General features: G+C 45.0%; 2 protein-coding genes across 4 annotated transcripts; both read right to left on the reverse strand.

The window, feature by feature from the left end:
• Nucleotides 1-7,447: 7,447 nt before the first annotated feature.
• LOC142913378 (uncharacterized) lies at nucleotides 7,448-39,063 on the reverse strand. Of its 3 annotated transcripts, XM_076060920.1 has the most exons (16): nucleotides 39,000-39,063; nucleotides 38,769-38,821; nucleotides 36,550-36,654; nucleotides 36,255-36,358; nucleotides 34,915-35,032; nucleotides 34,748-34,818; nucleotides 33,169-33,241; nucleotides 30,336-30,398; nucleotides 28,197-28,316; nucleotides 25,989-26,096; nucleotides 24,504-24,596; nucleotides 22,963-23,028; nucleotides 12,556-12,702; nucleotides 11,383-11,460; nucleotides 10,067-10,126; nucleotides 7,448-8,664 (listed from the first exon to the last, which is right to left on the reverse strand). In XM_076060920.1, exons 3-16 carry the CDS (start codon nucleotides 36,595-36,597, stop codon nucleotides 8,467-8,469), a joined length of 1,347 nt encoding a protein of 448 aa, XP_075917035.1. In that variant the 5' UTR covers nucleotides 36,598-36,654; nucleotides 38,769-38,821; nucleotides 39,000-39,063; the 3' UTR covers nucleotides 7,448-8,466. The 3 variants fall into 3 exon arrangements, with proteins under 3 accessions (XP_075917035.1, XP_075917034.1, XP_075917036.1); XM_076060919.1 differs by lacking the exon at nucleotides 7,448-8,664 and having other exon boundaries at nucleotides 9,727-10,126; XM_076060921.1 differs by lacking the exons at nucleotides 7,448-8,664; nucleotides 22,963-23,028 and having other exon boundaries at nucleotides 9,727-10,126.
• A 2,566-nt stretch (nucleotides 39,064-41,629) lies between these two features.
• On the reverse strand, nucleotides 41,630-54,117 carry LOC142913408 (uncharacterized). Its single transcript, XM_076060949.1, has 10 exons — nucleotides 54,033-54,117; nucleotides 49,219-49,383; nucleotides 46,196-46,263; nucleotides 44,806-44,879; nucleotides 44,238-44,296; nucleotides 44,036-44,105; nucleotides 43,811-43,884; nucleotides 43,047-43,155; nucleotides 42,812-42,906; nucleotides 41,630-41,905 (listed from the first exon to the last, which is right to left on the reverse strand). Exons 2-10 carry the CDS (start codon nucleotides 49,336-49,338, stop codon nucleotides 41,630-41,632), a joined length of 945 nt encoding a protein of 314 aa, XP_075917064.1. The 5' UTR covers nucleotides 49,339-49,383; nucleotides 54,033-54,117.
• Between the last annotated feature and the right edge of the window lie 17,972 nt (nucleotides 54,118-72,089).

Consider the following 72,089-nt stretch of genomic DNA (forward strand, 5'->3'; position numbering starts at 1 on the left):
GGAGAGAAAGAAGGGGGAGGGGGGGGTGGACTTTTTCCAACTCTGACCTCTTTTTAGCTCGCTGGTTGCCCCCAGTGGTCCGGCAAAGGCCGTGGTTTTATTCCGGGGGTTTGTGCAGTGCACGGAATTTATAGCGGTCCGCATCCAGTTGGGCCAACCACCACACCCCCCGTACATTCCACGTACAACCAGAGGACCAGAGCCCCCCAAAGTCCATTCAGTCTTCACGCGTGGCGCGCCCGCACACGAGGAGGCCTTACATTTCTCATGGAATATTTTCCGGGTCGCTGGTAGACCGGAGGAGGCACACGTGATTTTTTTTGTGTAGCCACGGCCGTAGTGTGAGAAGTGCGTACTGGACGTGGTGTGCCGTGTGTGGGACGTGGTTGAAATTAAGCCCCGCTCACATGCGCATCCGTGGGTGATAATAATAATACTGTCAGAATCTTTTTTTTCCCGTTCATTTACTCAGGAAATCCTGACTGTTTCTGAGATTTTGTATTCATGAAGTTCCAGCGTTCAGATGTTCGACCAATTCCTTTGTAGCTTGTTTGGCTCGTGAGAGGAAACCGGAGTAACTCGGAGATTACCTGTGCATACAAAAGGTGGTGGGGGGGGGGGGTAACACTCGACAACTGCATAGATGTTTTATATTTTTATTTTATTGTTTCCCTTCTACGTGACTTTACCAAAATAACCAAGAATATAAAAAGCGTCACCGTACACCGACATCTGTTGGCCAACTTGCAGCGCAAGGCCTGAAACGTCTGCTTTTCCCAGACAGTCTTTCAATTAAGCACTAAACCCAGGCTCTTCCCCGGCTGAGCTTCAAAGATCTGACGAGATTTGGTGCATTCTGGGTTAATTTTGTTATTTTGTGAGTTGCGGTTGCATTCAGATATTTTTGTTAATCTAAACTACAGTTGACCTTAGAACCCTCAGACACGGGCGTGGGCAGTCCTGGCCTCGTGAAAGATCAGTGGACTTTCTTGCGTTGCCATGACCTTCCACTCGGCGGACTTTGGGAACGGTAGTGGGGTGGGGGTGGTGGGTGTTTGATGATTTTGCTGTAAAGGTTTCCTCTACAAAAGTGGGACACTCCTGGGTTTTGCCACCAAGTACTAAGTCATGTTTTGCAGAGGGGTCAAATACTTATTTCCCTCATTAAAATGCAAATCAATTTATAACCTTTTTGAAATGCGTTTTTCTGGATTCTTGTTGCTGTTATTCTGTCTCTCACTGTTCAAATAAACCTACCATGAAAATTATAGACTGATCATTTCTTTGTCAGTGGGCAAACGTACAAAATCAGCAGGGGATCAAATACTTTTTTCCCTCACTGTAAGTTCGATTACAGGGAATGACTATAACATGAATTGGAAGTGAGATCTGGACCCCTTCAAACAAACCGCATTGACCAGTGTGGTGCAGTATGGTCAAGCGACCCATATAATATGGGGAAAGGCATCATCCAGCAGTGGATTGATCTGAGGCTGTGAAAATTGGCTAAGCCTCGAACGCAGATGCACCACGTATACACTGCCGCCTCCTGTCTTATGCCATTACCGACGAGAATGTTGCGCTCTCATACTAAATTAAAACTATTTTTTATTTTACCAGGGCCCACTGAGCTATGAAGCTCTTTTTTTTAGAAGTGACCTAGTCACAAATGATAGCTCAACGAAGTGGCTTATCGTGTGAAAATTTCTAGCAGCCAAATACTCCAAACGCATGCTTCTGAATGGGGAGGGAAAAACCGGAGGACTCGGAGAAAAAGCCACACGATCAATGGGGGAACATCCAAATATACAGCAGCAGGCGTCAGGGTCGAGATCGAACCAACGACCTCCTGTATACCAGGCGAGGTAGTTAACATCTGGCCACTGTGCTTGCAGCCCATCTTACCCGAGTGAATGTGAGCTTGCATTCTGTGCTCTGGTAACCCGTAATTGTACACAAGCGAGAGTGAGAAAGTACACCGCCAGTTTTTCAGGTCGCCCTATCCGATGAGAGCGATCAAACACGATGTGCGATTCTCAGAGACAGCAATAATATAATCCCATTCCTCTAGAATTACTGTCAGCTGTGCCCCTATGATAGGAAAGGTTATGCCACTCTTCAGAGGTATGGGGTGCTCTCCTTTCCTTCTCACCTCATCTATGCCAACCGTGTCACGATGTATTTATTTAAATTGTGCCTCTCGTTCGCCAGTCTGATTCTTCAGCTTGTGTACGTCTTGTATCGAGTAATTATCGAATCAAGAAGGCGTCCTGTTCTTACGCGGTGCTAAATGGATCGCTACATCCCAGGACCATGAGAGATGCCAACGGTTTTGGGAGTGGATTACGGCTGATGAAAATGATGATGAACATACACATGAACCCAGAAATCTGAGTTGAATTCGCAGCCGTGACTCACATCAGTGGAGAGTTACATATTTATTCATCGTCCCTGGGACTTCCCCTGTTTACCATCCCACACTGACCAGCGTGGTGAAGTATGGACCCTAAACCCGGCCCTCGACCGCAACGGCGTTGAACCCCACCCGGAGGCCGCGAGGGCACTGGCCGAAATCGTGAACAGACAGCGGTTGCTTGATGCGTGGCGCCTCCAACATCCCGCGCAGCGCCAATACATGTGGTGCAGGTGCGGCGCTCAGGGGCGGATCAGCCTCGCGAGGCTCGACCGCCTCTGCATCAGCCCGGACGGGGCCAACCTGCTCGGCAAGAGTCGGGTGGTCCCGACGGGTTTCTCTGACCACCACATGGTCACCGCACGGCTGCAGCCCCCCCTGGTCGAGCGGCGCAGCAGTTGCTGGGTGGCAACTTAGCGTTTTTGAGGGTTGCAGCGATTTCAGATCTTGCTACGTCTGCAGCGATGGGACTCAAGCCCTTGAGTGCAACGTCGACATGGGCAATGATATCATTAACCGGTGTCTCGGTGTGACAGCAAAGTTTAGACCTTTAGCTAAAACGGATTTCAGACCATCAGAAATGGAACTGTTACTGCGATTAATTACGACTTTGTTGACGTCTATCTTTTCGGTGTGTGGGTCCGATTTTTTGTTGGAGAGGTGATTGAATTTGGAAATCAAATTGTCCCTACATTTGGTCGACATAGTGGCAGCCGAAGAGGTAGTCATATTGTCTACATGTTCCCAATCCGATGTAGAAATTGTTGCTGTTAATGTTAAGTGTGATTTGTAGAGTGTCTTGTCTAACTGATCGAGTTCGGTGCGTGTAAGTCTGATTTTTTCCGAGATAAGAGCGAAGCTAGTTCTAGCTAGAATTCGTTTTGCATTGAGAGAAGTTGCAACAGCAGAGGTTAGTGTAAATGCGGTTGGTATTACCTTAGAATCGCGGCATCTCTTCAGAAAGGTGAGAGACTCCATTAGTTGAGCCTTCTTATCCCGGAGTCTGTTGAATGATCTTAAGGATGTGTGAAATCCCTCCCCGTAGAGGCGGTTAAATTTCGATTTAAAGCTTTCGTGACTGCAAGGATTCATCTTCTTTGGTTCTTTCGGTAAAGTCACGTAGAATGAGAATAAAATAATAATAAACTGGCACGTTTTCTTGCTGATATACTGCGACCTTTCACTGGAAAAACCACCTCTGCGGTACTAAATTCTACTCACCTGGTATCGACAATCAAAGGCATTTCCCTGTCCCCAGACGACCTGCTTGTCAGTTTTGATGTGGTGTCCTTGTTCACCAAAGTCCCGGTACCTGACACCATCGCTATCATTGAAGACCTGGTTCATCAAGGACTGCACACTGATGTACCCCCCCTGGTGAGACATTGCTTAACCAACACACACTTCACCTGGAATGGAACTTTCTACAAACAAACTGAGGGCACCCCAATGGGCTCCCCCCTATCTCTGGTTGTAGCCAACGTATTCATGGAAACATTTGAAACTGACACCATCCAGACTGCCACTCTATGCCCAACCTTATGGAAGAGGTACGTGGATGTCACCTTTGTCATCTGGCCACATGGCCAGCCTGCTCTAGACCAATTCCGCGACCACATCAATTCCATACACTCAGCCATCAGATTTACCATGGAGGTCGAAAAAGATGGCAAACTACCCTTTTTGGATGTCTTAATTAAAAGGAGACATGATGGTTCAATGAGCCACTCTGTCTACAGGAAAGCCACCCATACAGATGCTTACTTGAAACCGGATTCCCACCACCATCCATCCCAGAAGAACTCCCTCATCAAGACTCTATACCATAGAGCCCAATGCATTTCTGACCAGGAACACATTACCAGTGAACTCAAGCACGTACACCAGGCTCTCAGGGCTAATGGTTACTCCGACTACACAATCCGCAAAGCCATCACTCCAGTCATGAAGGATTCTCTTGTGGAGCCACTCAAAACCATCACCTTACCCTACATTGCAGGGGTCACTAAAAAGATCTCCAAAATCCTGAATAAACACAAGATCCAGGTCCGATTCAACACAATACATAAAATCCGTGATCTAGTTCCATCTGTAAAAGATGCTGTTCCAGACATACAGTACCCAGGCGTTTACAAACTAAAGTGCCTCTGTGGTAGTAGCTACATTGGAGAAACCAAACGACATATCTCGGACCGCATCCGTGAACATAAAGCAGACTTGAAACACGGTAGGACGAACTCCTCTGCCGTGGCAGATCACTGTTATAATTCAGTGGGCTCACATGACATTGATTTCTCCAAGACGGAGGTTCTTTGCAAACCAACCGGCTACCATGAGAGATTCGTTCATGAGGCCATTCACATATACAAGTGTAGGGGTGCTATGGGGAATAAACACATGGCACGGGAAGGTGTGGTTCACCCACACCTTGGTGGCTACAACGTCCACTAAGGCTCCAGTGGGCATAAAGTGCGGGGAGCCAGGGAGCTCGGGGCAGAGTGTGGGGCCCGAGGCTGAAGCAACCAGTGAAGAAAGGCCAGCTAGGTGAGACCCTGGAACTCCTGTGACCGTTGCCCTTTTCAGGGCCGGCACAGCAAGCCAGTGGTGCGGCCCCAGAGCCCCAGAGTCAGAGTCCTTCTAAGGGCCGGTCTGGTCGGCGGGGTGCCGAGATCTGTGCCTAACCAGGGCTGGATCTGATAGCCTCCCTTAGAGCCCTACCAGGAGGAACTGGGAGCCTAGAGCTTAGGCTAGAGAGCCTGGGGTGTGTTCCTGAGTTATACGGGTGGAGGGGCCGCTACCCCTTCTAGTGTAACCCTTGTTAAGGTTTAAATAAATAGTGCTGCTTCTATTCTGCCGTCTCCGTGTCCTGGAACCCACTACAGTAGTATAGTGTATAGTAGTGTAGTGTATAGTAGTGTAGTGTATAGTGTAGTGTATAGTATTGTAGTCGTTAAACACCGCCACTACCTGACACTGCCAATTCGTAAGGTTGCGTCAGTATACAAAATGAGTTCCTCTCCAACATCCAAGCTGTGAGTCCTAAACTCATGCCACATTTTGCTAACTTTCTAAACCCTTACTGGTTGGCCATGCCGGGTGGTGGCGGGTTTAATGACATTCATCACCCAAAAACAACGACTACTGGATGTTAATGTAGATGTTTATTGTTCATGTTGTTATTCCTCGTTATTAAAGAAGCCTACTATTACTGGATGTTAATGTAGATGTTTATATTTCGATTTAAAGCTTTCGTGACTGCAATGATTCATCTTCTTTGGTTCTTTCGGTAAAGTCACGTAGAATGAGAATAAAATAATAAATTGATAAAATAAAATAACACAATAATATTCTCACGACGTTTCGGCCACAACACAAGCGGCCTTCATCAGGTGAAGGGAGCGAGACTGTCTGGTAGGACAGCGCTGGAGTGAGAGAGCCACGTTCAGATCACGGCTTTTAAGCTGTGTGAGAGGAACAAAGAGCCTTGACGAAGGAATTAGCATAAAATTTAGCATTGAAATGGCTGAATGATTAGCTTGTGACTGGTCACAGAAATAGCTATGTTAAAAGTTAAAGCATACACATCCGCAGAGGCACCCATTGTTAAAAGGAATTAGCATAGAATTTAGCATTGAAATAGCTAAATTAAGGCATTCGCTTGTAACTGCTACAGAAATAGTTACGTTGAAGTCAGAGCATACACATTCACCGAGGCACTAAGTACAAATCAAAACAGGAGAATTTAGCATTGAAATAACTAGGCGAATTTAGCATTGAAATAACTGGGTGATTTGCTAGTGACTGGTCACAGAAATGACTACACATCTGAGCTATTCACAGTACTATATAGTGAACCAATAAAAACTAAAATATAAATTACCTTCATGTTATCAATAAACTCTATATTCTCCAATCAGCTAAGCTACCAACCATAAGTCGTTATATATCACAATGCTATATGGCGAAAAAATGGGTGGATGCTTACTTGAAACCGGATTCCCACCACCATCCATCCCAGAAGAACGTCAACAACGCCGAAAGTTGCGAAGGGGCCGAGTCGACGCTCGCGACGGGGTTTAACGAACTCGCGACAGCGCTGTCCTCCAGACAGGTCTCGTCCCTTCACCTGATGAAGGCCGCTTGTGTTGTGGCCGAAACGTCGTGAGAATTTTATTGCGTTATTTTATTTTGTTATTTTATTATTTTATTCTCATTCTACGCGGTGGTGACTTTACCGAAAGAACCAAAGAAGATGAATCCTTGCAGTCACGAAAGCTTTAAATCGAAATTGAACTCGCGACCTTTCCCGATGTATTTCCTTACGCTGAACAAACAAAAAAAAAACAGTACGGAATTGCTCGCAGATTTTTAAGCGCTTTAATTTCGAGCGTACGCTTGACGTCGCCCTTACGGGACGGCACTCGATGAAGTGATATTACAGCAACGAACGGAACAAAACGAACATTTACTTTACAATCGCAACGTATACATTACCACGAAAGTCCACGCCCGTCAGTGACGTTGTACTGCTCCTGTTCTGCCAAGCGTCTTTATTAAACAGTTCATGGCCAAATTTCGATTTAATGCTTTCGTGACTGCAAGGATTCATCTTCTTTGATTCTTTCGGTAAAAGTCACCACCGCGTAGAATGAGAATAAAATAATAAATTGATAAAATAACACGATAAAATTCTCACGACGTTTCGTGTTGTGGCCGAAACGTCGTGAGAATTTTATCGTGTTATTTTAATTTATTAATTTATTCTCATTCCACGTGGTGACTTTACCGAAATAACCAAATAAGTTTATGGCCAGTTCATTGCTACCGACGTGAACCATGTGTCGCCTATTCCGAATGACCCAGCTTGTTGTTGTTGTTTAATCACCACTTGACTGGCGTGGCCTTCAAACGTCGACCTACACAGAGTTCGCTCTTCATTGCAAGGCCCGCAGGCCACTGGCGGCCACTGATCGGCCTTTAGCGCGGCCCTCTGATGTGCGCCCCCCCCCCCCCGACAATACACAAATGTGAAAACCCCACCCCCCCCCCCCCAATCATCATGATCATGCTGCTGTCAACCCCAGCTGTGGTTTCAAATGTGTGGCCGCCCGACTCAAACTTATGGGAGAAAGTGTCCCCCCCCGCCTCCTCTTTGAAAATTGGTGAAAGACACTTTTATTATTCTTGGTTCTTTCGGTAAAGTCACCGCCGCGTAGAAGGGAAACAATAAAATAATAAAAATATAAAACAATAAAATTCTCACGACGTTTCGACTGCAACAAAAGAAGCAATCATCATCAGGTGTGAACACCACAGCAAGAAAAATTTTTCACCGCCACTTATTCCAAATGTTCTTGCTGTGGTTTTCACACCTGATGATGATTGCTTCTTGTGTTGCAGTCCAAACTTCGTGAGAATTGTATTGTTTTATATTTTTATTATTTTATTGTTTCCCTTCTACGCGGTGGTGACTTTACCGAAAGAACCAAGAATATAAATCCCTGCAGTCACGAAAGCTTTAAATCAACAGAAAGACACTTACTTAAAACTGAACACCCAAAACATTTTAACCGCGGTGGCTAAAAGTCTCCACCCTGGCCACCATTTCGCCAAGAACATTAAACGCAAAACACAGCGTTAAAACGTTAAAACAATGTTAAAACAGCGTCAAAACAACGTTAAAACGTCAAAACAACGTCAAAACGTCAAAACAACGTTAAAACGACGTCAAAACAACGTTAAAGCAACGTTAAAACGTCAAAACGACGTCAAAACGACGTCAAAACGACGTCAAAACGACATCAAAGCGACGTCAAAGCGACGTCAAAACGACGTCAAAACGACGTCAAAATGACGTCAAAGCGACGTCAAAACGACGTCAAAACGACGTCAAAACGACGTCAAAGCGACGTCAAAACGACGTCAAAACGTCAAAACGACGTTAAAACGACGTCAAAACGACGTCAAAACAATGTTAAAACAACGCCAAAACAACGTTAAAACAACGTTAAAACAACGTTACAACGTCAAAGCAACGTCAAAACGTCAAAACGTCAAAATGACGTCGCTCGAAAAAAACCCCCGCTTATTTTAAAATCCTCGGGTTCAAAAGCGTCGACGTCTGGATCCTCAAACCAGTCAAAGATGTTGCCCCACTCTTTTGCAGGACGCTTGCCGGGAGGCAACGCAGGGACCATCCTCCCTCGTTTCACCTTTCTCGTCGACGCGGCTTTTCTTGAGACCTCGCTCGCCTGCGACAAGCGGACACATCGGAGACGCCACGACAACACCGCCATCGTTAACGGCCGCAAAGACGCGGGGACGCAAACGCAGAGGCGCTCGTAAAGAAGCACGGCGAGATGCTCCGCTTGGGATCACGCCGAGAGACGGTGAAAGGAGCAACGTTTTCGTCGTCCGTCCAGCCCGCACCTCCTCCGATTGGCACGGTTGGCTACGCGCGGTGGTGCCAAAGAAGTTCAACACGTACGTACGCACGTACGTACGTACGGACAACACGAGGGTCAGATAATGTACACGGGGTTCGTGGCGACGCACCGTGGTGCCAAAGAAGTTCAACACACGCACGTACTGCACGGACAACATGAGGGTCGGATGATACACACGGGGGTTCGTGACGTCGTTCAAACTGTCGAGAGAAGCCGGCCTGGGCAGGAGAGGGACGATGGGACGATGGTCTGGGAAAAAACGGACCGGAGCGGCGCCCAACGGAAGATACTCGGCCGAGGCCGCGCCAACCGAGGAGACGGAGCGACGAGTTGAGCCCCGCGTGCACAGGCGCTAAGTGTGGATCGTTATAGATCTGCAGGATCGCGAGAGAGGTGGCGATTGCGCGGGGAGGCCTCTGTCCGGAAAGTGGAATGATTACGGCCGACGGGAGTCTCCATGCCACAAAAACAAGAATGTAGAAGCGTGAAAACGAGGGCTCCAAACGTCTGACACGAACACAATATTATTGCAAACATTAAACAGCGTTTACATAAAAGAGGGGGGGAGGGGGAGCACTCAAAAGCTCCACACTTGATAGATTCAAGAATCCATGGCTGCACTGCCATCTCCTGACCACCTCGTAGGCCAAGCCTGGTAGTCCCCGGCAGTCTCCCATGGAAGTATTGCACCGGCTAAACCCTGCTTGGCGTCTGAGATTTGACAAGAGTGGGCCCTTTTAAAGATCAGTAAAAATTGTTGGCTTGAATTGGGTGGGTGACCGATCGGGTGACCGGCATTGACGCTGCAATACGCGGACTAGGAATGGGAGCGACCATCTAGAAGCAATGCAATGAGATAAGCAGACAATAGAAGTGACGCTGCTATACGTGGACTGGGAATGAGACGCCTAGAAGCAATGCAATGAGATAAGCAGACAATAGAAGTGACGCTGCTATACGCGGACTGGGAATGAGACGCCTAGAAGCAATGCAATGAGACAAGTGGACAATAGAAGAAATAAAACAAACTTTCGTGTTGTTTTATTTTTACCGAAAGAACCAAGAATATGAATCCAATACTATGCAGGCATATCCTCGGCAACTTCGCAGCAACACCTGATATCGTTAGCAGACCCCCGCAAGGTATATTCAACATTTGCCACGAACAATTTTGCCAAAAATTTAAAGTGTAGTGGTAAAGCCTCACTCGGATTGTGTCCGTGTCATCGTCATCGGAGTCACCTGACCCCTCGGCATCACCAAGGTTCTGAGGGAAATGTAAACAGTGATTAGAAACAAATTAACTTGGGCAGCTTCAGAGGTCAAATCAATTTCTAGGTTCACCTCCTCCAACCACATTTTGCCACACCGCGTGCACTCCAGCCACGACCAATTTCATTCCACAAATGCCTCAATGACGTAGCTGCTGCAACTTGGCACAGCCACGTTTCAAAGCTTGCCTGAGTCGTTTCAAGGCCCCGGTTACGGATATTCAGTTGAGGAAATTGTTTCCATTAAAAGTGAAGTCACTTGAAGTAATCAATCCCATTCATTAAAACAGCTCATTCGGGGGGGGGGGGCGACGGAGCCGGGGGGGGGCGACGTTTCGGCCACAACACAAGCAGCCGTCCTCAGGTGAAGCAACAGAACTGTCGGGAAGACGGCGCTCCAGTGAACACCGCTAAGCTTGGCAGCGTCTTTTAAGCTGGGAGGGAGGAGTAGAGCACCTTGACAAAGGAGTTTACATATCAACAGAAGGATTTAGCATTGAAGTAGCTGTGTTAATGTGTTGGATTAGCAGGGTGTTAAAGTGACAAATTAGCATGTAACTGGGAGATTAGCATGATGTTAATGTGAGGAATTAGCATGTAACTGGGAGATTAGCATGATGTTAATGTGATGAATTAGCATGTAACTGGGAGATTAGCATGATGTTAATGTGAGGAATTAGCATGTAACTGGGAGATTAGCATGATGTTAACGTGAGGGACTAGCATGTAACTGGGAGATTAACATGTTATTGTGAGGAATTAGCATGTAACTGGGAGATTAGCAGGATGTTAATGTGAGGAATTAGCATGTAACTGGGAGATTAGCATGATGTTAATGTGATGAATTAGCATGTAACTGGGAGATTAGCAGGATGTTAATGTGAGGAATTAGCATGTAACTGGGAGATTAGCATGATGCTAATGTGAGGGACTAACATGTAACTGGGAGATTAGTAGGATGTTAAAGTCATAAATTAGCATGTAACTGGGAGATTAGCAGGATGTTAGTGTGAAGAATTAGCATGTAACTGGGAGATTAACAGGATGTTAATGTGATGAATTAGCATGTAACTGGGAGATTAGCATGATGCTAACGTAAGGGACTAGCATGTAACTGGGAGATTAGCATGATGTTAACGTGAGGGACTAGCATGTGACATAAACAGTTCAGGTTGAACCTGGTCCAGGCACCATTAGTGCCGCATCAGCGAAACCTCGACATCCACATGAGGAAGACGTCGGAGACTCTCACCTTGCCTGCTGCCCTGGCCTTGCCGGTTCGCTTGGACGGCATCGCGCCAGACGCACTTTCTCTCAGCTGTTCATCCGCCTAACGAGCATTCGTAAATATCGACGACGATAAATCTTGATGTAAAGCTTTCGTGACTGCAGCGATTCATACATACCCTTAGCTCTTTCGGTGAAGTCACGTTGAAGGGAAACGATAAAATATACGTAAAACAATAAAAAAAATTCTCACAACGTTTCGACCGTAACGCAAACGGTCGTCATCAGGTATGAAAAAACCAATGGCAAGAAACATTTGAAAGAAGTGGCGGTTTGTATTTATTTATTTATAAACGGTGCTTGCATTTATTTATTTTTAAAACGTTAGCGCCACGGAAAAAAGCGATTTGGCAGTTTGTTTATAAGGAAGAGTCAATCCATGTTCGTAAAAGATCCTACAATTTAACAAAACATATTCGGCCTTGCTGGAATACGGCGTTAAGACAAAAGGCTTCCTGAAATTTTTTTTACGTAATTTACTTTACAAAAAAAAAATCAGTTCTCCCGTCCGCGCATCGCACGGGCAAATCTGAAATCTGCGTCGAGGTGTTGCACGTTGAGATGTTTGAGAATTCAGAAACCCGTCCCCCTGGTCACGGGCATGCTTTGTGAGCGCTCCGTCTCTGGCACATCCATCCTACGGTTATTTAACAAAATGCTTCAAGCTCGCCACGATGTTTATTCCACCTCCACGCACCCAGTGACCTCAGCCTTTCGTTCCGCTTCATGGTGATGGAGACTAGCATTAAACTGCAGAGTAGAGATTGTTTGTTTTATTAAAAATTTATATTTTAATGCCAATTGTCAAATTAATGCCTTAAGATTCCAATTACACAGCCATGCAATTATCAAGCAACTATTTTCATTAGATTATAGCAAATGTTTAATTATCTGCGGCATGCCAGTCAGCCCCCATAACGGGAAAGGCTCTCCCCCCAGTTGTTCCGGCGTTGAGTGTTTTGACTGCGCGCCGTACATTAGGAGGAATGCCTCGAATCAGCACGAACATCCACAAGTGACCCTGGCATGAGGCGAATCATCCGTGGGGTCAAGCGAGCCGCTCCTTCCCCTACGAGAGTGGATCGAGTCCCATTGCGGCGTCCAAAGAATCTCGATCAAAGCGGTCGCGTTAACTCACCGTCAAATCCATGCCTTCCGAGCTCTCAAAGTCCGACCTGTAGGGTGACTTTCGCTTTTTATTCACCATCTTCGCCGTGGCAAGGGGCTCGCGAACGCCCTTGGAAGCCGAATTGGCCACTGTTGCTGGTGCGGGCAAAGGTGGAGTCTTGCAGATCACACGATACACAGACAAAGATCCCCCATTTAGGTCTCGCAGGCTGTAGGAGTGAAGTCTTGTAGATCACACGACACACAGACAAAGATCCCACATTTAGGTCTCGCAGGCTGTAGGAGTGAAGTCTTGAAGGTCACACGACACACGGACAAAGATCCCACATTTAGGTCTCGCAGGCTGTAGGAGTGAATTCTTGCAGATCACACGACACACAGACAAAGATCCCACATTTAGGTCTCGCAGGCTGTAGGAGTGAAGTCTTGCAGATCACAGGACACACAGACAAAGATCCCACATTTAGGTCTCGCAGGCTACAGGAGTGAAGTCTTGTAGGTCACACGACACACAGACAAAGATCCCACATTTAGGTCTCGCAGGCTACAGGAGTGGAGTCTTGTAGGTCACACGACACACGGACAAAGATCCCCCATTTAGGTCTCGCAGGCTGTAGGAGTGAAGTATTGTAGGTCACACGACACACAGACAAAGATCCCACATATAGGTCTCGCAGGCTGTAGGAGTGAAGTCTTGTAGATCACACGACACACGGACAAAGATCCCACATTTAGGTCTCGCAGGCTGTAGGAGTGAAGTCTTGTAGATCACACGACACACAGACAAAGATCCCACATTTAGGTCTCGCAGGCTACAGGAGTGAAGTCTTGTAGATCACACGACACACAGACAAAGATCCCACATTTAGGTCTCGCAGGCTACAGGAGTGAAGTCTTGTAGATCACACGACACACAGACAAAGATCCCACATTTAGGTCTCGCAGGCTACAGGAGTGAAGTCTTGAAGGTCACACGACACACAGACAAAGATCCCACATTTAGGTCTCGCAGGCTGTAGGAGTGAAGTATTGTAGATCACACGACACACAGACAAAGATCCCACATTTAGGTCTCGCAGGCTACAGGAGTGAAGTCTTGTAGATCACACAACACACAAAGATCCCACATTTAGGTCTCGCAGGCTGTAGGAGTGAAGTCTTGTAGATCACACGACACACAGACAAAGATCCCACATTTAGGTCTCGCAGGTTGTAGGAGTGAAGTCTTGTAGATCACACGACACACGGACAAAGATCCCACATTTAGGTCTCGCAGGCTGTAGGAGTGAAGTCTTGTAGATCACACGACACACAGACAAAGATCCCACATTTAGGTCTCGCAGGCTGTAGGAGTGAAGTCTTGTAGATCACACGACACACAGACAAAGATCCCACATTTAGGTCTCGCAGGCTGTAGGAGTGAAGTCTTGTAGATCACACGACACACAGACAAAGATCCCACATTTAGGTCTCGCAGGCTACAGGAGTGAAGTCTTGTAGATCACACAACACACAAAGATCCCACATTTAGATCTCGCAGGCTGTAGGAGTGAAGTCTTGTAGATCACACGACACACAGACAAAGATCCCACATTTAGGTCTCGCAGGCTGTAGGAGTGAAGTCTTGTAGATCACACGACACATAAAGATCCCACATTTAGGTCTCGCAGGCTACAGGAGTGAAGTCTTGAAGGTCACACGACACACAGACAATGATCCCACATTTAGGTATCGCAGGCTGTAGGAGTGAAGTCTTGCAGATCACAGGACACACAGACAAAGATCCCACATTTAGGTCTCGCAGGCTGTAGGAGTGAAGTCTTGAAGGTCACACGACACACAGAGATCCCACATTTAGGTCTCGCAGGCTGTAGGAGTGAAGTCTTGCAGATCACACGGGCACACAGACAAAGATCCCACATTTAGGTCTCGCAGGCTGTAGGAGTGAAGTCTTGCAGATCACACGACACACAGACAAAGATCCCACATTTAGGTCTCGCAGGCTGTAGGGGTGAAGTCTTGTAGATCACACGACACACAGACAAAGATCCCACATTTAGGTCTCGCAGGCTACAGGAGTGATTGTAGGTCACACGGACACACAGACGAAGATCCCACATTTAGGTCTCGCAGGCTGTAGGAGTGGAGTCTTGCAGATCACACGACACACAGACAAAGATCCCACATTTAGGTCTCGCAGGCTGTAGGAGTGAAGTCTTGAAGGTCACACGACACACGGACAAAGATCCCACATTTAGGTCTCGCAGGCTGTAGGAGTGAATTCTTGCAGATCACACGACACACAGACAAAGATCCCACATTTAGGTCTCGCAGGCTGTAGGAGTGAAGTCTTGCAGATCACAGGACACACAGACAAAGATCCCACATTTAGGTCTCGCAGGCTACAGGAGTGAAGTCTTGTAGGTCACACGACACACAGACAAAGATCCCACATTTAGGTCTCGCAGGCTACAGGAGTGGAGTCTTGTAGGTCACACGACACACGGACAAAGATCCCCCATTTAGGTCTCGCAGGCTGTAGGAGTGAAGTATTGTAGGTCACACGACACACAGACAAAGATCCCACATATAGGTCTCGCAGGCTGTAGGAGTGAAGTCTTGTAGATCACACGACACACGGACAAAGATCCCACATTTAGGTCTCGCAGGCTGTAGGAGTGAAGTCTTGTAGATCACACGACACACAGACAAAGATCCCACATTTAGGTCTCGCAGGCTACAGGAGTGAAGTCTTGTAGATCACACGACACACAGACAAAGATCCCACATTTAGGTCTCGCAGGCTACAGGAGTGAAGTCTTGTAGATCACACGACACACAGACAAAGATCCCACATTTAGGTCTCGCAGGCTACAGGAGTGAAGTCTTGAAGGTCACACGACACACAGACAAAGATCCCACATTTAGGTCTCGCAGGCTGTAGGAGTGAAGTATTGTAGATCACACGACACACAGACAAAGATCCCACATTTAGGTCTCGCAGGCTACAGGAGTGAAGTCTTGTAGATCACACAACACACAAAGATCCCACATTTAGGTCTCGCAGGCTGTAGGAGTGAAGTCTTGTAGATCACACGACACACAGACAAAGATCCCACATTTAGGTCTCGCAGGCTGTAGGAGTGAAGTCTTGTAGATCACACGACACACGGACAAAGATCCCACATTTAGGTCTCGCAGGCTGTAGGAGTGAAGTCTTGTAGATCACACGACACACAGACAAAGATCCCACATTTAGGTCTCGCAGGCTACAGGAGTGAAGTCTTGTAGATCACACGACACACAGACAAAGATCCCACATTTAGGTCTCGCAGGCTACAGGAGTGAAGTCTTGTAGATCACACGACACACAGACAAAGATCCCACATTTAGGTCTCGCAGGCTACAGGAGTGAAGTCTTGAAGGTCACACGACACACAGACAAAGATCCCACATTTAGGTCTCGCAGGCTGTAGGAGTGAAGTCTTGTAGATCACACGACACACAGACAAAGATCCCACATTTAGGTCTCGCAGGCTACAGGAGTGAAGTCTTGTAGATCACACAACACACAAAGATCCCACATTTAGGTCTCGCAGGCTGTAGGAGTGAAGTCTTGTAGATCACACGACACACAGACAAAGATCCCACATTTAGGTCTCGCAGGCTGTAGGAGTGAAGTCTTGTAGATCACACGACACACAGACAAAGATCCCACATTTAGGTCTCGCAGGCTACAGGAGTGAAGTCTTGTAGATCACACAACACACAAAGATCCCACATTTAGGTCTCGCAGGCTGTAGGAGTGAAGTCTTGTAGATCACACGACACACAGACAAAGATCCCACATTTAGGTCTCGCAGGCTGTAGGAGTGAAGTCTTGTAGATCACACGACACATAAAGATCCCACATTTAGGTCTCGCAGGCTACAGGAGTGAAGTCTTGAAGGTCACACGACACACAGACAATGATCCCACATTTAGGTATCGCAGGCTGTAGGAGTGAAGTCTTGCAGATCACAGGACACACAGACAAAGATCCCACATTTAGGTCTCGCAGGCTGTAGGAGTGAAGTCTTGAAGGTCACACGACACACAGAGATCCCACATTTAGGTCTCGCAGGCTGTAGGAGTGAAGTCTTGCAGATCACACGGGCACACAGACAAAGATCCCACATTTAGGTCTCGCAGGCTGTAGAAGTGAAGTCTTGTAGATCACACGACACACAGACAGAGATCCCACATTTAGGTCTCGCAGGCTACAGGGGTGAAGTCTTGTAGATCACACGACACACAGACAAAGATCCCACATTTAGGTCTCGCAGGCTACAGGAGTGAAGTCTTGCAGGTCACACGACACACAAAGATCCCACATTTAGGTCTCGCAGGCTGTAGGAGTGAAGTCTTGCAGATCACACGACACACAGACAAAGATCCCACATTTAGGTCTCGCAGGCTGTAGGGGTGAAGTCTTGTAGATCACACGACACACAGACAAAGATCCCACATTTAGGTCTCGCAGGCTACAGGAGTGAAGTCTTGAAGGTCACACGACACACAGACAATGATCCCACATTTAGGTATCGCAGGCTGTAGGAGTGAAGTCTTGCAGATCACAGGACACACAGACAAAGATCCCACATTTAGGTCTCGCAGGCTGTAGGAGTGAAGTCTTGAAGGTCACACGACACACAGAGATCCCACATTTAGGTCTCGCAGGCTGTAGGAGTGAAGTCTTGCAGATCACACGGGCACACAGACAAAGATCCCACATTTAGGTCTCGCAGGCTGTAGGAGTGAAGTCTTGCAGATCACACGACACACAGACAAAGATCCCACATTTAGGTCTCGCAGGCTGTAGGGGTGAAGTCTTGTAGATCACACGACACACAGACAAAGATCCCACATTTAGGTCTCGCAGGCTACAGGAGTGATTGTAGGTCACACGGACACACAGACGAAGATCCCACATTTAGGTCTCGCAGGCTGTAGGAGTGGAGTCTTGCAGATCACACGACACACAGACAAAGATCCCACATTTAGGTCTCGCAGGCTGTAGGAGTGAAGTCTTGAAGGTCACACGACACACGGACAAAGATCCCACATTTAGGTCTCGCAGGCTGTAGGAGTGAATTCTTGCAGATCACACGACACACAGACAAAGATCCCACATTTAGGTCTCGCAGGCTGTAGGAGTGAAGTCTTGCAGATCACAGGACACACAGACAAAGATCCCACATTTAGGTCTCGCAGGCTACAGGAGTGAAGTCTTGTAGGTCACACGACACACAGACAAAGATCCCACATTTAGGTCTCGCAGGCTACAGGAGTGGAGTCTTGTAGGTCACACGACACACGGACAAAGATCCCCCATTTAGGTCTCGCAGGCTGTAGGAGTGAAGTATTGTAGGTCACACGACACACAGACAAAGATCCCACATATAGGTCTCGCAGGCTGTAGGAGTGAAGTCTTGTAGATCACACGACACACGGACAAAGATCCCACATTTAGGTCTCGCAGGCTGTAGGAGTGAAGTCTTGTAGATCACACGACACACAGACAAAGATCCCACATTTAGGTCTCGCAGGCTACAGGAGTGAAGTCTTGTAGATCACACGACACACAGACAAAGATCCCACATTTAGGTCTCGCAGGCTACAGGAGTGAAGTCTTGTAGATCACACGACACACAGACAAAGATCCCACATTTAGGTCTCGCAGGCTACAGGAGTGAAGTCTTGAAGGTCACACGACACACAGACAAAGATCCCACATTTAGGTCTCGCAGGCTGTAGGAGTGAAGTATTGTAGATCACACGACACACAGACAAAGATCCCACATTTAGGTCTCGCAGGCTACAGGAGTGAAGTCTTGTAGATCACACAACACACAAAGATCCCACATTTAGGTCTCGCAGGCTGTAGGAGTGAAGTCTTGTAGATCACACGACACACAGACAAAGATCCCACATTTAGGTCTCGCAGGCTGTAGGAGTGAAGTCTTGTAGATCACACGACACACGGACAAAGATCCCACATTTAGGTCTCGCAGGCTGTAGGAGTGAAGTCTTGTAGATCACACGACACACAGACAAAGATCCCACATTTAGGTCTCGCAGGCTACAGGAGTGAAGTCTTGTAGATCACACGACACACAGACAAAGATCCCACATTTAGGTCTCGCAGGCTACAGGAGTGAAGTCTTGTAGATCACACGACACACAGACAAAGATCCCACATTTAGGTCTCGCAGGCTACAGGAGTGAAGTCTTGAAGGTCACACGACACACAGACAAAGATCCCACATTTAGGTCTCGCAGGCTGTAGGAGTGAAGTCTTGTAGATCACACGACACACAGACAAAGATCCCACATTTAGGTCTCGCAGGCTACAGGAGTGAAGTCTTGTAGATCACACAACACACAAAGATCCCACATTTAGGTCTCGCAGGCTGTAGGAGTGAAGTCTTGTAGATCACACGACACACAGACAAAGATCCCACATTTAGGTCTCGCAGGCTGTAGGAGTGAAGTCTTGTAGATCACACGACACACAGACAAAGATCCCACATTTAGGTCTCGCAGGCTACAGGAGTGAAGTCTTGTAGATCACACAACACACAAAGATCCCACATTTAGGTCTCGCAGGCTGTAGGAGTGAAGTCTTGTAGATCACACGACACACAGACAAAGATCCCACATTTAGGTCTCGCAGGCTGTAGGAGTGAAGTCTTGTAGATCACACGACACATAAAGATCCCACATTTAGGTCTCGCAGGCTACAGGAGTGAAGTCTTGAAGGTCACACGACACACAGACAATGATCCCACATTTAGGTATCGCAGGCTGTAGGAGTGAAGTCTTGCAGATCACAGGACACACAGACAAAGATCCCACATTTAGGTCTCGCAGGCTGTAGGAGTGAAGTCTTGAAGGTCACACGACACACAGAGATCCCACATTTAGGTCTCGCAGGCTGTAGGAGTGAAGTCTTGCAGATCACACGGGCACACAGACAAAGATCCCACATTTAGGTCTCGCAGGCTGTAGAAGTGAAGTCTTGTAGATCACACGACACACAGACAGAGATCCCACATTTAGGTCTCGCAGGCTACAGGGGTGAAGTCTTGTAGATCACACGACACACAGACAAAGATCCCACATTTAGGTCTCGCAGGCTACAGGAGTGAAGTCTTGCAGGTCACACGACACACAAAGATCCCACATTTAGGTCTCGCAGGCTGTAGGAGTGAAGTCTTGCAGATCACACGACACACAGACAAAGATCCCACATTTAGGTCTCGCAGGCTGTAGGGGTGAAGTCTTGTAGATCACACGACACACAGACAAAGATCCCACATTTAGGTCTCGCAGGCTACAGGAGTGATTGTAGGTCACACGGACACACAGACAAAGATCCCACATTTAGGTCTCGCAGGCTGTAGGAGTGGAGTCTTGCAGATCACACGACACACAGACAAAGATCCCACATTTAGGTCTCGCAGGCTGTAGGAGTGAAGTCTTGAAGGTCACACGACACACAAAGATCCCACATTTAGGACTCGCAGGCAGTAGGGGTGAAGTCTTGAAGATCACACGGACACACAGACAAAGATCCCACATTTAAGTCTCGCAGGCTGTAGGAGTGAAGTCTTGTAGGTCACACGGACACACAGACAAAGATCCCACATTTAGGTCTCCCAGGCTACAGGGGTGAAGTCTTGAAGATCACACGACACACAGACAAAGATCCCACATTTAGGTCTCGCAGGCTGTAGGGGTGAAGTCTTGTAGATCACACGACACACAGACAAAGATCCCACATTTAGGTCTCGCAGGCTGTAGGAGTGAAGTCTTGAAGGTCACACGACACACAAAGATCCCACATTTAGGTCTCGCAGGCTGTAGGAGTGAAGTCTTGTAGATCACACGACACACGGACAAAGATTCCACATTTAGGTCTCGCAGGCTGTAGGAGTGAAGTCTTGAAGGTCACACGACACACGGACAAAGATCCCACATTTAGGTCTCCCAGGCTACAGGGGTGAAGTCTTGAAGATCACACGACACAGACAAAGATCCCACATTTAGGTCTCGCAGGCTGTAGGGGTGAAGTCTTGTAGATCACACGACACACAGAGAAAGATCCCACATTTAGGTCTCGCAGGCTGTAGGAGTGAAGTCTTGTAGGTCACACAGACAAAGATCCCACATTTAGGTCTCGCAGGCTGTAGGAGTGAAGTCTTGAAGGTCACACGACACACAGACAAAGATCCCACATTTAGGTCTCGCAGGCTACAGGAGTGATTGTAGGTCACACGGACACACAGACAAAGATCCCACATTTAGGTCTCGCAGGCTGTAGGAGTGGAGTCTTGCAGATCACACGACACACAGACAAAGATCCCACATTTAGGTCTCGCAGGCTACAGGGGTGCTGTGCCGATCGCAAACGCCGAACATCGGCGCCTAACGCAGCGGGATTTATTTAACGAGCCCGACTCATCGAGTAGAGACCCAGAAAAATCTGGACTTGAAGTTGTCGCGACCGCAGGGACCCACGCTCTTTGGTTCTTTGGGTAAAAGTCACGCGGTAGGCAGAAAACAAAATAAATTAAATCACGACGTTTCGGGCGCGCGACGCCGGCGACTTCGGGTCGGCTGCGACACGTCAATGTTGGCTTCCCCACGGGGATGAACGCGAGAAATCAAATCGCCACGGCGAAGCTGCGGGCTCATTTGAGGGGCGAGTTCCATCGGCAAGCGGGAGCCAGTATATTTTTTCAAGTAGTGGTACCCCAAACTTTTGCGGCTTCTTAAAAAAATCCCTTTTCACACCACCACCAGCATGTGGACTCCACCTTGCCCCCTCGCCAGCCTGCACAGGTTGACCCTCTGCCCACCTTTCATCATGCTAAGTCCGCCTATTAAATGCTAATTTTTACGCTAATTCCTTTGTCAAGGCACCTTAATTACTCTCACACAGCTTAAAGGTCCGCGGTCTGAGCGTGGCTGTGTTTCACTCCAGCGCTGTCCTCGAGACAGTCTGGACCCTTCACCTGATGAAGGCCGCTTGTGTTGTGGCCGAAACGTCGTGATTTTTGATGTTTTATTTTTTTACCTATGTGACTTTACCGAATAGAACCAAAGAGTATGGATCCTTGCAGTCACGAAAGATTCAAATCTAGAAGGGAGCCAGACTCTTTGTGACTTTCGGTAAAGTCACGTGGTGGGTGATAAAAATATGAAATAAAAACATTGAAATAAATCACGACGTTTCGATTGCAATACAAGCAATCATCATCAGGTGTGACAACCACAGCAAGGACATTGTTTACTCAAGTGGGAGAGAGACCAGGGGTTAGTTAACTGCCCGAACCCTGGTCACTCTGTCTCTCTGTATCTGTGTCTCTGTCTCCGTGTCTCTGTGGCTGTCTCTCTGTCTCCGTGTCTCTGTGGCTGTCTCTCTGTCTCTGTGGTTGTCTCTCTGTGTCTCCGTGTCTCTGTCTCCGTGTCTCTGTGGCTGTCTTCTCTATCTCCGTGTCTCTGTCTCTGTGGTTGTCTCTCTGTGAGTGTCTCCGTGTCTCTGTGGCTGTCTCTCTGTCTCTGTCTCTGTGGTTGTCTCTCTGTGAGTGTCTCAGTGTCTCTGTGGTTGTCTCTCTGAGTGTCTCAGTGTCTCTGTCTCAGTGTCTCTGTGGCTGTCTCTCTGTGAGTGTCCGTGTCTCTGTCTCTGTGTGTGGTTGTCTCTCTGTCTCAGTGTCTCTGTGGTTGTCTCTCTGTGAGTGTCTCAGTGTCTCTGTGGTTGTCTGTCTCCGTGTCTCTGTGGTTGTCTCTCTGTGAGTGTCTCCGTGTCTCTGTGGTTGTCTCTCTGTCTCCGTGTCTCTGTCTCTGTGGTTGTCTCTCTGTGAGTGTCTCCGTGTCTCTCTGGTTGTCTCTCTGTGAGTGTATCAGTGTCTCTGTGGCTGTCTCTCTGTCTCCGTCTTTGTCTCTGTGGCTGTCTCTCTGTCTCTGTGGTTGTCTCTCTGTCTAAGTGTCTCTGTGGTTGTCTCTCTCTCTTTGGTTGTCTCTGTCTCCGTGTCTCTGTGGTTTTCTCTGTGATTGTCTCTGTCTCTGTGTCTGTCTCAGTGTCTCTGTCTGTCTCTCTGTCTCCGTGTCTCTGTGGTTGTCTCTCTGTGTCTCCGTGTCTTTGTGTGTCTCCGTGTCTCTCTGTGTGTCTCCCTGTGAGTGTCTCCGTGTCTGTGTCTCCCTGTGTGTCTCCATGTCTCTCTGTGTCTCCCTGTGTGTCTCCATGTGAGTGTCTCCGTGTCTCTCTGTCTCCCTGTGTCTCCGTGTCTCTGTCTCTGTGTCTCCCTGTGTGTCTCCGTGTCTCTCTGTGTCTCCCTGTGTGAGTGTCTCCCCAACTGCGGTTACAAGTTACCTTCCGCTTCAACTCTTCCTTTAACTTCGCTATCTCTGCTCTCATTTCATCAGACTGAGCCTTGTTCTGTTTTTCGTACACAAACAAAAAACGTCACGGTGATTGACATCGCACGCTTGAGTTTTGTACACACGCCAAGAGCCTCGTCTGTAACGCAGGCGCCACTGGGGATATGAACGACACACGCATTATAAGCTACACTATGAGACCTCCTTTGCCAGTAGCAAGATATAGTAATAGGTTTTTACCCTTTTATCTGGCACAAAAAACTGACACCTTTATACAAGGCATCATGTTTGCAATAACCACAACACAATCAGTCAAAATGCAAACAAAAAGAGACAACTCTGATAATGATATTGGCACTGTCCTTGAAATTGATTGGTCCACACCCGAAACGGCTTTTCATAGAGCCTAGTCTCCACTGGTGTTGGACCAGATGACGCCTTTTGGCCCTTAGTCTCCACGAAAAGCCGTTTCGGGTGTGGACCAATCAAATTCAAGGACAGTGCATATTATTATCAGAGTTGTCTCTTTTGTTTGCATTTTGACTGCTTGTGTTGTGGTTATTGCAAACATGATCCCTTGTATAAAGGTGTCAGTTTTGGTGCCAGACAAAAGGTTAAAAATCTATTACATTATAAGCTACTCAAGGAAACTTCACGTGCATCTCTGTACGTGTTTCTGTGCCTCCCTATCTGTGTGTCTGTCACGTGGCTCAGTATCTCAGAAGAGTGGGGAGCGGTAGCGTAGCGGTTAGTGCGTCGCGCTACGAACCCCGCGGCCAACACCGTCAGTGACGATTATCTGAACCGGTCCTGGGTCTCCCCTAGGTCGACTCAAGCTCAAATGAGTACCTGGTGTAGCGGTGTGTAGTAAACATCGCGAGCACTGGGGAGACAAAGGCGGTCGGGCGTGGCGCCGGTCACCCACCCCCTCGTGTGCCGTTCCGGCCTTCATAGGTGCTGCTACTCGCTAACAGCACTTGCCCCTGCAGTCTGTTAAGGCTACACGGTGGGGAATCTCTGTCTCTGTGTCTCTGCGTGCATCTCAGTGTCGACTACTTTCACGATAATTGAACTGCAGATCCGTGGAGTGTTTCACGGGTAACGCAACTGAGCGGACCGTCTCTCGGTTAGATTTGTACGCGGTGTGCGACCGTGCAAAACGGAGCGCTCGCTCTGCCTTCACCAAATTGTCACCGTTCTGATTTAAAGCTTTCGTGACTGCAGTGATTCACATTCTTGGTTCTTTCGGAAAAGTCACCACGTAGAAGGGAAACAATAAAAAATATATAAAAAACAAAATTATTATTTTATTGTTTCCCTTCAACGTGACTTTACCGAAAGAACCAAGAATATGTCACCGTTGTGTTTCTACGATGAGTCTTTAATCTGCTGCGTGACTTGGCAACGTGGCTCGCCTGCCACAGCGTCACCGGGGATCGTGAGGCTGGGGTGAACGTGAGCGCGGCGACTCCCAACGACGATTCACCGAATGGGGAAGATCCAAGCAAATGGTGCAACAAACGGGAAACTTACCGACGTTCGCGCACGTTCAAGTGCTTCCTGATATTTGTGGTCGAGAGAAGAATAGTCTTTGTCTTTAGCTTCCAGCTTCCGGTCACACTCGCGCTTTACGTCAGGGATCGCCGCGAAAAACAAAAAAAATAATCGCGAAACATTTTAACGGCATTTACCAACTGCACAAAACACTCAGGAAATGCTTGTAGATGTGTGTGTAACACTTGTAGATGTGTGTGTAACACTTGTAGATGTAACACTTGTAGATGTAACACTTGTAGATGTAACACTTGTAGATGTAACACTTGTAGATGTAACACTTGTAGATGTAACACTTGTAGATGTGTGTGTAACACTTGTAGATGTAACACTTGTAGATGTAACACTTGTAGATGTAACACTTGTAGATGTAACACTTGTAGATGTGTGTGTGTGCTTGGGCTACGGTTAAAATTGCGTCTCGATGTTATCTTGCGAACATGTCGCGAACACTGTAGGGGCGGAAGACGGCGCTTCGAAAATTCTAAGACGGACTCGCCGCTGAAAATAAATAAATAAACCTGCAAGATAAGTAAGTTGAAACATAAACGCCGGCGAATGTACGTTCACAGAGCTCCAACGCATCTGTCAATAAAACCGCCCCAAAGAGGAACAAGATAAGACACGAAGGGGCCGTCTAGAACGCTCTCCCTTTTGATATTAGGAAGCTACCGGAGCGACTCACTTTGAAATCTAGATTCGAGGAAAAACTAATTTCTACCGGACATCTGTGAAAAAGAGCTTTACGGCTCATCTGATTCCTCCTGGAGTATAAAGAAATATTCAAATTGTTGCTGCTTAGTCTGTTGTCCTCCCACCTACGCCTGCGGTAAACACGGGTTGGCTACGTACGGTGCAAAAGATGTTCAGCATTAATCGGATGGTAACACCGGCATATAATATATATAAATATCGATTTAAAGCTTTCGTGACTGCAGGGATTCATATTCTTGGTTCTTTCGGTAAAGTCACCACCACGTAGAAGGGAAACAATAAAATAATAAAAAATATAAAACAATAAAATTCTCACGACGTTTCGACTGCAACACAAGACGCAATCATCATCAGGTGTGAAAACCACAGCAAGAACAATTTGAAATTTTCTTGCTGTGGTTTTCAAATGTTCTTGCTGTGGTTTTCACACCTGATGATGATTGCTTCTTGTGTTGCAGTCGAAACGTCGTGATATATTTTATCGTTTTATATTTTTATTATTTTATTGTTTCCCTTCTACGTGGTGGTGACTTTACTGAAAGAACCAAGATTATGTTCCTGTTGCTGTTAAGAAGAGGGCCATTGCAGAGCGTGCTAAGTTATTTTACAATCCACCACTGCCGATGAACTATCAGAAGACAAAAAGGCATTTCCTTATTTTCCTTTTACAAACTTTGCAGTTATTTTGAAGCAGCTTAAAAACACACGTGAGGGCGTATCCAGGACGAAGTGCCAACTTCCGCACGTTACCTTCCACTCTTCCACCACCGCAGTCATTTCTGTGATTTTGAACTGTGCGGTTTCTTCCGCTCTGATTTTAGCCTCCTCAATCTCAGCTGAAATGTTCCGGGATCTTATCTGGAAGAGGGAGATTTCAACAACGGTCACGCTATGCGCCTCGGATTTTGACTCGGTTAAGAAATTCATTACGAAATGCCGTGAAGGCAAAATCTTTGCCGCTTTTTTATATATATAACATCGACGCAAGTTGACGCTCCGCGTGTAGAAACGTAACATCTGCCACGGCACCATTAGGCTCCACCGCACTTGTGTAAATCACAGCTCGCACGCGACAACACGCAGCATCCTTCTTCGTCATGAGCGGTGGGTTTGGCTGTCTGCGAATCCGGCACCCTTCGAAGCAAGGCCAAGGTCGTTGATCGTTTGCAGAAACCCCCCGAACCCAACTTCTGTTGATAAGGAGGGGTCAAGAAAATACACGGAAATCAGGTTGCGCAAACCTGCGAATGAATTGCCCTCATGTGAGCGGCGAATCTTTGGCCGGACGCTCCGGTTTTGATATACCGGACGCAAAACGCTCACGGATGATGGGGACGTGGCCAACGATCTCCAAGCAGAACTCTTACGTGATCGGTGAAAAGAGCTCGAGACTTGGTGAGGTTTTTACTTAATAAATGGCACTCTTATTAGTTTTAGCATTAACTGCTTTTTGTTGTGTTTAGGGTTGTTGTCCTGTCCCCCCCCCCGCACCTCCGATCAGCACGGTTGGCTACGTACGGCGCGGAAGAAGTTCAACGTACATACGAAGACTCGCACGTAAACCCATAGACTCACACAGAAATCCACAGACTCACACATAAACCCATAGGCTCACACAGAAATCCACAGACTCACACATAAACTCATAGACTCACACATAAACCCATAGACTCACACAGAAATCCACAGACTCACACATAAACCCATAGACTCACACAGAAATCCACAGACTCACACAGAAATCCACAGACTCACACAGAAACCCATAGACTCACACAGAAATCCTCAGACTCACACATAAACCCATAGACTCACACAGAAATCCACAGACTCACATAAACACACAGACTCACACAGAAATCCACAGACTCACACAGAAATCCACAGACTCACACAGAAATCCACAGACTCACACAGAAATCCACAGACTTGCACATAAACCCATAGACTCACACATAAACCCACAGACTCACACATAAACCCACAGACTCACATAAACCCACAGACTCACACATAAACCCATAGACTCACACATAAACCCACAGACTCACACATAAACCTATAGACTCACACATAAACCCACAGACTCACATAAACCCATAGACTCACACAGAAACCAACAGACTCACACAGAAATCCACAGACTCACAGAAACCCATAGACTCACACAAACCCATAGACTCACACATAAACCCACAGACTCACACAGAAACCCATAGACTCACACATAAACCCACAGACTCACACATAAACCCATAGACTCACACAGAAACCCATAGACTCACACATAAACCCATAGACTCACACATAAACCCACAGACTCACACATAAACCCACAGACTCACACATAAACCCATAGACTCACACATAAACCCACAGACTCACACATAAACCCACAGACTCACACAGAAATCCAGACTCACAGAAACGCATCATTTGCTGTCTTTCCCCCGCACCTCCGATCAGCACGGTTGGCTACGTACGGCACGGAAGAAGTCCAACGTACTATACATTATACTCGATGCGATTTTTTTTACCAAGACTAAAACTGGAGGTAAACAACATTTGTCAATATACATTATTGGAAACCTCATTTGCCAGTAACAAAATATGATAATTGTTTTTTTACCCTTTTATCTGGCAACAAAACTGACACCTTTTTTACAAGGAGTCATGTTCACATTGACCACAATACCTGCGGTCGGAACGCGTCTTCTGGTCCAACACCAATGTGAGACGAGGCTCTAAAGAAAGCTGTCTCGAGTGTGGACCAATCAATTTCAAGGACAGTGCCACATACATTATCAGAGTTGTTGTTTGGTGTTTGCGTTCCGACCGCAGGTATTGTGGTCAATGTAAACATGACTCCTTGTAAAAAAAAGGTGTCAGTTTTGTTGCCAGATAAAAGGGTAAAAAAACAATTATCACAACAACATTTGTCAAGTTCATTTCGCAAACCTCCTCCAAGTGTCTTATCTGCTCCATGTAGTCCGCTAACTCCGCGATCGCGTTGTCGCGTGCTCGGTCGTCCTGCCGCTGCCGCTCAAGCGAGTCGATCTCAGACTCCAAATCCTTGATCTGCAAAGTGAAGTGAACTCGGTCAGGGCGAACATTTGCAGTCACGGTAACGACTGCTTAGGTTTTTAGATGTTAAAAAGGGGGTTGTTTTAGAAGTGCTGTCAACGTTAATAGGTCACCACGCCCTGTCTGCTCTTTATAAAGTCAACAACAACAACAACAACGCCGGACTTACACATTCTGCGCCTACAGTATCGCACGTAAACCGGCTTCAGACATTGACTCACAACGGCACACGTCACACAAAAACCCCTGCCACCTTCGGCATGAACCACTAACAACTTACTGTTAAATTTTGATTTAAAGCTTTCGTGACTGCAGTGATTCATATTCTTAGCTCTTTCGGTTAAAGTCACGTTGAAGGGAAACAATAAAATAATAAAATATATATAAAACAATAAAAAATTCTCACGACGTTTCGACCATGACACAAAAGGTCGTCACCAGGTGTGTCGGTTTGCATAAATTTATTTATTTTTAAACGGTGTATTTATTTATAAAAAAAACGTCAGCACCACGTGCAGCGATTTGACAATTTATTTAGAAGGACTAGTCCATCTATGTTCTGCAAAGAGGAGGGGGGAGACGAAAAATTAATGAATGCTGTCTGAAAGCCACCATAAGCGTGAACAATCAATTAAGGCCTGAAATGGTTTATCAAATCCTTCCAATGATTGCTAAGCCAGAATCCATCTTCTCGGTTGAACTTGTCTCTGTGCTTGTATATGTGGATAGCCTCATGAACGAATCTCTCATGGCAGCCAGATGGCTTAAATAAATAAATAAAACACCGTCCGGAGATAAATAAATAAATGCGGACCACCACTTCCTTCAAATGTTTCTTGCCGTTGCTTTTCACACCTGATGACGACCGTTTGTGTTATGGTCGAAACGTCGTGAGAATTTTTTTATTGTTTTATATATATTTTATTATTTTATTGTTTCCCTTTAACGTGACTTTAACCGAAAGAGCTAAGAATATGAACTTACTGTTAAATGAAATACAGTAAGCTTTATCCACGGTTGTCCTTAGCCTCCCCCGCACCTCCGATTAAGAACGGTTGGCTATGTGCGGTGGGAAAGAAGTTCAATATACGGGTGGAGGAGTCCATGTTATAATCCGGGAAATACGATATACAATTTTTTTTATCAGCCGGTGTTAGTGAAATAAGAAAGTTGGTGTCTTTTTTTGGTATGAAAAATAACAAGAATAGGTTTTACCTTTTCTGGGTATATACAACAGGAGGTGTTTTTTATTGTTTGCATTTTTACTGCAGGTATTGTGGTTAATGCAGCGACATGAAAGCTCGTAAAAAGGTTTCAGTTTTGTTGCCAGAAAAAAGGGGGAAAATCCCTCATATTATATTTTGGTACTGGCAAAGGAGGTCTAATGATGATGTAGATGCTCACCCCGAGCCCTCATTACTTTGATAGTGGCATTGTCTTTGAGCTGTGTGACGCCTTTTGGCGTCATCTGGTCGAGCACCAAATGGGTCGAGGCTCAAAAGAAAGCCGTCCCTTGGTGTGGACCAATCAGTTTCAAGGACAATGCATCATATTATCATAGTGTGTGTTTTAATAATGATGATGATGAAGTATGTGTTTTGTTTGCATTTCGACTGCAAGTATTGTGGTTAATGCAGCGACATGAATCCTTAATAATAGGGTTTTTCCCCTTTTATCTGGCAACAAAACTAAAACCTTTTTACAAGGATCCATGTCGCTGCATTAACCACAATACGTGCAGTCAAAATGTTTGCATTTTGACTGCAGGTATTGTGGTTAATGCAGCGACATGAATCCTCGTAAAAAGGTTTCAGTTTTGTTGCCAGAAAAAAGAGGAAAAACCCCTATTATTATTACAGCAGCAGGTGTTTAAGATGTTCCAACTCCAAGTAGACACCTTCTGCAAGGTCTCAAGCACCGCATTAACCACCATGTACCTGCGGCGAACACATCGAACGCAAAAACGCTCCGGTAATGATACATGCGTTGCCACGGAAACGTTTTGGCGCTCACCTTGTTTTCATTGCGGCTGTCCTTCCGGCGGTGCGCCTCCCGCTGCTCGTCCAGCTCGTGAACCTGTTGCGGTTCGCGTGCAACAGACGTGTTGGGGGTTGATGACCCTCACCTCCTGATTGAAACGAGGCTCGCAAACTTCTTCTTAAAACAGACCGCGCGGCAAAACACTCCCACGGACTGCGTTCATCGCCACCGTGCGGCCGCTTTGCCACCGACCAACGAGCGTAACTGTCCGAGGTGACCGACCGGTACTATTCAAGCGCGGCGTCTTTAAACGTTGAATGTGTCAGGTGACACAATTAGTGCTGGAAATGTGCACCGGTCAAGCCCTTATCAGTGTATACCTTATCACAGACCAATTCAGACCTTATCGGTCACCCTGTGCCTTTATACATCTCAATGTTCATCCTATACACTACACACGACACAATACACTACACACCAGTCAAGCCCTTATCAGTGTCTACCTTATCACGGACCAATTCAGACCTTATCGGTCACCCCGTGCCTTTATAAATCTCAATGTTCATCCTATACACTACACTACACACTATACACAACACCTTACACTACACACCAGTCAACCCCTTATCAGTGTCTACCTTATCACAGACCAATTCAGACCTTATCGGTCACCCCGTGCCTTTATAAATCTCAATGTTCATCCTATACACTACACTACACACTATACACAACACTATACACTACATACCAGTCAACCCCTTATCAGTGTCTACCTTATCACAGACCAATTCAGACCTTATTGGTCACCACGTGCCTTTATAAATCTCAATGTTCATCCTATACACTACACTATACACTACATACCAGTCAAGCCCTTATCAGTGTCTACCTTATCACACACCAATTCAGACCTTGTCGGTCACCCCGTGCCTTTATAAATCTCAATGTTCATCCTGTACACTACACTACACACTATACACAACACTATACACTACACTACACACTATACACTACACTACACACTATACACTACACACCAGTCAACCCCTTATCAGTGTCTACCTTATCACAGACCAATTCAGACCTTATCGGTCACCCCGTGTCTTTATAAATCTCAATGTTCATCCTATACACTACACACTATACACGACACCTTACACTACACACCAGTCAACCCCTTATCAGTGTCTACCTTATCACGGACCAATTCAGACCTTATCGGTCACCCCGTGCCTTTATAAATCTCAATGTTCATCCCATACACTACACACTATACACGACACTATACACTACATACCAGTCAAGCCCTTATCAGTGTCTACCTTATCACAGACCAATTCAGACCTTATTGGTCACCACGTGCCTTTATAAATCTCAATGTTCATCCTATACACTACACTACACACTATACACGACACTATACACTACACACCAGTCAAGCCCTTATCAGTGTCTACCTTATCACAGACCAATTCAGACCTTATCGGTCACCCAGTGCCTTTATAAATCTAAATGTTCATTCAATACACAGCACTACACACTATACACTACACTATACACTACACACCAGTCAACCCCTTATCAGTGTCTACCTTATCACGGACCAATTCAGACCTTATTGGTCACCACGTGCCTTTATAAATCTCAATGTTTATCCTATACACTACACTACACACTATACACTACATACCAGTCAAGCCCTTATCAGTGTCTACCTTATCACACACCAATTCAGACCTTGTCGGTCACCCCGTGCCTTTATAAATCTCAATGTTCATCCTGTACACTACACTACACACTATACACAACACTATACACTACACTACACACTATACACTACACTACACACTATACACTACACACCAGTCAACCCCTTATCAGTGTCTACCTTATCACAGACCAATTCAGACCTTATCGGTCACCCCGTGCCTTTATAAATCTCAATGTTCATCCCATACACTACACACTATACACGACACTATACACTACATACCAGTCAACCCCTTATCAGTGTCTACCTTATCACAGACCAATTCAGACCTTATCGGTCACCCCGTGTCTTTATAAATCTCAATGTTCATCCTATACACTACACTACACACTATACACGACACTATACACTACATACCAGTCAAGCCCTTATCAGTGTCTACCTTATCACAGACCAATTCAGACCTTGTCGGTCACCCCGTGCCTTTATAAATCTCAATGTTCATCCTATACACAACACTATACACTACACTACACACTATACACGACACTATACACTACATAGCAGTCAACCCCTTATCAGTGTCTACCTTATCACAGACCAATTCAGACCTTATCGGTCACCCCATGCCTTTATAAATCTCAATGTTCATCCTATACACTACACTACACACTATACACAACACTATACACTACACACCAGTCAAGCCCTTATCAGTGTCTACCTTATCACAGACCAATTCAGACCTTATGGGTCACCACGTGCCTTTATAAATCTCAATGTTCATCCTATACACTACACTACACACTATACACGACACTATACACTACAAATCCTCGACTCACTGAGAACGAGGTAATGCCCCCCATTAAAGAACTAGAGGAATCATAAATTGATCAGAATAGACTACGTGGCAGTCTGTGTAACAAAAATATACAGGGTGCGTATCTTAAAACTATACTCAAGTTTACTGAGACGCAAAACTTGGGTACACTTTTAAGACGAATTTCAGAATAGTCCTCATTGTTTCAACTGTCACACCAGAGGATTGATCCGTCTACTTCTGGATTGGAAACCTAGTGTGCTAACCAATACATTATGATAATCAATGATTTAAAGCACTTCGTAGAGTACTGTTTTATGTTTCGTATTTACCAAGTTTGTATATTTCTGTACGTGGGCTTCAAGCTGTGCATGATGTTGCGTTTTGGCAGATTCCAACTCTTCCCTGGATTAAAAGAAAAAAAAACATCATTGCAGGCGTAGTGATCGTCCCACACGATTCCCCGGAACAGAGTAATCAAGAAGGCGGGAGCAAACATATCCATGCGACGATTGGTTAGGGAACGGGGAGCCAAGAGGATTGGCCCGGAACATTAACAAGGTAAAAGACCGAGAGGGTTGGGTGGGCGTCAGGTGGGACGGTTAGGCCAGGTTCCATAGTTCCATTTGCATTTATTTGGTATAGCCCTGTGAGCCATTCGGCTCTTGAATCAGGTGCAACCACAACAAACAAAAAACATGAACAAGAAAACATCTTAAAGTGATTATGTGACTGTGCAAACAGAAAATCCAGGAAAAAAAACATCAAAATATTCCTGAAATAGCACCGTACACCAACTCTGTGTGCAAAAATCCCAGTGGGATGCAAGTCAAACAACAACAACCACAATACAACTTAGATTAAGGCCATCAGTCTAACTCCGTACTACAATAAACAAAAACATGGCCAAACCAAATAAACTTTTCAAAATCACCAAAATAAAAGCCATAAATGCAATGTAACAGTGATCATAGGGACTGTGACCGAATTTTTTACAATAAACTACATAAATAACATGCAACACCAAACCCTAGAGCCATATTTTAGGCCACTGAATAGCAGTGGCAGCTAGAGGTGTACAACTCCTCCAGAGCAGTTTTGAGTGAAGATCTCATAGGTAGTGATGGAAGTTGCAGGTGAGGGTGAGAGAGAGGTGACGATTGGTGGAGTGCAACGAGGGGCGGAGCCAGGAAGAGGTTAAAAGAGGGGGCGGGAGGCGGAGTTGGGGTCGTTGCGGGAGAGAGAGAGCGGGGATGAAGGTGTGGACCCATGCCGTGAAATAAAGACCTTACCATGTGGATAAAGGGCCAGAGTCTTCTTTCACAGAGATGGGAGTTGTGTTTGTAACAAAAGTATGTCATCCACAAAAAGGAAAATATTGTGAATTGAAAAGCCCCCCCAAAAAAATAGGCAGGAACAACTTACTTTAGTATTATTATTTGGTTCTTTCGGTAAAGTCACCACGTAGAAATAGAAAATAATAAATTACATAATATCATACGACGTTTCGATTGCAAAGCAAGCAATCATCATCAGGTACAAATGAAAGAGAAACAATTCCTAGTAAACTTAGAAATATAATGCAATACAGCGCAGAATGTCGGCTGACATAACAGTCAACACCCTACCTGGTTGATTACGTTTAAGAGAGAGATAAGACACAGAACCGGAGACACATACATATACAGACGCATAAGCGGAAAGAGTTAACACAGAGACAGAGAGAGAGACACATGTATGGGCATGGTTCTTTGCGGTAAAGTCACCACGTAGAAGGGAAACAATAAAATAATAAAAATATAAAACAATATAATTCTCACGACGTTTCGACTGCAACGCAAGAAGCAATCGTCGTCAGGTGTGAAAACCACAGCTGGAAATTTTCAACGAAGTTTATGAATCAGAACTTACGTTAGGTTTTTATTAATCGATTCCAACTTTTGAACTTTGACCTGTAACGCAGCTTCGTTGCGCTTTGTCGTCTGAAAACGAGAGCGTGGATCATTTTGTAAAAACAGTTTTGCGGTCTGCAATGTCCCACAAAGATGTGCATCGTGCGTACGTCCGAGCCAGAATACCTCAATGATGTCGGTAAGTTCCTCGTTTTGTTTCGCCACACGAGAGAACAGCTCGGTCAGTTCCTCGTTTTCCAAAATAACCAGCCCCAACCTGTTTCTGATGTCAAGGCTGCATATTCTGTTAAAAATTCAAGATCGTTCGGGTACTTTTATTTCACACGCGGTTACTTAGCTCCAGGATATAAAAAAAAACCATAAGCAACAGTTGTGTAAATCCAAGAGAGGAGCAATTTATTCTCTGGATTGTACGATGCTGTGGAATGTTTGATGCACCATAAACCTTGGCCCAGTGTCAATAAAGCTAACAAACACACACATCGATATTGGGTAACATTATACTATAATCAGTAAGAACTTGTTTGCGATATCTACTATTTTCAGGTTTTATTTTATCTATCGTTTGAGTCAATTGACAAGCATTCATCCGAGAAAAAATAAAACCATGATTTTTAAACACACTGCCAAACTGTCTCAAAGCTTCACGATTTTTTGTCCGAAAGCTATTTATGGAACCAACGCTTAAGCTACACACACACACAGACGACATTGCCTGGGACTTGACACCTGTCAAGCACGCCGATTATTCACCGGCGTTTTATATCTTTAACCCGTCGATGCCATGCGTTTCAATAAACTCTACTTCCCTGGTGTCTACTTCCTGAACTCGGATAACCCTGTAGGGCAGTGGCTCTTCACAACCTGAGGGTGCGAGATTCCCTTTCTGGGGGGGTGCGAGACACGGCCAGATTTGTTTTCTTTAGAAGGTGAAAAAACAAAACGCAAATTTAGCGCGGATACGTTAGTACAACTACTTTGTTTCATCAACCCCTGTGTATTTATTGTGGCCTTACGTCCCACAGCGGGTGCAGAGGAGTTGCTGTGTACAGTAAAACCTTGGATTGCGAGTAACTTGGCCTGCGAGTGTTTGGCGAGACGGGCTACATTTGTAAATAAATATTAACTTGATAAACGAGCGAGGTTCTCGCAATACGCGCAGCGCACGTGTAGACACGCTTTGTACTGCCGGGCGTCACGTGATCACAACTGATGTACCGAGTGCTCTGATTATACGCGAGTGCTTTGGATTACAAAACACGTTTCCGGAACAAATCGTGCTCGCGATCCCACGGTTTCTACCGTATCGACGTCGTACGACGTTGTTAACGGCTGAGAGCCACAGGGGGTGGCAGGCTGCGGTCAAGGTGAAGAGACACCGCTCTCGGGGGAAGGACGGCCGGGGGTCGAAACGATAAAAGGGAGAGAGGGCGAAGGGGGAGGAGGAGGGGAACGCCTAAATGCGCCCGAATGAGCGAGCTGAAAAATAACGCTCCAACATTTACCTCTCCTGAGACAGCTCTGATTCCAGGACGTTCGCCGCGTTCAAGGCGTCTCTGAGGTCATTCTCCAAGACGCGCTCTTTTGCTTTCGCTCCGTTGAGTTCGCTCTGGAAGTTAAACGACGCCCCAAGATGCGGCGCCGGGCGACGCGAATTGCCACATTTGTGCGCGCAAAAAAGAGCATCCGCAGCGACGACAATTGACGCAATTCTACACGCGTTTGCAAACGATAACGCTCACAGGGAAGTGTTGCGCGGGTTATTATTTTACCCGTAGATTTAAGAAACGTTCGAAATACCTTGCTTTCGTTTTTCAGCGTTTCCATGGCGGCTATCCGCTGTTCCATTTGACAGACGGCTTCTTGGAGTGAAGCTCTCTCTCGTTTGAACGCGTCTAAGGATTCCTTCACGCAAGACACGACACGAGACCAACACCTCCTACGATACCCCAAGATGTGTTTATTGCACCACGGTGGGCGTAAGCTCTCGGATGCCGTAGCAATAGGTTTTACCCTTTTAACTGGCACCAAAAACTGACACCTTTATTCAAGGCATCATGTCTGCAATAACCGCAACACAAGCAGTCAAAATGCAAACAAAAAGACAACTCTGATAATGATATTGGCACTGTCCTTGAATTTGATTGGTCCACACCCGAGACGGCTTTTCTTAGAGCCTAGTCTCCACTGGTGTTGGACCAGAAGACGCCAAAAGGCGTACAACTCAAAAACAACGCACTATCAGAGTATTGAAGGCTCGGGGTGAGCATTTACATTATGAGACCTCCTTTGCCAGTAACAAGATATAGTAATAGGTTTTTACCCTTTTAACTGGCACAAAAAACTCAAATTCAAGGACAGTGCCAATATTATTATCAGAGTTGTCTCTTTTGTTTGCATTTTGACTGCTTGTGTTGTGGTTATTGCAGACATGATGCCTTGAATAAAGGTGTCAGTTTTTCGTGCCAGTTTGAAAGGGTAGAACCTATTACTATATCTTGTTACTGGCAAAGGAGGTCTCATAATGTAAATGCTCTCGGATGCCGTCTGAACGTTCCCTTTTTCCCCCCCCTCCCCCCCCCACGTGCTCCCCGAGCCTCTCGGGAGCCCAACGTGAAACGCCTTGCCAAGCAAAACAAAAAATATTGGGACGCGACCCAAAGGCCGTTGTGAGCACAGCGACGGAGACCGACGCAGTGGCCGGCGTTCCGTGTTTGATAAAATCGAAAAGCATCGTTAGACCTCCTTTGCCAGTGCCAAAATATAATAATATAATAGGGGTTTTCCCCCTTTTTTCTGGCAACGAAACTGAAACCTTTTTTTACAAGGATTCATGTCGCTGCATCGACCACAATACCTGCAGTCAAAACGCAAACAAAAAAACCTACTATGATAATATATATGTGGCATTGTCCTTGAAACTGATTGGTCCACACCTAGGGATGGCTTTCTTTTGAGCCTCGACCCAATTGGTGCTAGACCACATGACACCAAAAGGCGTCACACAGCTCAAAGACAATGCACTATCAAGGTAATGAGGGCTCGGGGTGAGCATCTACATCATTGGACCTCCTTTGCCAGTGCCAAAATATAATAATATAGGGGTTTTCCCCCTTTTTTCTGGCAACAAAACTGAAACCTTTTTTTACGAGGAGTCACGTCGCTGCATTGACCACAATATACCTGCAGTCAAAATTCAAACAAAAAACCTACTATGATAATATATGTGGCATTGTCCTTGAAACTGATTGGTCCACGCCAAAAGGCGTCACACAGCTCAAAAACAATGTACGCCTTTTGGCGTCATCTTGTCGAGCACCAATTGGGTCGAGGCTCAAAAGAAAGCCGTCCCTTGGTGTGGACCAATCAGTTTCAAGGACAATGCCACATATATATTATCATAGTAGGTTTTTTGTTTGCATTTTGACTGCAGGTGTTGTGGTTAATGCAGTGACGTGAATCCTCGTAAAAAGATTTCAGTTTTATTGCCAGAAAAAAGGGGAAAAACCCTATTATTATTATAAATCGAAAAGCGATTGTGTTTTTTTTTTGGGTAACAAAGTGCGAGCCCCAATACGGCAACGCTGCATAGCTTGCTCAAGCAGGTGACTTCGCTGGCGGAAAACAATCCCAACGAAATTGAACCATTTCAGAGAAGTGGGGCGGGTGGGAAGATAAATCTAAATCATTTAATGTAGCTGCTACAAAGCTTTGGAACCATCTAGCATCGTCTCTTAGCACCTTCACTCTGTCATCTCTGTCCTCACCTAAACCGACTGTTAAGATCACAAAAGTTTCAAATGTGAATGTAAATAGTACAATCTAATTGATTTATTTTAAAAATGTAAACCTGTGTAATTGTTCAAATAGAATGATTTGCTGAGCCACCATTGACAAAGGAGCTTTTTTGGCTCATTGGGCTTTACTTGGCTAATGAACTTGTGAACTACAATCGCGACGTTGAACGTCGTCCGCTCTTCTGGCTGATATTGCGATAGACGACATTGAAATGTGCTCACCAGCGTTTCGCGATGTTTCACGTCGTTATTGTCGCTTGCAATCTTCAAATTATCTAAAAATAATAATCGAGTGATAATATTAATTAAGGATTACCAATAAACGTTGGACAACGATGAAAATATATTAAACAGACGTTAACAATGTACACTCCTGATAGAGGTCAAATGTCGCACGTGCGATAAATAATTAACACTCGCAATGGTCACTGACACTCTCAAAACGTTGCCTACCTATTTCTGTATTTTTTTCACGAATATTTCTTTCAAGCCTGCTACGAATCTTAGCTTCTTCGCTGCGCCTGATAAAAAAAAAAAACATAACAAGACATCTGCCTCATTTAATTGTTTAAAAAAATGTCATACGCAACGCAGCACACAATCAATGCAAGACGAAAATCGTCCCCGTGTAGCCTTAACAGACTGTTGGGTCAAGTGCTGCTCGCGAGCATCATTGAAGGCCGGCACGGTACACGAGGGGGTGGGTGGCCAGCACCACGCCCGGCCGCCTTTGTCTCCCCAGTGGCGATGTTCACACACCGCACCAGGGTACTCATTTGAGGCCGAGTTGAGTGGAGGCCCGGGACCGGTTCGGATAATCGTCACGCGGACGTTGTGTTCGTGATGTGCGGCAGAAGCCAGATTAAACGATGCAGAAAACTGCATCGGTGAACAAACTGTACTCTATTATTGGTTCTTTTGGTAAAGTCACCACGTAGAAGGGAAACAATAAAATAATAAAAATATAAAACGATAAAATTCTCACGTGTGAAAACCACATATCAAGAAAATTTTCTTGCAGTGGTTTTCACACCTGAAGACGACCGTTTGAGTAATGGTCGAAACGTCGTGAGAATTTTTAATTGTTTTATATATATTTTATTATTTTGTTGTTTCCCTTCAACGTGACTTTACCGAAAAAACTAAGAATATGTACTGTATTTGTTTTGCTTTACAGATACAACACCAGTCAGAGATGTTCTACGCAATGCAGCGCCTTCCCCTTAGTAGCTCCCAACGTCTGAAATTCACAAACTTGAAAACTCGCTAATAACTTAATTGGGAGAAACACGAAGCAACTGTCGCCCCCTACTGCAAAATAATTGCAGACCCAGCGCATCGTGGCTGCTTCTCCCTCTCCCCCCTCCTCCGTTCCGAACAATGATGGACTCGTCCGTCTGAACAAAGCTCGTCGCTTTCCGTGGTGCTAACGTTGAAACAAGGAAAAAATAAACCGGCATGCTAATCCCTCACACTAACATTCTGCCTTTAACATCCTGCTAATCCAACACATTAACACAGCTATTTCAATGCTAAATTGTTCTGTTGATATGTAAACTCGGACTTTAACACCCTGCTAATCCAACACATTAACACAGCTACTTCAATGCTAAATCCTTCTGTTGATATGTAAACTCTGATTTTAACATAGCTACTTCCGTGACCAGTCACATGCTGATCCCTCACACTAACATCATGCTAATCTCCCAGTTACATGCTAATTTCTGACTTTAACATCTTGCTAATCCAACACATTAACACCGCTACATCAATGCTAAATCCTTCTGTTGATATGTAAACTCGGACTTTAACATAGCTACTACCGTGACCAGTTACATGTTAATTCCTCACATTAACATCCTGCTAATCTCCCAGTTACATGCTAATTCCTCACATCAACATCATGCTAATCTCCCAGTTACATGCTAATTCCTCACATTAACATCCTGCTAATCTCCCAGTTACATGCTAATTCCTCACATTAACATCATGCTAATCCAACACATTAACTTAGCTACTTCAATGCTAAATCCTTCTGTTGATATGTAAACTCCTTCGTCAAGGGGCTCTGCTCCTCCCACCCAGCTTAAAAGACACTGCCAAGCTTAGCAGTGTTCACTCGAGCGCCGTCTTCCCGACAGTTCTGTTCCTTCACCTAAGGAAGGCTACTTGTGTTGTGGCCGAAACGTCATGAGAATTTTATTTTATGTTTATTTTTATTATTTTATTTCCATTCTACGTGGTGGTGACTTTACCGAAAGAACCAAGAATATGAATCCCTGCAGTCACGAAAGCTTTAAATGGAAATTTAAACTGTACTGTATTTGTTTTGCTTTACAGATACCACAACAGTCAGAGATGTTCTACGCAATGCAGCGCCTTCTCCTTAGTAGCTCCCAACGTCTGCAATTCACAAACTTGAAAACTCGCTAATAACTTAATTGGGGGAAACACGAAGCAATTGTCGCCCCCTACTGCAAAACAATTGCAGACCCCCTTCTAAACGTGAACACTGCGGGGCAGTGTCCTTCACTGCAAGGCCGGCGGGCCACGAGCGGCCCCTGGTGGCCTCTTGTGCGGCCCCTGACAATACCCAGATCTGAAATCACCTCCCCATCGTCGTCGTCGTCGTCGTCCTCGTGTGCTGCTGTCAAACCCAGCGGTGTTAAAACGTGTGGCGGCCCTCACGCTGTACCGTGTCTTATCGGCGGACGTGCCCCACCCCCCCCGACCCGCCCTCGCCCTCCGCCACCTCTGAAAATGAGTGAAGAACACCGCCGTGGGGCTTTCCTGCATCAACCAGCGTAGTACGTGACAATAGCGACGCAACGATAATTAATGTCTTCTTTGGTTCTTTCGGTAAAGTCACCACCACGTAGAATGATAATAAAATAATAAATTGATAAAATGACACGATAAAATTCTCACGACGTTTCGGGCCACGACACAAGCGGCCTTCATCAGGTGAAGGGACGAGAATGTCTGGAGGACAGCGCTGAGGCAGTCTCGTCCCTTCACCTGATGAAGGCCACTTGTGTTGTGGCCGAAACGTCGTGAGAATTTTATCGTGTTATTTTATTTTATTATTTAATACAATTAATCCTTGCAGTCACGAACGCTTTAAATCGATGAATAACGTCTCGGCACGCGACACGTGCCGTGTTGTAAAAGTTCACCACTTGCCTCTGGCTGGCTGCTGCTGTCAACTCTTCGTTTGCCTTCTCCAGGTTTTGCACAATCACGTTCAGGTCCCGACGTTCGTGCTGCAGCTTGTCGCACGACAGCCGCAGCTCCGCGGTGCTTGCGGTGAACTCTCGCTCCTTCTCCGCAAAACTTCTCTCCGCGTTTTGCATCCCAGCCTGCATTCAGACCGTACGATGATGAAATCGATGAGGTGGGTGACCCGCTGCATTTGTTCAGATACAGTGAAAAAAGCTTGAGACTTTTCCAAAAAGGCTAAGAGAAAACCATTCCTTATTCGTGGTTCTTTCGGTAAAGTCGCCACGTAGAAGGGAAACTATAAAATGATTAAAATATTAAACAATTAAATTCTCACGACGTTTCGACGGCAACACAAGCAATCATCATCAGGTGTGAAAACCACAGCAAGAACATTTGGAATAAGTGGCGGTGAAAATGTTTTCTTGCTGTGGTGTTCACACCTGATGATGATTGCTTGAGTTGCCGTCGAAACGTCATGAGAATTTTATTGTTGCATATTTTTATTATTTTATTGTTTCCCTTCTACGTGGCGACTTTACCCGAAAGAACCAAGAATATGAATCCCTGCAGTGACCAAAGCTTTAAATCAAAAAGAAAACCATTCCGTTAAAAATATCCAGTTAAGGAATGCAGACAATATTAGCGATGTAATAAATATGAACGGATACATATTCTTAGCTTTTTCGGTAAAGTCACGTTGAAAGGAAACAATAAAAATAATAAAATATATAAAACAATAAAAATTCTCACGACGTTTCGACCATAACACAAACGGTCATCATCAGGTGTGTCGGTTTGCATTAATGTATTTCTTTTTAAAACACCGTTTAAACACCGTTTAAAAATAAATTAATTAATGCAAACCGACACACCTGATAACGACCGTTTGTGTTATGGTCGAAACGTCGTGAGAATTTTTATTGTTTTAAATATATTTTATTATTTTGTTTCCCTTCAACGTGGTGACTTTACCGAAAGAGCTAAGAATATGAATCGCTGCAGTCACGAAAGCTTTAAATAAAAAAAATGAACGGATAGGTCACCTGCAGCGTGCTTTCAACTTCCCGACGGCGATTTACTTCGAGTTTCAGGGTACCACTTTCTTTCTGCGTTTGCTCAAGCCGTGCTTGAAAGTTGCCTGTTAATTCACGCAAAACAAACGAAATCGGGATCGACTTTCACGGTCGGGACGTGCAGACATTTGCCCACCGCGCACACGCACAAACACATCCGGGCTCGTTGGCAATAAAAAGCGGGCAACTTGAAGTGTGCTCTCACGCTCTGTTTCTTCGAGTCGAGCGCAGCTTTCAATGGAATCTTGCAGCTTTTGCGAGGCCGTTTTGAGCTCTTCATTTTTTAACTCCAACAGCTCGGACATTTCTTTGGCCTAAGAGCGATGAGACGGAACTCTCTGTTTGCTAACTACTGAACGACAATGATAATAATACGACTTTACGCACGGATCTATGAAATTACCTACTGCTGGGCAAGGCGAGTTTTCTGGTTTGCAAGTCATCATTGAAGTCAGATAAGTTGTGTTTACCAGACTGAAATGAACTTGAGAAATCAAGACAAAGAGGTAGAAATGTGCACATCCCATATATTTCGTTGAACAAATGCGTTTAGGGCACTGAATACGTTCTAAAGTGGAAATAATTCACATTTTAAGCATTATATTGTTATACAGACGTTTGTAAATTGTAAAAGCAATGTATGAACACTGTACACAATGGCAATAGTAGGCATTAAAGGCAATAGTTTGGGATAGGAACATTAATATATCAGTTTTTATTTGAAGGTGATCTTGATCTTCAAAGGATATTTTATGATTGAGACAGGCATGCCTTTAGGAGCTACATTTCTTACATTTGAAATCAACAAAAATGTATGAGCCTGAATTATAACAGACCCTTGGGGTTTGAGCTATATATACACACTGGTTTGTAAAAGGTAATGCGTGGTCGTTTAATCCAATATTTTTTTTATCCCAACGTGCATTAAAAATGTGAGCAAAAGCGATCAGCTCATGAATTCACACGAACCTGGCTTTCTTTAATCGTCAACTTGTTTACAAAGTCCCACCGCGCTCTTCCCATCGCGTCCACAGCTGCTTCCACTGCGTACGACACACGCGTCGTACGTTCAACAAAGTGGCTGAGCGCGTCAATATTCATCCAGTAAAAACCACAACGGTCATCGATCATCATCGACGGTGCTCTGCGTATCACTGAGCAGCCGTGCATTGCGTCACCCGGCACGAGACTCACCTTTGCCCAACGCAATATTCTTGTCATTTTGAGACTTTAAATTCAATTCGCTGAAAGTCACCGCAAACGTCTTTAAGAGAGGATGACAGCGGGGATCCAGCATCAATGTTAAATGTGCACGTGCGTACGTTTATACCGTTACACGTTTCTCAAGAAATACAATTAAATGAAAACAAAATTTAAAAAGCATCACACATTTTACCTTCAGTTCTGCTTTCAGCGACGAATGAACAGCTTCCACTTGTTCCTGTTCTGTTTCAGCTGCCATTATCACCGTGCGGACGTGACCCACGTGAGTCAACGACAAGCAAGTTTAATCACTAAACGTGTTACACCGTCAACGTCCATTATCACCGTACGCACGTGACCCACGTGAGTCAACGACAAGCAAGTTTAATCACTAAACGTGTTACACCGTCAATGTCATTATCACCGTACGCACGTGACCCACGTGAGTCAACGACAAGCAGGTTTAATCGCTAAACGTGTTACACCGTCAATGTCCATTATCACCGTACGCACGTGACCCACGTGAGTCAACAATAAGCAAGTTTAATCGCTAAACATGTCACACCGTTAATGTCATTATCACCGTGCGGACGTGACCCACGTGAGTCAACGACAATCAAGTTTAATCACTAAACGTGTTACACCGTCAATGTCATTATCACCGTACGCACGTGACCCACGTGAGTCAACGACAAGCAAGTTTAATCACTAAACGTGTAACACCGGCAACGTCCAATGGTCGGCGAATGTTGAGAATGTACCTCTGGTTAATGTTTGTTGCACTGAAGAGGACTGGCCCTTCAGATCGTCACACATCTGCCTGGTGGCACGGATCCTTACGGACACGGGCACATTGCAAGGACGGCGGGTCAGAAAACCTTCGTAGGAACGTATCCGCCATTTTAAGGCAAAGCGCATTGCAGATGAAGATATTCTTGGTTCTTTCGGTGAAGTCACGTAGAAGGGAAACAACAAAATAAAAACTCACCGTGATTTTGTTGTTTTCTGTGACTTTACCGAAAGAACCAAAGAACGTGAATTCCTGCAGTCGCGAAAGTTTTTAAAATGAAAATGCAGAGAGGATGTTGGTGTCATCAACAAGTCGCTCGTTTGTTCTGCCGGCGTGACCTCTGACCTCCACCCAGTAGTCCACTCAGGGGCGGAGCAACAGGGGGGAATGGGGGGGGGGGGTCAGCCCCCCCCCTGAAAATTTGGGGAAGTCAGTAAATCGGGATAACCGGATATCCGGCTGCTGCAAAATGCCGCAGGCTGCCACCTTGTGATGCCACCTTGTGTGCTGCCCTGCAGGCTGTCACCTTGTGCTGCCCTGCAGGCTGTCACCTTGTGCTGCCCTGCAGGCTGCCACCTCGTGTGCTGCCCTGCAGGCTACCACCTTGTGTGCTGCCCTGCAGGCTACCACCTCGTGTGCTGCCCTGCAGGCTACCACCTTATGATGTCACCTTGTGCTGCCCTGCAGACTGCCACCTTGTGCTGCTGCCCTGCAGGCTGCCACCTTGTGATGTCACCTTGTGTGCTGCCACCTCGTGCTGCCCTACAGGCTGCCACCTTGTGCTGCCCTGCAGGCTGCCACCTTGTGTGCTGCCCTGCAGGCTGTCACCTTGTGCTGCCCTGCAGGCTACCACCTTGTGCTGCCACCTTGTGATGTCACCTTGTGATGTCACCTCGTGCTGCCCTGCAGGCTGCCACCTTGTGCTGCCCTGCAGGCTGCCACCTTGTGCTGCTGCCCTGCAGGCTGCCACCTTGTGTGCTGCCCTGCAGGCTGCCACCTTGTGTGCTGCCCTGCAGGCTGCTTGAGCGGCAGCCTTGCGAACTTATCGAACTTACTGGCCACGTCGGCGGCTCCGACCTATTAATAAACTCCGCAGCTCAAATCCAATAATAAGTTTTATACATTTGTGGTGCCCATTGGAAAACACAAACACACTGAGATATCTCAGAATGTTGAAGTCAGCAACCCCCCCAAAGTCAAAATCCTGGCTCCTCGCCCCTGAGTCCACCGGACATCTCTGAAATCTACCGGACATTTGTTACAAAAAAAAGAGCTTCATTGCTCTTCGGGTTTCTCCAGTAAGTTGAGGAACCTAAACAGAGGACAGAGATGAAATTCGAGGGAAATGAATAACTTCTTACTTCTCCATTAAATCTCCTTTGATGTCAATCACGTCTTGAAGTTGCGCGCTGAGGTGTACATTTTCAAGCTGAAAGGAAACACGACACACACACTTCGCTGAGGTGACGCATACCGCTTCAACACAGTTGTCTGATAATTGTTATCTGACACACAGCACTGATAATGATGTTCGGGTTTCATAAAGCATCGTCAATCATGCAGACAAAGCGATCGCTGAGGAACCACAGACACGAATCTTATTGCTGTCCAGTTGAAGCTACAAACAGATCAGAAGCACCTTTAAATCATTGTCTTGGCAAACCAAGTGTTTCTCTATTTTAGTTAACAATGACGAATGATGAGTGGACACAATTACCAATCATAATGATGACTATGGGGAATCCACAAAAACAACCTAATCGTGATTATAACCAGACGAAATTAATGAGTTTGAAACAATATGCAGACTAAGATAATGTAGCAACGTTATTTGAGATGCCACTGCATCTCCCATTGAGCACGGTTGGCTACGTACGGTGTGAAAGAAGTTCAACATACACACACGCAGCACGGTTGGCTACGTACGGTGTGAAAGAAGTTCAACAAACACACACGTAGCACGGTTGGCTACGTACGGTGTGAAAGAAGTTCAACATACACACACGTAGCACGGTTGGCTACGTACGGTGTGAAAGAAGTTCAACATACACACACGTAGCACGGTTGGCTACGTACGGTGTGAAAGAAGTTCAACATACACACACGTAGCACGGTTGGCTACGTACGGTGTGAAAGAAGTTCAACATACACACACGTAGCACGGTTGGCTACGTACGGTATGAAAGAAGTTCAACATACACACACGTAGCACGGTTGGCTACGTACGGTGTGAAAGAAGTTCAACATACACACACACATAGCACGGTTGGCTACGTACGGTGTGAAAGATGTTCAACAAACACACACATAGCACGGTTGGCTACGTACGGTGTGAAAGAAGTTCAACATACACACACGTAGCACGGTTGGCTACGTACGGTGTGAAAGATGTTAAACATACACACACGTAGCACGGTTGGCTACGTACGGTGTGAAAGAAGTTCAACATACACACACACATAGCACGGTTGGCTACGTACGGTGTGAAAGAAGTTCAACATACACACACATAGCACGGTTGGCTACGTACGGTGTGAAAGAAGTTCAACATACACACAGTGCACTGAGGAAAACCAAACCTGATCATTGGCTACGTGTCTACGTCAAAAGATTGATGAAGTTTACCGATTAGCTGACAATAAATGTTTGGGTTTGGAGAAATGAGGAGCCACTCACACCAACATTGAATGAAAGCGTTCCACTGCTTTAGTCGACAAGACTAAGAGATATATTTTTGGTTCTTTCGGTAAAGTCACCACGTAGAAGGGAAACAATAAAGTAATAAAAATATAAACAATAAAATTATCACGACGTTTCGACGGCAACACAAGCAATCATCGTCAGGTGTGAAAACCACAGCAAGAAAATTTTTAAAGTGGCGGTGACATTTTTTTCTTGCGGTGGTTTTCACACCTGATGATGATCGCTTGCGTTGCAGTCGAAACGTCGTGAGAATTTTATTGTTTTAAATTTTTATTATTTTATTTTTTCCCTTCTACGTGGCGACTTTACCGAAAGAATCAAGAAGAAGACGAAGAAGAGATTTGAAGTTTACGTCACTGCAGGAATCCATAATCGTTGGTTCATTCGGTAAAGTCACCACCACGTAGAAGGGAAACAATAAAATAATAAAAAATATAAAACAATAAAAGTCTCACGACGTTTCGACTGCAACACAAGCAATCATCATCAGGTGTGAAAACCACAGCAATAATTTTTTTTTAAAGAGCGGCGGTGAAAATTGTTTTCTTGCTGTGGTTTTCACACCTGACGATGATCGCTTGCGTTGCAGTCGAAACGTCGTGATAATTTGATCGTTTTACATTTTTATTATTTTATTGTTTCCCTTCTACGTGGTGGTGACTTTACCGAAAGAACCAAGAATATGAATCCCTGGAGTCACGAAATATTTAAATAAAAATTTAATAAGACTAAGAGATTTGAAGTTTTTCGTCACCGCAGGAATCCACAGTCTTTGCTTTCATTCAAGTAAAGTCGCGTAGCGCGTATAAAAATACAACACAAAATAATGAATCAAATCACGACGTTTCCATCGCGACACCACAGGCGGCGGTCGTCCTCAGGCGAAAATAAAAAATAAAAATTAAACCTCTTGCTGCTGCTGCTGCTGTTGTTGTTGTTGTGACAGGACTCTCTCGCTGGTTCAGCAGTTCCACTGCAGGGATTACTTTTTTTACCGCCCGAGGACAAAGCGCTTGAGGTGTTGCGATCGAAACGTCGTGGACATTTTATCATCTTTATACCTACCACGTGACTTTACCGAAGTAACCAAAGATTAAAGGCCAAGAGAATGACCGCGCGCAATGCACAAATACTCCGCGGAAACTCGACAAGTCGTCGGCCCGCAAACCAACTCAGCCACCCCTAGCGACAAAATGCATTTGCTTGTTTCTCTAAATAGCAGTAACACTAAATCACTCATATTACAGGAATACAAACGCTTTATTTTTTTAAACGCAGCTACGAGGTTTTTTTTTAGGGGGGGCGCATTTAGACCCGAGGGTTAAGGTCGTTTTTCCTCACCTAATTTTTGAATATCACGAGTTTAATTTAATAATTATAATGACGTACATTGTAATTACTCTCCGGATCAGCCTGCATCACAACCCCGCGAACCACCCGGAGGAGCGTGGAGGACCACCGGTGGTACGGGGGAGGGAGGGAAGGTGACCACACTGTGAGAAGCACTGCTTTAGAGAAATGAGACCACTTACTGCTGCTGCTGTTGCCCACCTGTGTTACTCACAGCCCTGAGGACCACCCGGAGGAGCGTGGTGGACCACCGGCGATACCGGGGGTGAGTGACCACACTGAGAAGCACTGCTTTAGAGAAATGAGACCACTTACTGCTGCTGCTACCCACCTGTGTTTGTCGAGTTGATTTCTGCAGAGCGTCGGCCGTCTCCTGGGCCATTCTGACAGCTTCCTCCTTTTTGCTGAGCTCAGAGTGAACTCTGACCTTCCACATGTTCAACTTGTTCATTTCACAGCGCAAATAATTGTACGTCCTTGACACGTGATCTTTATTCTGCGAAGAAAAAAAACCAACCAAACACAACACACGGCATGAGGAGCGTGTGTCAGCAGCTTCCCAAGCCGTAGTGTCGTGAACACATCAAGATTTTCCGCTGCCCGATGACCGATTATTCGCGATAAACGTTCTTGGGTTGGCTCGCGTAAGTGTGTGTCGTTACCCTCCACCACCCGACCCAGCCAGTGAGGTTTGTCACGTAAACAAAACGCGCCAGTGAATTACTACTCCGGCCCACCGGTGTGTCGGAGAGTAAATCCACAACATTTACACATTCATACTTTACGCGATATAACCAAAAAAACATTTATTATACGAATATAATTGGTCACGAAAGCCTACGTGTTGAACTGATTATTATTACTCCATTTCAACCGAAAACTCGATCAAGTCATGTACAAGCACAAATACACGGTTTTTTTATTTTTTAAATATACTTTCCCTCAAAACGTCTTTGCCAAGTGCTGTGAACGTAAAAAGGTTTAAGGCACAGATCTGAAATTGTTTGATCGTAATCACTGCTGGCAAAAGGGCCTCCACTAGAGGGCGCTCAGTAGAGGCTGAACTCTTCCACGCTGTTCAAGACGTCTTGGAAGAGAAACCCTCACTAGGGGCTGAACTCTTCCACGCTGGGGAGACGTCTTGGTAGAGAAACCCTCACTAGGGGCTGAACTCTTCCACGCTGTTCAAGACGTTTTGGAAGTGAAACCCTCACTAGGGGCTGAACTCTTCCACGCTGGGGAGACGTCTTGGTAGAGAAACCCTCACTAGGGGCTGAACTCTTCCACGCTGTTCAAGACGTCTTGGTAGAGGAACCCTCATTAGGGGCTGAACTCTTCCACGCTGTTCAAGACGTCTTGGTAGAGGAACCCTCACTAGGGGCTGAACTCTTCCACGCTGTTCAAGACGTCTTGGAAGTGAAACCCTCACTAGGGGCTGAACTCTTCCACGCTGTTCAAGACGTCTTGGAAGTGAAACCCTTACTAGGAGCTGAACTCTTCCACGCTGTTCAAGACGTCTTGGTAGAGAAACCCTCACTAGGGGCTGAACTCTTCCACGCTGTTCAAGACGTCTTGGAAGAGAAACCCTCACTAGGGGCTGAACTCTTCCACGCTGTTCAAGGCGCCTTGGTAGAGAAACCCTCACTAGGGGCTGAACTCTTCCACGCTGTTCAAGACGTCTTGGTAGAGGAACCCTCACTAGGGGCTGAACTCTTCCACGCTGTTCAAGACGTCTTGGTAGAGAAACCCTCACTAGGGGCTGAACTCTTCCACGCTGTTCAAGACGTCTTGGTAGAGAAACCCTCACTAGGGGCTGAACTCTTCCACGCTGTTCAAGACGTCTTGGAAGAGAAACCCTCACTAGGGGCTGAACTCTTCCACGCTGTTCAAGACGTCTTGGTAGAGAAACCCTCACTAGGGGCTGAACTCTTCCACGCTGGGGAGACGTCTTGGAAGAGAAACCCTCACTAGGGGCTGAACTCTTCCACGCTGTTCAAGACGTCTTGGAAGAGAAACCCTCACTAGGGGCTGAACTCTTCAACGCTGTTCAAGACGTTTTGGTAGAGAAACCCTCACTATGGGCTGAACTCTTCCACGCTGGGGAGACGTCTTGGTAGAGAAACCCTCACTAGGGGCTGAACTCTTCCACGCTGTTCAAGACGTCTTGGTAGAGAAACCCTCACTAGGGGCTGAACTCTTCCACGCTGTTCAAGACGTCTTGGTAGAGGAACCCTCACTAGGGGCTGAACTCTTCCACGCTGTTCAAGACGTCTTGGTAGAGAAACCCTCACTAGGGGCTGAACTCTTCCATGCTGTTCAAGACGTCTTGGTAGAGAAACCCTCACTAGGGGCTGAACTCTTCCACGCTGTTCAAGACGTCTTGGAAGAGAAACCCTCCCTAGGGGCTGAACTCTTCCACGCTGGGGAGAAGTCTTGGTAGAGAAACCCTCACTAGGGGCTGAACTCTTCCACGCTGTTCAAGACGTCTTGGAAGTGAAACCCTCACTAGGGGCTGAACTCTTCCACGCTGGGGATACGTTTTGGTAGAGAAACCCTCACTAGGGGCTGAACTCTTCCACGCTGTTCAAGACGTCTTGGAAGAGAAACCCTCACTAGGGGCTGAACTCTTCCACGCTGTTCAAGACGTCTTGGAAGTGAAACCCTCACTAGGGGCTGAACTCTTCCACGCTGTTCAAGACGTCTTGGAAGTGAAACCCTCACTAGGGGCTGAACTCTTCCACGCTGTTCAAGACGTCTTGGAAGTGAAACCCTCACTAGGGGCTGAACTCTTCCACGCTGTTCAAGACGTCTTGGTAGAGAAACCCTCACTAGGGGCTGAACTCTTCCACGCTGTTCAAGACGTCTTGGTAGAGAAACCCTCACTAGGGGCTGAACTCTTCCACGCTGTTCAAGACGTCTTGGAAGAGAAACCCTCACTAGGGGCTGAACTCTTCCACGCTGTTCAAGACGTCTTGGTAGAGAAACCCTCACTAGGGGCTGAACTCTTCCACGCTGGGGAGACGTCTTGGAAGATAAACCCTCACTAGGGGCTGAACTCTTCCACGCTGTTCAAGACGTCTTGGAAGAGAAACCCTCACTAGGGGCTGAACTCTTCAACGCTGTTCAAGACGTTTTGGTAGAGAAACCCTCACTAGGGGCTGAACTCTTCCACGCTGTTCAAGACGTCTTGGAAGTGAAACCCTCACTAGGGGCTGAACTCTTCCATGCTGTTCAAGACGCTTTGGTAGAGAAACCCTCACTATGGGCTGAACTCTTCCACGCTGGGGAGACGTCTTGGTAGAGAAACCCTCACTAGGGGCTGAACTCTTCCACGCTGTTCAAGACGTCTTGGTAGAGAAACCCTCACTAGGGGCTGAACTCTTCCACGCTGTTCAAGACGTCTTGGTAGAGGAACCCTCACTAGGGGCTGAACTCTTCCACGCTGTTCAAGACGTCTTGGTAGAGAAACCCTCACTAGGGGCTGAACTCTTCCACGCTGTTCAAGACGTCTTGGTAGAGAAACCCTCACTAGGGGCTGAACTCTTCCACGCTGTTCAAGACGTCTTGGAAGAGAAACCCTCCCTAGGGGCTGAACTCTTCCACGCTGGGGAGAAGTCTTGGTAGAGAAACCCTCACTAGGGGCTGAACTCTTCCACGCTGTTCAAGACGTCTTGGAAGATAAACCCTCACTAGGGGCTGAACTCTTCCACGCTGTTCAAGACGTCTTGGAAGTGAAACCCTCACTAGGGGCTGAACTCTTCCACGCTGTTCAAGACGTCTTGGAAGTGAAACCCTCACTAGGGGCTGAACTCTTCCACGCTGTTCAAGACGTCTTGGAAGTGAAACCCTCACTAGGGGCTGAACTCTTCCACACTGTTCAAGACGTCTTGGTAGAGAAACCCTCACTAGGGGCTGAACTCTTCCACGCTGTTCAAGACGTCTTGGAAGAGAAACCCTCACTAGGGGCTGAACTCTTCCACGCTGTTCAAGACGTCTTGGTAGAGAAACCCTCACTAGGGGCTGAACTCTTCCACGCTGTTCAAGACGTCTTGGTAGAGAAACCCTCACTAGGGGCTGAACTGTTCCACGCTGTTCAAGACGTCTTGGAAGTGAAACCCTCACTAGGGGCTGAACTCTTCCACGCTGTTCAAGACGCCTTGGTAGAGGAACCCTCACTAGGGGCTGAACTCTTCCACGCTGTTCAAGACGTCTTGGAAGAGAAACCCTCACTAGGGGCTGAACTCTTCCACGCTGTTCAAGACGTCTTGGTAGAGAAACCCTCACTAGAGACTGAACTCTTTCACGCTGTTCAAGATGTCTTGGTAGAGAAGCCCTCACTAGGGGCTGAACTCTTCCACGCTGTTCAAGACGTCTTGGTAAAGACACCCTCACTAGGGGCTGAACTCTTCCACGCTGTTCAAGACGTCTTGGTAGAGAAACCCTCACTAGGGGCTGAACTCCTCCATGCTGGGGAGACGTCTTGGAAGTGATGGTAGTACCCACACTTTACCCCACCACATGCGGCCTGCCATTCAACTGCGGTGTACCAATATATACTGCAGAGTGGACAGAGGTGGGACATTGTAGACACGTTCCTATTAAACCTGGCACGCCTGGACATCACGACCTTGTGGACCGCAAGTCCAACGTGCTGAACCATTGCGCACCGTGGCAGCAGCCCCAAGCTTCGTGAAACTAAATAAATTTTCACTTGAAGCTTTCGTGACTGCAGTGATTCACATTCTCGGTTCTTTCGGTAAAGTCACCGCCACATAGAAAGGGAAACAATAAAATAATAAAAATATAAAACAATTGAATTATCACGACGTTTCGACTGCAACACAAGCAGCGATCATCGTCAGGTGTGAAAACCACAGCAAGAAAATTTGAAAAAAGTTTTTTTAAAACGTCAGTACCACGGAGAGCGATTTGGCAGCTTGTTCAGATGTCTGAAACGTCGCGAGAATTTTATTGTTTTATATTTTTATTATTGTATTGTTTCCCTTCTACGTGGTGACTTTACCGAAAGAACCGAGAATATGAAACTAGATGAATCGGTATTTTCTTAGAATGACCGTATTATTAATGTGAAATAACGATGCACATCTGTGGGCACGTTTCAATGTGATCAGCGAGTCATCTTGCCTCTTGCCAATCAAGCGGCACCGGCGGCAGCGGCGGCGGCGGCGTGCTCTGCCGAGGTTGATGCTGCTCAGTGATGTTTGCTTGAGCTGCGAACAAAAATTGCGCACAATTAAGTTAAAGTACATCCTAGATTTAAAGTTTTCGTGACTGCTAGGATCCATACTCTTTGGTTCTATTGGTTCTATTGGGTTTATTTTCACCTACGTGACTTTACCCAATAGAACCAAAGAGTATTAAAGTACATCGTTCATAATAGCACCGCACGAGATGTACATTGGTACACGTTGACACACGTATCGCTTTTTAGAACTTTCCAACTGAGGTTTAGTGCTCAGCTCAGTCGGGGTGTCTGTCGGCAATGAGAGGTTATGATGAGCATCATAAATATGAATAAATCTTCAGTAAAATTGCGTTCTGATATAAAGTGCTTGCCCTGTAGAAAAATCGGCGAACTGACCAAAAGTTTTTTTCCAATGTATATCAGCCGTTTTTTTCCAAAAAAACTTTGGAGACAAAAGCCAGCGTTAAAGGAACCCATCAACTAAACGAAACTAAACTTGTTATTTTACCACGTAAGAGCCCGCTCGGATACGTAGCTCTTGTTCAGAAGCGACCTGGCCACAGTTGATAAGCTCAACAAAGTGGTTCCTCACCACGTGTCAATGTATATCAGCCGCATTACTCTTAAACGTCACGTTTTTCTAAATGCGCGGGGAAACAATGCAGGGCATGGAGCAACATCAACACCGCCGTGGGGAGAACGCGCAAACTTTCAAACGCACGGGCGTCAGGGGTCGGGATCGAACCCACGACCCTCCTGCGTACCAGGCGAGGTAGTTAACATCTCCTAGCCACCGTGATGATGATGATGATGAGAGAGAGACACGCAAACTCCAAATACACAGCAACAGGCGTCAGGGGTCGGGATCGAACCCACGACCCTCCTGCGTACCGGGCGAGGTAGTTAACATCTCCTAGCCACCGTGATGATGATGATGATGAGAGAGAGACACGCAAACTCCAAATATTCATATTCTTAGTTTTTTCGGTAAAGTCACGTTGAAGAGAAACAACAAAATAACACGTTGAAGAGAAACAACAAAATAACAAAATATATATAATATATATAAAATATATATAACATATATATTTTGTTATTTTGTTGTTTCTCTTCAACGTGACTTTACCGAAAAAACTAAGAATATACTTTATTCAATTTTGATTTAAAACTTTCGTGACTGCAGTAATTCATATTCTTAGTTTTTTCGGTAAAGTCACGTTGAAGAGAAACAACAGAATAACAAAATATATATAAAACAATAAAAAAATTCTCACGACGTTTCGACCATAACTCAAACGGTCATCATCAGGTGTGTCGGTTTGCATAAATTTATTTTTAAAACGGCATATTTATTTATTTATAAAAAAAATAACGTTTGCGTCACGCGCAGCGATTGGCAGTTTGCCCAGGACTAGTCCATCTATTTTTTGAAAAGAGGAGGGGGGAGACGAAATTTGTTTTTATGTATGCTGTCTGAAAGCCACTGTAAGCGTGAACAATCAATCAAGAACTGAAATGATTTATCAAATCTTTCCAATGATTGCTAAGATAGAATCCATCTTCTCGGTTGAAATTGTCTCTGTGCTTGTATATGTGGATAGCCTCATGAACGAATCTCTCATGGAAGCCAGATGGCTTACAAAGAACCTCCGTCTTGGAAAAGTCAATGGCATGTGAGCCTACTGAATTAGAACAATGATCTGCTACGGCCGAGGTGTTGGTCCTACCGTGTTTAAGGTCTGCTTTATGTTCACGAATGCGGTCCGAGATATGGCGTTTGGTTTCTCCAATGTAACTACTACCACAGAGGCAACTTAGTTTGTAGACACCAGGGTATTGTATGTCCGGAATCACATCTTTTACAGACAGAACCAGATCACGGATTTTATGTAATGTGTTGAAACAGACCTGGATCTTGTGTTTATTCAAGATTTTGGAGATCTTTTTTGTGATCCCAGCAATGTAGGGTAAAGTGATAGTTTTGAAAGGCTCCTCAAGAGGGTTCTTCTTCATGGTTTGAGTGATAGCTTTGCGGATTGTATAGTCGGAGTAACCATTAGCCCTAAGAGCTTGGTGTACGTGCTTGAGTTCACTGCTTATGTGTTCCTGGTCGGATATGCATTGGGCTCTATGATACAGAGTCTTGATGAGAGAATTCTTCTGTGATGGATGGTGGTGGGAATCCGGTTTCAGATAAGCATCCGTATGGGTAGCTTTCCTGTAGACAGTGTGGCTCATTGAACCATCAGGTCTCTTTTTAATTAGGACATCCAAAAAAGGTATCTTGCCATCTATTTCGACTTCCATGGTAAATCTGATGGCTGGGTGTATGGAATTGATGTGGTCGAAGAATTGGTCTAGAGCAGGCCGGCCATGTGGCCAGATGACAAAAGTGTCATCCACGTACCTCTTCCATAAGGTTGGGCGCAGAGTGGCAGTCTGGATGGCGTCAGTCTCAAATTTCTCCATGAAAATGTTAGCTATAACTGGAGAAAGGGGGGAGCCCATTGGGGTGCCCTCAGTTTGTTTGTAGAAAGTTCCATTCCAAGTGAAGTATGTATTGGTTAAACAGTGTCTCACCAGGGGGGGTTCCTCAGTGTTTAGTCCTTGATGAACCAAGTCTTCAATGATTGCAATGGTGTCAGGTACAGGAACCTTGGTGAATAAGGAAACTACATCAAAACTGACAAGCAAGGTCGTCTGGGGACAGGGAAATACCCTTGATTGTTGATACCAGGTGAGTAGAATTTTGTACCGCAGAGGTGGTCTTTCCAGTGAAAGGACGCAGGATTTCAGACAAAAAACGAGCTAGTTTGTAGGTGGGGGAGCTGATAGTAGAGACTATGGGACGAAGAGGTGTATCAACTTTATGTATTTTTGGTAAGCCGTATAATCTTGGTGGCCTGGCAGCAGAAGGTTTCAACGAAAACTGTTTAGATTGATCAATTAATGCGGTTGAATCAGAAATTATTTTGTTGGTTTGTGTGACGAGGCTGTTGGTGGGATCTCTTTTTATTTTTGTATAACTACCATCGTCGAGTAATTCTTTAATTTTGTTGTTGTATTCTATTTTATCCATGATGACAGTAGCATTGCCTTTGTCAGCTGAGAGAACTACAATATCATTCCTCTTTTTTTATTTATATAATTCAAAACGCTCATCTTTGCTGAGGTTGCTAGCTGGTATCTTAGCGTTTTTGAGGGTTGCAGCGATTTCAGATCTTGCTACGTCTGCAGCGATGTGACCCAGGCCCCTGAGAGCAACGTCTACTTGGGCAATTATATCATTAACTGGTATGTGTTTAGGTGTGACTGCAAAGTTTAGACCTTTAGCTAAAACGGATTTCAGACCATCGGAAATAGAACTGTTACTGCGATTAATTACGACTTTATTAACGTCTACCTTTTTGGTGTGTGGGTCCGGTCTTTTGTTGAAGAGGAGGTTAAATTTGGAAATCAGGTTTTCCTTACATTTGGTCGACATAGTAGCAGCTGAAGAGGCAGTCATATTGTCTACATGTTCCCAATCCGATGTGGACATTATTGCCGTCAATGATAAGTGTGATTTGTAGAGTGTCTTGTCTAACTGATCTAGTTGTGTGCGTATAAGTCTGATTTTTTCTGAGATAAGAGCTAAGCTAGTTTTGAAAAGAATTCGTTTCGCATTAGAAGAAGTTACAGCAGCAGAGGTCAGTGTAAATGCGATTGGTATTACCCCAGAGTCGCGGCATCTCTTCAGGAAGGTGAGAGACTCGATCAGCTGAGCTTTCTTATCCCGGAGTTTGTTGAAGGATCTTAAAGTTATGTGAAAACCCTCCCCGTAGAGGCGATTAAATTTTGATTTAAAACTTTCGTGACTGCAGTAATTCATATTCTTAGTTTTTTCGGTAAAGTCACGTTGAAGAGAAACAACAGAATAACAAAAAATATATAAAACAATAAAAAATTCTCACGACGTTTCGACCATAACTCAAACGGTCATCATCAGGTGTGTCGGTTTGCATAAATTTATTTTTAAAACGGCATATTTATTTATTTATAAAAAAAATAACGTTTACGTCACGCGCAGCGATTGGCAGTTTGCCCAGGACTAGTCCATCTATTTTTTGAAAAGAGGAGGGGGGAGACGAAATTTGTTTTTATGTATGCTGTCTGAAAGCCACTGTAAGCGTGAACAATCAATCAAGAACTGAAATGATTTATCAAATCTTTCCAATGATTGCTAAGATATAATCCATCTTCTCGGTTGAAATTGTCTCTGTGCTTGTATATGTGGATAGCCTCATGAACGAATCTCTCATGGAAGCCAGATGGCTTACAAAGAACCTCCGTCTTGGAAAAGTCAATGGCATGTGAGCCTACTGAATTAGAACAATGATCTGCTACGGCCGAGGTGTTGGTCCTACCGTGTTTAAGGTCTGCTTTATGTTCACGAATGCGGTCCGAGATATGGCGTTTGGTTTCTCCAATGTAACTACTACCACAGAGGCAACTTAGTTTGTAGACACCAGGGTATTGTATGTCCGGAATCACATCTTTTACAGACAGAACCAGATCACGGATTTTATGTAATGTGTTGAAACAGACCTGGATCTTGTGTTTATTCAAGATTTTGGAGATCTTTTTTGTGATCCCAGCAATGTAGGGTAAAGTGATAGTTTTGAAAGGCTCCTCAAGAGGGTTCTTCTTCATGGTTTGAGTGATAGCTTTGCGGATTGTATAGTCGGAGTAACCATTAGCCCTAAGAGCTTGGTGTACGTGCTTGAGTTCACTGCTTATGTGTTCCTGGTCGGATATGCATTGGGCTCTATGATACAGAGTCTTGATGAGAGAATTCTTCTGTGATGGATGGTGGTGGGAATCCGGTTTCAGATAAGCATCCGTATGGGTAGCTTTCCTGTAGACAGTGTGGCTCATTGAACCATCAGGTCTCTTTTTAATTAGGACATCCAAAAAAGGTATCTTGCCATCTATTTCGACTTCCATGGTAAATCTGATGGCTGGGTGTATGGAATTGATGTGGTCGAAGAATTGGTCTAGAGCAGGCCGGCCATGTGGCCAGATGACAAAAGTGTCATCCACGTACCTCTTCCATAAGGTTGGGCGCAGAGTGGCAGTCTGGATGGCGTCAGTCTCAAATTTCTCCATGAAAATGTTAGCTATAACTGGAGAAAGGGGGGAGCCCATTGGGGTGCCCTCAGTTTGTTTGTAGAAAGTTCCATTCCAAGTGAAGTATGTATTGGTTAAACAGTGTCTCACCAGGGGGGGTACCTCAGTGTTTAGTCCTTGATGAACCAAGTCTTCAATGATTGCAATGGTGTCAGGTACAGGAACCTTGGTGAATAAGGAAACTACATCAAAACTGACAAGCAAGGTCGTCTGGGGACAGGGAAATACCCTTGATTGTTGATACCAGGTGAGTAGAATTTTGTACCGCAGAGGTGGTCTTTCCAGTGAAAGGACGCAGGATTTCAGACAAAAAACGAGCTAGTTTGTAGGTGGGGGAGCTGATAGTAGAGACTATGGGACGAAGAGGTGTATCAACTTTATGTATTTTTGGTAAGCCGTATAATCTTGGTGGCCTGGCAGCAGAAGGTTTCAACGAAAACTGTTTAGATTGATCAATTAATGCGGTTGAATCAGAAATTATTTTGTTGGTTTGTGTGACGAGGCTGTTGGTGGGATCTCTTTTTATTTTTGTATAACTACCATCGTCGAGTAATTCTTTAATTTTGTTGTTGTATTCTATTTTATCCATGATGACAGTAGCATTGCCTTTGTCAGCTGAGAGAACTACAATATCATTCCTCTTTTTTTATTTATATAATTCAAAACGCTCATCTTTGCTGAGGTTGCTAGCTGGTATCTTAGCGTTTTTGAGGGTTGCAGCGATTTCAGATCTTGCTACGTCTGCAGCGATGTGACCCAGGCCCCTGAGAGCAACGTCTACTTGGGCAATTATATCATTAACTGGTATGTGTTTAGGTGTGACTGCAAAGTTTAGACCTTTAGCTAAAACGGATTTCAGACCATCGGAAATAGAACTGTTACTGCGATTAATTACGACTTTATTAACGTCTACCTTTTTGGTGTGTGGGTCCGGTCTTTTGTTGAAGAGGAGGTTAAATTTGGAAATCAGGTTTTCCTTACATTTGGTCGACATAGTAGCAGCTGAAGAGGCAGTCATATTGTCTACATGTTCCCAATCCGATGTGGACATTATTGCCGTCAATGATAAGTGTGATTTGTAGAGTGTCTTGTCTAACTGATCTAGTTGTGTGCGTATAAGTCTGATTTTTTCTGAGATAAGAGCTAAGCTAGTTTTGAAAAGAATTCGTTTCGCATTAGAAGAAGTTACAGCAGCAGAGGTCAGTGTAAATGCGATTGGTATTACCCCAGAGTCGCGGCATCTCTTCAGGAAGGTGAGAGACTCGATCAGCTGAGCTTTCTTATCCCGGAGTTTGTTGAAGGATCTTAAAGTTATGTGAAAACCCTCCCCGTAGAGGCGATTAAATTTTGATTTAAAACTTTCGTGACTGCAGTAATTCATATTCTTAGTTTTTTCGGTAAAGTCACGTTGAAGAGAAACAACAGAATAACAAAATATATATAAAACAATAAAAAATTCTCACGACGTTTCGACCATAACTCAAACGGTCATCATCAGGTGTGTCGGTTTGCATAAATTTATTTTTAAAACGGCATATTTATTTATTTATAAAAAAAATAACGTTTGCGTCACGCGCAGCGATTGGCAGTTTGCCCAGGACTAGTCCATCTATTTTTTGAAAAGAGGAGGGGGGAGACGAAATTTGTTTTTATGTATGCTGTCTGAAAGCCACTGTAAGCGTGAACAATCAATCAAGAACTGAAATGATTTATCAAATCTTTCCAATGATTGCTAAGATATAATCCATCTTCTCGGTTGAAATTGTCTCTGTGCTTGTATATGTGGATAGCCTCATGAACGAATCTCTCATGGAAGCCAGATGGCTTACAAAGAACCTCCGTCTTGGAAAAGTCAATGGCATGTGAGCCTACTGAATTAGAACAATGATCTGCTACGGCCGAGGTGTTGGTCCTACCGTGTTTAAGGTCTGCTTTATGTTCACGAATGCGGTCCGAGATATGGCGTTTGGTTTCTCCAATGTAACTACTACCACAGAGGCAACTTAGTTTGTAGACACCAGGGTATTGTATGTCCGGAATCACATCTTTTACAGACGGAACCAGATCACGGATTTTATGTAATGTGTTGAAACGGACCTGGATCTTGTGTTTATTCAAGATTTTGGAGATCTTTTTTGTGATCCCAGCAATGTAGGGTAAAGTGATAGTTTTGAAAGGCTCCTCAAGAGGGTTCTTCTTCATGGTTTGAGTGATAGCTTTGCGGATTGTATAGTCGGAGTAACCATTAGCCCTAAGAGCTTGGTGTACGTGCTTGAGTTCACTGCTTATGTGTTCCTGGTCGGATATGCATTGGGCTCTATGATACAGAGTCTTGATGAGATAATTCTTCTGTGATGGATGGTGGTGGGAATCCGGTTTCAGATAAGCATCCGTATGGGTAGCTTTCCTGGAGACAGAGTGGCTCATTGAACCATCAGGTCTCTTTTTAATTAGGACATCCAAAAAAGGTATCTTGCCATCTATTTCGACTTCCATCGTAAATCTGATGGCTGGGTGTATGGAATTGATGTGGTCGAAGAATTGGTCTAAAGCAGGCCGGCCATGTGGCCAGATGACAAAAGTGTCATCCACGTACCTCTTCCATAAGGTTGGGCGCAGAGTGGCAGTCTGGATGGCGTCAGTCTCAAATTTCTCCATGAAAATGTTAGCTATAACTGGAGAAAGGGGGGAGCCCATTGGGGTGCCCTCAGTTTGTTTGTAGAAAGTTCCATTCCAAGTGAAGTATGTATTGGTTAAACAGTGTCTCACCAGGGGGGGTACCTCAGTGTTTAGTCCTTGATAAACCAAGTCTTCAATGATTGCAATGGTGTCAGGTACAGGAACCTTGGTGAATAAGGAAACTACATCAAAACTGACAAGCAGGTCGTCTGGGGACAGGGAAATACCCTTGATTGTCGATACCAGGTGAGTAGAATTTTGTACCGCAGAGGTGGTCTTTCCAGTGAATGGACGCAGGATTTCAGACAAAAAACGAGCTAGTTTGTAGGTGGGGGAGCCGATAGTAGAGACTATGGGACGAAGGGGTGTATCTACTTTATGTATTTTTGGTAAGCCGTATAATCTTGGTGGCCTGGCAGCAGAAGGTTTCAACGAAAACTGTTTAGATTGATCAATTAATGCGGTTGAATCAGAAATTATTCTGATAATTTTTTTATTGTTTTATATATATTTTATTATTTTGTTATTTCCCTTCAACGTGACTTTACCGAAAAAACTAAGAATATGAATTACTGCAGTCACGAAAGCTTTAAATCAAAATTTAATCGCCTCTACGGGGAGGGTTTTCACATAACTTTAAGATCCTTCAACAAACTCCGGGATAAGAAAGCTCAGCTGATCGAGTCTCTCACCTTCCTGAAGAGATGCCGCGACTCTGGGGTAATACCAATCGCATTTACACTGACCTCTGCTGCTGTAACTTCTTCTAATGCGAAACGAATTCTTTTCAAAACTAGCTTAGCTCTTATCTCAGAAAAAATCAGACTTATACGCACACAACTAGATCAGTTAGACAAGACACTCTACAAATCACACTTATCATTGACGGCAATAATGTCCACATCGGATTGGGAACATGTAGACAATATGACTGCCTCTTCAGCTGCTACTATGTCGACCAAATGTAAGGAAAACCTGATTTCCAAATTTAACCTCCTCTTCAACAAAAGACCGGACCCACACACCAAAAAGGTAGACGTTAATAAAGTCGTAATTAATCGCAGTAACAGTTCTATTTCCGATGGTCTGAAATCCGTTTTAGCTAAAGGTCTAAACTTTGCAGTCACACCTAAACACATACCAGTTAATGATATAATTGCCCAAGTAGACGTTGCTCTCAGGGGCCTGGGTCACATCGCTGCAGACGTAGCAAGATCTGAAATCGCTGCAACCCTCAAAAACGCTAAGATACCAGCTAGCAACCTCAGCAAAGATGAGCGTTTTGAATTATATAAATTAAAAAAGAGGAATGATATTGTAGTTCTCTCAGCTGACAAAGGCAATGCTACTGTCATCATGGATAAAATAGAATACAACAACAAAATTAAAGAATTACTCGACGATGGTAGTTATACAAAAATAAAAAGAGATCCCACCAACAGCCTCGTCACACAAACCAACAAAATAATTTCTGATTCAACCGCATTAATTGATCAATCTAAACAGTTTTCGTTGAAACCTTCTGCTGCCAGGCCACCAAGATTATACGGCTTACCAAAAATACATAAAGTTGATACACCTCTTCGTCCCATAGTCTCTACTATCAGCTCCCCCACCTACAAACTAGCTCGTTTTTTGTCTGAAATCCTGCGTCCTTTCACTGGAAAGACCACCTCTGCGGTACAAAATTCTACTCACCTGGTATCAACAATCAAGGGTATTTCCCTGTCCCCAGACGACTTGCTTGTCAGTTTTGATGTAGTTTCCTTATTCACCAAGGTTCCTGTACCTGACACCATTGCAATCATTGAAGACTTGGTTCATCAAGGACTAAACACTGAGGTACCCCCCCTGGTGAGACACTGTTTAACCAATACATACTTCACTTGGAATGGAACTTTCTACAAACAAACTGAGGGCACCCCAATGGGCTCCCCCCTTTCTCCAGTTATAGCTAACATTTTCATGGAGAAATTTGAGACTGACGCCATCCAGACTGCCACTCTGCGCCCAACCTTATGGAAGAGGTACGTGGATGACACTTTTGTCATCTGGCCACATGGCCGGCCTGCTCTAGACCAATTCTTCGACCACATCAATTCCATACACCCAGCCATCAGATTTACCATGGAAGTCGAAATAGATGGCAAGATACCTTTTTTGGATGTCCTAATTAAAAAGAGACCTGATGGTTCAATGAGCCACTCTGTCTACAGGAAAGCTACCCATACGGATGCTTATCTGAAACCGGATTCCCACCACCATCCATCACAGAAGAATTCTCTCATCAAGACTCTGTATCATAGAGCCCAATGCATATCCGACCAGGAACACATAAGCAGTGAACTCAAGCACGTACACCAAGCTCTTAGGGCTAATGGTTACTCCGACTATACAATCCGCAAAGCTATCACTCAAACCATGAAGAAGAACCCTCTTGAGGAGCCTTTCAAAACTATCACTTTACCCTACATTGCTGGGATCACAAAAAAGATCTCCAAAATCTTGAATAAACACAAGATCCAGGTCCGTTTCAACACATTACATAAAATCCGTGATCTGGTTCCGTCTGTAAAAGATGTGATTCCGGACATACAATACCCTGGTGTCTACAAACTAAGTTGCCTCTGTGGTAGTAGTTACATTGGAGAAACCAAACGCCATATCTCGGACCGCATTCGTGAACATAAAGCAGACCTTAAACACGGTAGGACCAACACCTCGGCCGTAGCAGATCATTGTTCTAATTCAGTAGGCTCACATGCCATTGACTTTTCCAAGACGGAGGTTCTTTGTAAGCCATCTGGCTTCCATGAGAGATTCGTTCATGAGGCTATCCACATATACAAGCACAGAGACAATTTCAACCGAGAAGATGGATTCTATCTTAGCAATCATTGGAAAGATTTGATAAATCATTTCCGTTCTTGATTGATTGTTCACGCTTACAGTGGCTTTCAGACAGCATACATAAAAACAAATTTCGTCTCCCCCCTCCTCTTTTCAAAAATTAGATGGACTAGTCCTGGGCAAACTGCCAATCGCTGCGCGTGACGCAAACGTTATTTTTTTTTATAAATAAATATGCCGTTTTAAAAATAAATTTATGCAAACCGACACACCTGATGATGACCGTTTGAGTTATGGTCGAAACGTCGTGAGAATTTTTTATTGTTTTATATATATTTTGTTATTCTGTTGTTTCTCTTCAACGTGACTTTACCGAAAAAACTAAGAATATACTTTATTCAGTTACAGAGCTGCTCATTGTGGGAGGGGCGTGTCTCTTATCCAGGAAGTGACGTCATGTTACTTGCTTACCCGCGTGACGTCGCTAGGTAACAGGAGGCTGCCGATCCGCGCTTGCACTGAAATCCGAGGTGAGAAATTCTCATTGTGGTCGTGGTGGTGGTTGTTGTTGTTTACCAAGGTAGAGCCTCTCTCTCGTAGGGATGTCAGTTGAGTAGCAGCGAGCATGGGAATCGATGTCCAGGTTGAAACTTTACAACGCGGGGCCTAGCCACGCGGGGCCTTGCCTCCTGCCCTCGCCTGATTGTGTTTACTTTAATTATCTCGCTTAAGTTTAATTTGTCTTCACCCGGCTCGCCACTTTGTAACTTTGTTTTATTGTAAATATTCACGCAGTTTTTATTTTCGTTCTTTTGTTAGCAGGCCAAGCCCGCTTGAGCTGCTATACCGCTCTTGTTATCAGAAGCGACCTGCCCACAACAACACAAGGTGAGGCTTTGTCAACGTGTGTGAATGTTTTGACTTAAAACTTTGGTGACTGCAGGAATATTCTTGGTTCTTTCGGTAAAGTCACGTAGATAGAAAATTAAGTGAAAATAACAAAAAAATATTTGCAAATAAAGCAAAACAACTCACGTCGTTTTGATCGCAACACAAGTGGTCTTTATTTAATGTAATTGTATTATCTGTTATTGTTATTTTCTATCTACGTAACTTCACCGAAATCAACAAGAATACGTGTGTCAATGTCTATCGGTCAAAGACGCTAAACGGAGAAACGCGCAAACTCCAAATATACAGCAGGCGTCAGGGTCGGGATCGAACCCACGACTTCCTGTATACCAGGTGAGGTAGTTAACATCTCACCACGGAGAGAGACACGCAAACTCCAGTTAGCCTCGGCTGTGTTCGTTGAGCCTCAATTACTTACTTGGTGGAGTGAGGAAGCATTCATGCCAAGCAGATGAAAGGTGGCCAGGCATGATTCTAGACACGCCACCAACTGTTTAACCAGTGACAGTGTACAGTTTGTGTTTGCAGTAACGTCTATTAACTCTGTTGAACACGGAGGTTATAGCATAACAATAGTTTACTTTTGTTTTCCTCTGGAACTCTTTATAAGATTGGAAACAGGAAGTTTACACAGCACACACATTCAGCTGAAGTCGGAACTGTTCATCCCAGCATTCAAGGACATCTTAGCCTGGATTCACACCTCTAAGTTGCGATTGAATGTTAATTTATGCATTTCTGCCTAACACAAATAGTATTGTTTTCAACACCCTTTGCTATGTCAGCTGAATTTAGCTCTCATAAATATTCCTTTTGTAGCCAGACAGCTGAAATTGTGTACTCAGAGTTTTGGGTGAACATTCATTTTGAAGGTACGAGGGCTTCCATGCATGTTTATAATAATTTGCCCTCTCATTGTGTGCCATAACAGCCCTGTGATGAATTTGGGACACTTTTATACTACATCCTGAATATATGAATAAGTATAGACGTGTAAGTCACATGTGACTATATATGCATTCCTCTGTGCATCGATACTGACGTGTCGATGGTGTGGATATTATTTTTTTCTGTCTGCAGCTGACGCTGGTCTGATGGAGCAAAGGCAGTCGGCACAGCTCGGTACGACAAGTCAACAATGCGACCAGCGTGCATACAGCACGGATCGGACTGGAAATTTGACACGGCACCAGAGAACTCGCACAGGAGAGAAACCCTTCAAGTGCAGGCAACGTGAAGCAGGAGGAGAATTCTGACTGTGAGGCAGAGCGAGGCAACTCCCAGCAGTTTTAGATTTGAAGCTTTCGTGACTGAAAGGATCCATACTATTTGGTTCTAATCGGTAAAGTCACGTAGGTAAAAAATAAAACAACAAAAAAGGCCACTTGTATTGTGGCCGAAACGTCGTGATTTTTTGTTTTATTTTTTACCTACGTGACTTTACCGAATAGAACCAACGAGTATGGATCCCAGCAGTTTGTGGAAGTGTGGGTGGACTTACTCCTAGACAATACAAAGTCAAGTGGAGACCCGGTAGATGTGAGAGCCAGAGACGATGTCGCTACAATAGATGCACCTTTGTCACAGGCCTTTAATGACAAGAATGTGAAGTTGAACACTCAGCTCCTAGGTTCAACCTGCAGAGTAAGGACGGCCAGTCTTTGTGGACCTGTGGGTTGGGTTGATCTCTAACCAGGAGCGAGAGCCAATAAGCTCCCAGGCATTCACTATTTTATCAATTGCATTTATATGGTGCCTGCTTAATCGCCTCTACGTGACTTTACCGAAAGAACCAAGGAGTATGGATCCCTGCAGTCACAAACTTCAAATCTAGATTGTCTCAGCAATTCGAAGTTTTGTATCCCGTTTCAAACACTCGAAGAGCACCCCCAAGAAGCAGCTGCCCCTGTGTGGCACAAGGTGGTGACCCTGCACCGGCCTGCATGTTGGCAAGAGCCTGTCAGTAGGGGGCATTGGTTGATGTGGCATCTTAGTTGTGGAGTTTGTAGGTAATTTTTCGATTTAAAGCTTTCGTGACTGCAGGGATTCATCTTCTTGGTTCTTTCGGTAACGTCACGTAGAAGGGAAATAATAAGGTAATAAAAATAAAACATGAAATAAAATTCTCACGACGTTTTGGCTACTTGCGAACGTCGTGAGAATTTATTTGATTATTATTCTCTTATTATTTCCCTTCTACGTGACTTTGTAGGTAATGTTTAGAATGTTATTAATTTTGACCGAGACGCCAGCGTGCAAATGGCAATAGTACGTTGTACATACACTGTTAAGTAGACGGTGCATATTTTTTAAAAATAGCTTATTGTTAATACGATGTAACCTGATGCAGTATATTTCACTGCAGTAATTACATTTTGTTAAAATGCCTGTCAATAATTTAGAATGAATGCTTGTCTGATTGTGCGTGTGCATGTAACATTTTGTCTGAGGGCTAAACATTGAATAAGTGATGTTAGGACAAAGTGTGTCTGTTTGGAAGTAACCTGTACAGAGAACTCGGGTGAGACCTGTTGTTCTTGTGATACGGGTCAAAGGGTACTTTTGTGTTTCACGAAGCGTCGGCCTCTGAAGTAACTCATCATCTTTGCAATAGGGAGCACGCTCGGATCATTCATCAGTTACAAGGCATACCACTTAAAAGTTACACGTATAGGAGGAGGTACATTCTCTACAACACGAATTGTAGTTTTGTTACGTGTTGACGTAGATTTTGTCTAACTAGGACTAGAAATGCCCTTTGCTGATTCACGTCTGGATGTTCGTACCTATCGGTTGAAGCAAGCCCCACTGCTGCTGCTGCTGAGACGCTGTGCACCAATGAGGGTCCAAGCATTTTAGGGCCTTCGGCCAGGAAAGTCACAACATTTACGGCACACGAAGGACGCATTCACGCAAGCGGCCCATGCTCCGTTTTCAAGTTTTAAAATGAAACATCTTTGAATCGTGTTGTGTTTTGAATTAGATGATTGTTATTTCTTCATTAAAAGCTTCTTTCAAGCATATTTCGTCTCTAACAGCGACTACAGGGACCACGTGATTGTTAAAAAAAATGTCTTTGATTATAACTATATTTGCCTACAATTCGTATTGTGTAGCTTATTTAGACTATAATTTATTCACTACCCAAACTGTATTGACTTGAAAACATAGGAGCTGATATTTGTAAGCAATGTCTTTGTTATTTATACGTTTGACAAAAAAAAATATTTGCACAAATTGAACTTGTTCAGATACAAGGTGAATTCACAAGGCTTTGTAAAAAATCCAATATTTCAGAATTTTGCCTTAACGGAGAATATTTTTTTAAAATGTTGGTAAAAATAAAGATTCAGAAATATATATTGTGCCGTGTCTACAATTTTATTGTAAAGTGGAATTGGTAAAAAAAAATGTATTTGTACACGTAGAGGCGTTGTGGTCCATAAGTCTGGTGACACAGAAGTTTAATTTATTAGGTATAGCCCTGTGAGCCATGCGGCTCATAAGTCAGGTGCAACTGCAACAAACATAAGTCTGGTGACAGAGGCGTTGTGGTCCATAAGTCTGGTGACAGAGGCGTTGTGGTCCAGAAGTCTGGTGACAGAGGCGTTGTGGTCCATAAGTCTGGTGACACAGAGGCGTTGTGGTCCACAAGTCTGGTGATACAGAGGCGTTGTGGTCCATAAGTCTGGTGACAGAGGCGTTGTGGTCCATAAGTCTGGTGACAGAGGCGTTGTGGTCCATAAGTCTATGGGCAGTGTTGAGTCTATGGCAGTGTTGAGTCTATGGGTAGTGTTGAGTCTATGGGCAGTGTTGAGTCTATGGCAGTGTTGAGTCTATGGACAGTGCTGCGTGTATGGGCAGTGTTGAGTCTATAGTAGTGTTGAGTCTATGGGTGGTAGTGTTGAGTCTATGGGTGGTAGTGTTGAGTCTATGGGTGGTAGTGTTGAGTCTATCGGTAGTGCTGAGTCTATGGGCAGTGCTGAGTGTATGGGCAGTGTTGAGTCTATAGCAGTGGTTCTTAACCTTGTTGGAGGTACCGAACCCCACCAGTTTCATATGCGCATTCACCGAACCCCTCTTTAGTGAAAAATAAAATGTGATTTTTTTCAAATTCAAGACATAGATATGTTTTTTACTGGTACACAAAATGAGCCGTGCATGAACATTACCTTGTTCAAAGAATAAAACCAACACAATGCATAAACTCACAACAAATTACATACCTGGAAATCAATGTGACTTCTGCTGTTGCCTTTGAGAGATCAGTTCAGATATGCGTGGCTTCACCTTGGCAAGTGCCACTCTCATGTCATTTTCACAGCAAAGTCTGTTCCTTTTCTTCGTTTTTATGTCCAGCATCCTCGAAAAGGATTGCTCACAAAGATATGTTGTAACAAATGGTATAAAAAAATCCAGGGCTTTCTTAGCAATAACTGGATACTTGTTCATTTGTTGACACCAAAACGTTGAGAGCGTTGTTGTTCTGAAGAGTTGCTGTTGAACCTGGCTCTGCTGAATTTCAATGATTTCGTCGAGGAATTCATCATTGACATCTGCTGTTTCAACAGCAAACGTGAACGGCTGTCTCACCCATGCTGGAAATGACTCTCTTGTAGGGAAATATCCGTCGAGAGACTTTGCAAGCTCATCTAAGTGCGTGGCAATTGTTTGCTTCAGTTCCGTGGATACAGAAATATCTCCGATTCCAGACACATCTTCGATCTTACTTGCACAGTCGTCCAGAAGTGGGAAGTTTGCGAAGTTATTGTTCTCTGTTCGTCGTTTCCATAACGGTAGCTTTTTTTGAAAAGCCTTCAGGTGTTCTTCCGCTTCCATGATATTGACTCCACCACCCTGCATCTGCTGATTGAGATGATTGAGAGCTGCGAATATATCAGCCATGTACGCTAAAATGAGAATGAACTCAGGATTTTTGAAGCAATCTGCATGGCAGTGTTGGTGCTCTTGCAAAAACAGGGCTAATTCCACACGCATGGCAAAAACACGATTCAGCACCTGTCCCCGGGATAACCACCGAATATTAGAATGGAGCAGAAGTACCTCAAATTCAGAGCCCATTTCTTTACACAGCTCACTGAAGATGCGGTGCCTCAGAGCACTTTTTCGCACATAGTTCACACATTCCACCACAGTTTTTAATACTTCTGCCATTTTTGGAGGTAAGGTTTTTGTTGCCAACGCATGCCTGTGCAGAATACAATGCGTCACAATGATGTGTGGTGCATCGGCCTTTACTAGCGCACCAAAACCAGACTTTCTTCCCAGCATGACTGGAGCTCCGTCCGTACAAACTGCAGAAACCATATCCCATGAAAGATTGTTGTCTCTGAAGAAGTCATCCACAAGCTTCTTCACATCGGCTGCCTTTGTTGTTGTTGTAAGAGGCTTACAAAATAAAAACTCTTCTTTTATCATGTCGTCTTTCACATAGCGTACAAAAACAGCAAGCTGGCTTAGATCAGAAACGTCTGTGGTTTCGTCGAGTTGAAGGCTGAATTTTGCCGGGCTTAAAATCAGATCCGCGACTACTTGAGCCAAGATGTCTTTACTCGTCTTCTATTCTGTCACTGACGGTGTCATTTGAAAGGGGAATTTGGGATAATTTACCTTCGGCCGCTGTTCCGAGTATCAGATTCGCCATCTTTAATGCAGCTGGTTTCACAAGTGTTTCACCAATGGTGTGTGGCTTGCCCTGCTTTGCGATCAGGTAAGCAACTTCATACGATGCTGTCAGGATCGGTTTGTTAACAGGTACAAATCCAAGAGCAGGCAGAGTGGCCCTTTCATCGAATCTGGCTCTCTTCACCCTGAATTCAGCAAGTGTTGTGTTCTTGTATTCCCCGTCTCCATGCAGCTTCAAGAAGTGTTCCTTTAGTTTTGCCGGTGCAAGACTAGAGTTGGTCAACTTGGCGTTGCAAATCATGCAGATAGGACGCTCACTCCCATCACGTTCCGTGATACATGAGAATCCATGTTGTACATATTCGTCCGACCACTTTCTTCTTTTGCCCGACATAGTTAGTATGGATAAAATATTAAAGAAATCGCACGACGTACGACAACAACAGTCACACGTTGACTACTGAGTACGCACTAAATTCCCCGCAGCGCTGATTGGCCAAGCAGTGTAGCATGATCATCTGCAGCCAGTGATGGCCAAGCGGGCCGTGTGTGTCATCACAAATTTACACAATAATTCAAGTGTGTCCGGACCTCTGTGGCGGGGGCTCTGCCGAACCCCTGAGATCGACTCACCGAACCCCTGGGGTTCGATCGAACCCAGGTTAAGAACCACTGGTCTATAGTATAGTGTTGAGTCCATGGGTAGTGCTGAGTCTATGGGCAGTGCTGAGTGTATGTGC

Source organism: Petromyzon marinus, unplaced genomic scaffold (genome assembly GCF_048934315.1).
Source record: "Petromyzon marinus isolate PM22_M1 ecotype Great Lakes invasive population unplaced genomic scaffold, UKy_Petmar_22M1.pri1.0 PM_G_Scaffold_25, whole genome shotgun sequence".
NCBI lineage: Eukaryota > Metazoa > Chordata > Hyperoartia > Petromyzontiformes > Petromyzontidae > Petromyzon > Petromyzon marinus.

Excerpts from the sequence above, each read along its gene's own strand:
- LOC142913378 (XM_076060919.1), bottom strand. The coding sequence starts at position 36,597 with ATGGAACAGCGGATAGCCGCCATGGAAACGCTGAAAAACGAAAGCAAG. Across the intron at positions 33,242-34,747 it reads TCGATTAATAAAAACCTAAC|GGAAGAGTTGGAATCTGCCA; the intron begins GTAAGTTCTGAT and ends CTTTTAATCCAG. Across the intron at positions 10,127-11,382 it reads AGGCCAGGGCAGCAGGCAAG|AACCTTGGTGATGCCGAGGG; the intron begins GTGAGAGTCTCC and ends CATTTCCCTCAG.
- LOC142913408 (XM_076060949.1), bottom strand. The coding sequence starts at position 49,338 with ATGAACAAGTTGAACATGTGGAAGGTCAGAGTTCACTCTGAGCTCAGC. Across the intron at positions 43,156-43,810 it reads TGACGATTAAAGAAAGCCAG|GCCAAAGAAATGTCCGAGCT; the intron begins GTTCGTGTGAAT and ends CATCGCTCTTAG. Across the intron at positions 41,906-42,811 it reads AAGTTGAAAGCACGCTGCAG|GCTGGGATGCAAAACGCGGA; the intron begins GTGACCTATCCG and ends GTCTGAATGCAG.